We start from the raw sequence: 61527 nt of genomic DNA on the forward strand, positions 1-61527 counted from the left end.
CGGTGCGGGTGGTGTCTGCCAGCAACCAGCACTTTACTCGGGCTGTACGTTGGGGTTTGCAATATCCAAATACATCGGTAACCCCTATCTGGTATTAATCAGGGACGATCCCACTCCGGCCTGCGGTATCGGCATTTAAAGCAGAGATTTGGGCCCCTGTGTCTAGCAGAAAAGTGACCAGAGTCTTAAAAGAGCCAAGGAGAAAAGCACAGCTTTTAATTGACAAAACACAGGAGAAAAGGTCCCATCAAAGCTACTCTAACCCCCCTCCCCCCCCCCACCACCCCACCCCAAATACACCACCCCTCCTCCCCCATCCCCCACTCCCCCCACCTCCCCCTCATCCCTGCTCTGGCTCTACTTCCCCCCCTGCCACCCCCGGGCTGCCGGCCAGAGCCCTGCGCTTGCTGGCCGGCATTGGCAAGGCGCTCTGCCCCCGCTTCTTGCCCCGCTTCTGGCAGGCGGCAGCCTGGGACGGTGGCAGGGCCATCCACGCAGCCCCCCACGGCTCCTGGGGCTCCATCCCCATGGTGTAGAACTCTTCCAGGATCAGCATGGCGTCGGTGGTCTCGGGGACGCTGTAGTCGGGGGTGAGCAGCTCCTTGAGCAGGGAGAGCGAGGCAAAGTCACAGTGGGGGGTGGCTGTGCCGGTGCCACCAAGCTCCCCACGCCCTGGCTGACACCCCCACCCCCACCCCTGCATCCAGGGAGACACCAAAGAGCCTTAGGGCCTCTTTGAGAAGCTCCTCCTCGGAGACTGCAAAGTCTGCGTCTGGGTCCCCAGGGGCTTGGTGGTGGGGGACAGCAGAGGGGCTGGGGGGGGTCACGGCCCGGGGGGGATGTTGGTGCCCGGGTGTGCCCCCACAGGGGTGGCCGTGCCAGAGCTGTTGATCTGGGCAGGCTGCCCCTCGAAGTGCCGGTAGCCAGGGATGGACGTGGGCAGTGCTGGGGGGGCTGGGGCCTCCACTCTCCCCTGATAGTTTTGGGGTGTGAAGTGTGGCGGCTGTCCCTGCAGGGTCAGAGGGGCTGCCCAGGCTGGGAGGGTCCTGCGGCCCCTGGGGCCCCCCGCACAGGGCAGCACCCGGCAGAGAAGCGGTGCCACGGCTGGGCGTGGAGCTGGCCGGGGGAGGCAAGTTGGTGACCGTCCACTCGATGTGGAAGACGCGGGGCTCGAAGAAGCAGCCGCATGTGCTGGTGGGCCAGGCTTGCAAACCAGGGAGGAGACTGGCTTCTAGGAGGTGAAACGGGAGAGATGGCCCTCTCTGAAACTGGGGAAATTCTCCGGGAAGTGGATTTCCTGGGCACGCATCAGGCAGGCGAGAGCAGGGACGCTTGCCTGGGCTTGCTGAAGCCCTGTGCCAAAAGTGCCATGGGGCCAGGGCTGATGGGGATGCTGGACGTGCCCGGGGGCCGGGGATGGCGAAGGCGCCGGGGTGCCAGAGCAGCCAGGGGTGCCATACCTGCTGGTGGTGTCACCGAAATCCGGGAATAAACCTCGTAACACCAATGTAGTGTTAAAAGGCAGGCATTCTTTATTGCAGCGCTGGATGCACGGGGGATAGTTCCACCTAACGTGCATACCTAGCCTACGAACATGCACATATTTATATTCTCAATACACACATGGTCACAATTACATCACATAGTTACATAGTTACTTCATTATGATTGGTGTAAAACTTTCTCGCTTTGCTTTTAAAGCTATATACTTAAAGAAATTCAGAGAGCATGCCCAGTGAGGGGTGGTCGTACCTTGGAGGTGGGTAGTTTTTAGCATGGAGGTGTGTTTTGGTATTATAATGAGATTATAATGAACAAAGTTCACTCAAAGGACATGATTTTGACAGAAAATGAAATATTATTTGGCTCACGTACCAATAATGCAGTTTATCAGTTCCATGGTACATACCGACCACACAGTTTATCAGTTCCATGGTACCACCAAGCTCTCAGGTCCTCATTCCTAAAATATTTTCTCATTCCCTACTATTGCTAATAATCTCATCTTGATCCCATCACCATGGTTAAAAAAGTTAAACACATGGGTTACAATCCCCCCTTTGGAAGTTTTGAAATAATCACCTTTTCAATACTTCCACTATACTAACTATTTTCTATGTGTTGGAAGAAACTCTGGGTTGTTTGTTTTGCTGTTTCGCAACAGCTTGGATGATCATATGAGTGAGAGAAGTTTCACGAATAATTTGTTTTTTTCAGATGTGTTAACCGATTCATCATTTTCCAAGTTATGATATATAATATTATTGACAAGGTAATACTGATCAAAACCAATGTTAAAAGAATCACGATGGGGCGACACAACTTGTTTAGGATGCCTGTAGCAGTAGGCGACCATCCGAAAAGTGTGTCCCACCATTTAAGTTCTGCATCTCTCTGCACTCTTTCAAAAACTCGATGTATTTCTTTCACATTATGATGAACAGTTATTAGGGTTTTCGTTAGGATGAACCTCAAAATGGCAAATATTTTGTTTAGTGTCCAAACAAATATTTTGTGCCTTAATTGCATTATCTTCACAGACAAATCCTTGTTGTTCTCATACGATGCAAGATTCCAAATTAACAGTTTGCCATTTTTCATTTATCTTTCAGGCCCATACTCTATGCTCGGAAGGATAGAGTATAGTTCCGTTATGGTTTATCCCTAATGCAATGATGGGATAAATTGAGTATTTAGTAGCATTAGATATAGTGAGCACAAAAGTTGTAGCTGTGTTTGTAACAGGATCATAAGTAAAGTTTACCAGGCTCCACCAGGACTGGAGTTCTTTCTCAAAATCAGTAGCACTGTCCCAAATTATTTTCCTAATTTCAGTAGGGAGAGTGCCTTCTTCGCCTTCTCTTATAATTGAGGCAGCCACCGACTGCATCCATAATTGAGCCTGAATGCAACTGAGAGCCAAGGAGAGGTTATTTTGGATCACCCCAAGTGCGTCCGTAATTAACTCGTGGTCCCTTACATTTATTCTTTCCCATGTGGGTAATATACTTGACAACAGCCACTGGTTAGTTCCTAAAGCCAGTAAAGAGGATCGTAAAGGTTGTTGTAATCTAGCCAAATCACTAATTGAGGCTGCCAATTTGTTCATTATTACTTCTGAATCAATGCTATTTAAAACTCCCAATCCTGTTCCCAAAACACCGGTCAAGTCTCTTTGTGTTCTTTTCGTAGTAAGAGTTCGTTTTTGTAGCCAGGTTGTCCACCCCTCATATGAGGTTTTTAAGAAAGGTGAACAAGCTGGTTGAATATCTGAAACATTGTTTTGCATTGACAATTCAACTTGTTTGAGAGACCATGCCGGGTTAAACAACATTTGTTGCAAGCCTGTATTTCTGATCACGTATGGTCCAATTTCAAAGATTTTCGGGTTAAGCGCAACAATTGGTTGGGTAGTAGGTATTATAACGTCTATTTTAAGTTCTCCCCAGTATTTGGTGTTATTTTTACCACAGATCACTTTACGGGAGTATTGTACAGTAGTCAAATTTAACCAACAGTCTAAATTTTGATCTTTACACAAAATAGGGCCATGTGATCCATTTTCATAACTGTTTATAGGTTCAATGCGAGATTCAGTGATTAATCTGCATCTTATTGTGATGTCATTCCCTTGTGGTACCATAAAAGAGGGGGTGACTTCACTTTTACTAGTTAACGTAAAAAGGGTATCTGTGCCAGCGTGCGTGACTACTGCAACAAGCATCACTAGGGGTTTAGTTACAACATTTATCTTGAATTTGAATGTAAGGCTTCGTAATCCTCCTGTCAATGGATTAGGTCTCCAATTGCATATCACATAAACTGGCTTAGTCAAAGTAAAATTGTGCCAACAATCTCCTTGTTCCTTAGTACAGAATTTGGTGATTTCAACATTATTGGTACTAGGGTCTAAGGAGTAATTACCGACATTCTGCTGGCGGCAACACGTAATGAGAGAATCTTGTTTGTTACATTTCCATTCTGTGGTGGGACAGAGTCTCGTTGTAAGATTAGAACTAGGGTCTAATAGATTTCCGGTAATGGTAACTGAAGAAGCTTTCTCATGAAGAGATCCTTCCATCTTTCTGCATCCTACTTGGATTTTTTCTCCAATTGTTCCTGTTAAGACACGGACCCAGTCCTTTCTGTCCCATTCCCACTCTGGTGGGTGGTAAACTTCAGATTCATGCATTACCACAGTGGCTAAATTTGGAGAATGGTCTTTGGGATATGGTCCCATCATAGCTTGGGACCATAGCCATTCTGTATTTCTTTGGCTACAGATCAGCGACAAAACACAAAAAAGTGTTATTAACCCAATCAAACAATTCATAATATTCATAGTTCAACACATAACATGCAAACCCTTTATAAATTTTCCATTTTGAAAACCAGTTCTTTTAGCTTTCCAGTTCCCTGTCAAATTTTCTACACAGTCTGAGTTTCAAAGGTCCTTTTTGCATAGATGTCCACTGCTCTGACGGTGCCTTCTTTACTCGAGTATAATGAATCCACGGCTCCACTCCTTCTACCTTAACTGCGGTATAAGTTGTCAACAGTACCTGGAAGGGTCGTTTCCACTTTTCTTGGAGTGGTTCAGAACTCCATGTTCTTATATACACAAAGTCACCCGGCTGGTATGGATGTACAGGCGTATCAAGAGCAAGCGGTCTGGTCAGCACAATATATCTTCTGAGCGCTTCGAGGGTCTTTCCTAAAGAAATCAGATATGTTTTCAAATCTGTTTCCCCTGTTACCCTCATGTCCCCTGGGATTAAAGGAGTTTGGTAGGGTTTGCCATATAATATTTCATATGGACTTACACCGTCTTTAGATCTTGGTTGGATTCTTATTCTTAACAGAGCTAATGGCAAGGCCTGTGGCCATTTCAAAGATGTTTCTTGGCAAATTTTACTCATTTGTCTTTTCAAGGTCTGATTCATTCTTTCAATCTTCCTGCTTGATTGCGGTCTCCAGGGAGTGTGTAAGTCCCATTTTATCCCCAGAATTTTACTTACTTGCTGGACTATTTCTGCTACAAAATGTGGTCCTCTATCAGAAGACATGCCCAATGGTACCCCAAACCTTGGTATTATCTCTTTTAACAATATTTTAACCACTTGTCTCGCTTTGTTGGTGCGACAAGGAAAAGCTTCCGGCCATCCAGAAAACGTATCAATCAGTACCAGCAGATATCTATACCCATTTTGTCTGGGTAATTCAGAAAAATCGATTTGCCAATAATCTCCTGGGGAATTACCCTGCTTTGTTACTCCTAAAGGTGCTTTCCTCTGGTTTAAAGGATTATTTTTAAGACAGATCGGGCACTTAGCTATTATTGACTTAATTATTCCTGTCATTTCTACGCACACTACAAATGTTTTCAAATTTGTAACCATGGCATCTACACCCCAATGTGTCTGTTCATGTTGCTCTTTTGCAAGTTCCAACATAATTTGTGGGGTCACTATTACCTGATTTTCTGGTGTTACCCACCATCCTTCTGCATTTTGGGATGCCTTTAAATGCTCTGCCAATTGTTCGTCTAATTTACCATATCTTACTTTTACATTTGGAATTTTTACCTGTTTTACTGGTACCAGTGCAAGGATACCTCGTTCTGCAGCCTCTTTTGCAGCTTTATCCGCCAATCGATTACCTATATTGACAGCCGTCTGACCAAATTGATGAGCTTTGCAATGCATTACGGCCACTTCCTTTGGTTTTTGCACATCTTGTAGGAGCTGAAGAATTTCCTCCTTATGTCTTATAGGTGATCCTTGGGCTGATAACAGCCCTCTTTCTTTCCATATGGCTCCATGAGCATGGATCACACCAAATGCATATTTGGAGTCAGTCCATATGTTTACTCTTTTCCCTTCGGCCATTCGTAAGGCCTGCTTCAGCGCCACCAATTCTGCTTTCTGTGCTGATGTATTTGCAGGTAGTGTCCCTGACTCCAATATTTTGTCGATGGTGACAACAGCATACCCGGCCATTCGCCTTCCTTCCTGCACAAAACTGCTTCCATCCGTGAACAGTTCCAGATCAGGATTCTTCAAGGGTTCGTCCTTCAGGTCCGGTCTGCTGGAATAAACTTGTTCAATGGTTAACAGACAGTCATGTTCCAATTTCTCAGTAGGATTTTCTGTTGACAGGAACATTGCTGGATTTACAATTGCTGTGGTTTTTAATTCCACATCATCTTGTTCCAATAGGACAACCTGGTATTTCAACATTCTGCTAGGGGATAACCAATGACCCCCCCTTTTGTTCTAAGACAGTGATTACCATATGCGGTACATATACCACTATTCTTTGGCCCATAGTCAATTTTCGGGCTTCCTGAATCAGCAGCACCGTTGCTGCCACGGCACGCAAACATCCCGGCCATCCTTTACTCACAGTGTCAAGTTGTTTGGAGAAGTACCCCACCGGTCGCTTCCAAGATCCCAGCCGCTGCGCCAGCACTCCAAGGGCCAGATGTTGCCTTTCGTGTACAAACAGCTCAAAAGGTTTGGTTAGATCAGGTAGACCCAGTGCAGGGGCCGTCATCAATGCCTTTTTGAGTTCTTTAAATGATTTGTGGCATTCAGGTGTCCAAGTCAGGTGTTGATCTTTAGATTCTTTCAGGGCTTCATATAGGGGTTTCACATAGAGTCCATAATTTAAAATCCAGAGTCGGCACCATCCAATCATTCCCAAAAAGGCTCTCAGTTCCTTTGGGCTGTTAGGTTCGGGAATCTGACAAATGGCTTCTTTCCTTTCGTTTCCCAATTGTCTTTGTCCTTGCGATATCTCAAATCCCAAATAAATCACTGTTTTTTTCCCTATCTGAGCCTTGTTTCTGGAGACTCTATATCCTCCCTGGCCCAGGAAATTCAATAAACTGATAGTCATTTCAAAACATGTTTCTTTACTTTCTGCTGCTATCAGGATATCATCCACATATTGTAGTAATATGCCTTCTCCTTGATTCTGTTTCTTCCACATTTCTAATTCCTTTGCCAATTGGTTTCCAAATATTGTAGGGCTATTTTTAAATCCTTGTGGAAGTACAGTCCATGTTAATTGCGTTTTCCTTCCTGTAGTGGGACTCTCCCATTCAAAGGCAAATATGCCTTGACTTTTCGTATCCAGAGGTATGCAAAAGAAGGCATCCTTTAAATCCAGCACAGTAAACCATTTATGTTCCTCCCTCAGAGATGTCAGGAAGGTATATGGATTGGCCACTACTGGGTGTATATCTTGAACTATCTGATTTATGGCCCTTAAATCCTGAACTATTCGATATTCCCTGCCTCCTGATTTCCTTACTGGTAATATAGGGGTATTATATTCTGATTCACATTCTACTAACAGCCCATATTCTAAAAATTTTGTGATTAATTCCTCTAGCCCCTTTCGGGCTTCCCATTTGAGAGGGTACTGTTTTTGTCTTACCGGCTTGGCTCCAGGTTTTAAGGTCACCTTTACCGGTTCTGCCAGTTTGGATCGTCCCGGAACTCCACTTGCCCATACCAGGGGGATAACTGCATTGTCCACTGCTTCTGGAATCTGTTCCTCCTTGGGGGAATCCTGTAACATAAACACTCTCGCCTCTATAGCTTTTGATTCTGGTATTAGTAATCTAATTTCTCCATCTTTAAAAATAATTTGTGCCTCTAATTTGCTTAATAAATCCCGCCCCAATAAAGGCAATGGACATTCGGGCATATATAAAAATTGATGTGTTACCCACTGTTTTCCCAGCTTAAATTTTAACAGTTTCAAGAAAGGCCAGTTCTCTTTTCGCCCCGTCGCACCAACACCCTCTGCTCATTTATAGCTGAGTTTTGCTTTACATGTTTATTATTCTCGGTCAAGATTGCCAGAATTTTCCATCCCTTTGCATTTGTCTGACTTCTTTTTCTTTTTCTCTGTTGTTATACACAGCCCAGGCTACTTCAAGCATTTTACCTAAGTCTCTGGACTCAGCCCCTTCCAATTTCTGAAGCTTTTTCCTTATGTCTGGGGCTGATTGTCCCATAAATATAGAGGCCAATTGTAAAGCTTCCTCGGGTTTTTCTGGGTCCAGATTGGTATATTTTCTAGCAGTCACCTTCAGTCTTTCCATAAAGGCCGAAGGGGATTCATTTAATTCTTGTCTTACTTCATATAATTTAGACCAATTAATTGCTTTTGGCATTGCATGTCTAACGCCAAATAAAATCCACTTCTGGTACCTAGTCAACATTCCTCTGGGCCCCAGCTGATTAGGGTCCCATTCAGGGTTTGTGGATGGAAAATTCTGGTCCACCGATCCTTGTATATTTCCATTAGCATGGGCACTTTCTACTTGTTTTCGGGCTGTGTTTAATACCATTTTCTTTTCAGTGTCTTCCAATAATGTATCCAATATTACTTGCAAATCTTCCCAATCAGGGTTTTGGGTTCTAATTATTGTTTCCATTACTTTGGCAACTCTTTCTGGGTCATCCTGATAGGTGCCTGCAGTTTCTTTCCATGCTCTTAAATCGGTTATGGAGAAGGGGACTTTCACCATTACCGGACCCTCGTTGCCAACAGCCTGTCGAAGAGGGGGCCTGGAGGGGAGTTAATCCGTTTCCTCCCCCTCTTCCCCTTGTTCTCCCAGCAATTGGGCTGAATTCTTCCGCCTCTTCTTCCACAGGAGGGGCGGAAGCATTATTGGCCCCCAGATTTTGACCCCCTTGATCATTTCCTAACCTCCTGCGAGGCGCAACTAACAGTTCAACATCATCGTCTTCAAATTCACATTTAAAACACCGTTTACCACTATCACAAGATGAGCAACCTGTTTTTAAATCCTTATCAGGTTCCTGCCCCTTTAATGCCATTACCGTAGAACTAGATGAAACCAATTCACATTGTCTTTGCCATTCCGGATGATTTCGCAGCGTGAAAAACAAATCCACATATGCCATTTCATGCCATTTACCTTCCCTTTGACAAAATAACATTAGTTGCAAAATTGTGTTATACTGCAACGTCCCGTTTTCCGGCCACTTTTCCCCATTCTCTAAAATATACAGTGGCCACCAGTGCTTACAATATTCAATCAACTGTTTCTGAGTCAAAGGATCAATGTTTCCCAGATCTTTCCAATGTTCCAAAATACATCCCAGCGGTGTTTTTCGTGGGATTGATTTCTTACTCGGAAAAGTATCCATCTCTCAAGGACTCAGTGGTTGTGATTGTGCACTATCACAAGCACTAGTCAGAGGGACTCCAACCCGTGTTAGAGCTCCCTCAGGGATTTCCCCTGCCACTGGAAATCCCAGGGATTTCTGCTGCCACCAGAAATCCCAATCTTGGAGGCTTCCCCTCCCCAGTGGGCCCTGCTCCACAGGCTTTCGCCTAGCAGAGACTTTTACCTGAGACGTCTCCTCAGCCCAACTCTGCGCAGCTTTCACCACGCCTTACGAGCAGGCCTCCCGTGCTCCTAATGTGGGCCTGTCCCAATGCGGGCCTGTCCCGGTGCGGGCCTGCACCAATGTGGGCCTGTCCCGGAGAGCCACGGGGCTCCTTGAACAAATATTCAAATCAAATAAGAATGCCTTTACCTTTCCCAGGGGTCTTGCTCAGAGCTCTTCGGTCCGGGGATCGGAGGTTCTCCCCGAGAATTCCCCGGTGCCGGCTGGAGATCCTGCGATCCCACGGATCCGTCGAGGTTCAAAAGCAGGGTCCCATCTGGGTCGCCAGAAACTGTCACCGAAATCCGGGAATAAACCTCGTAACACCAATGTAGTGTTAAAAGGCAGGCATTCTTTATTGCAGCGCTGGATGCACGGGGGATAGTTCCACCTAACGTGCATACCTAGCCTACGAACATGCACATATTTATATTCTCAATACACACATGGTCACAATTACATCACATAGTTACATAGTTACTTCATTATGATTGGTGTAAAACTTTCTCGCTTTGCTTTTAAAGCTATATACTTAAAGAAATTCAGAGAGCATGCCCAGTGAGGGGTGGTCGTACCTTGGAGGTGGGTAGTTTTTAGCATGGAGGTGTGTTTTGGTATTATAATGAGATTATAATGAACAAAGTTCACTCAAAGGACATGATTTTGACAGAAAATGAAATATTATTTGGCTCACGTACCAATAATGCAGTTTATCAGTTCCATGGTACATACCGACCACACAGTTTATCAGTTCCATGGTACCACCAAGCTCTCAGGTCCTCATTCCTAAAATATTTTCTCATTCCCTACTATTGCTAATAATCTCATCTTGATCCCATCACCATGGTTAAAAAAGTTAAACACATCGGTTACAGTGGTAGTGCCTGGGGGCCCTGGGGTGCCACCCGCACTGAGGGTGCCCGGGCTGCGGGGAAGGGCTGCTGCTGGCGGGGCAGTGGGCACAGGTTGGCTGCGCCTGGAAGAGAGACAGGAGCGATGGCCGGCGGTCACTTCCGCTCTTGCCCCCAGGAGCGTCCCCAGGGTGCAGGGGTCGGGGTGGGTGCCTACCTTGGGGGTAGAAGGTTTGGGGAAGGACAAAAGTCTGCGGGAGCCGGGGTGCTGGGGGGTCCCGGGGGCTGCGCGGTGGGAGCTGCAGTGGTGGCAGCGCCGTGTTGCATTCTGGCTGTTGGCTGCTAAGGACTCTCTGGGGTCTCCCAGGAAGGAATGTGGGGTCTCCACGTGTTCCGCCCCGCCCCAACAGCCTCCCCAGCCCCTCCTGCCTGGGGAGGGAAAGGGTTCAGGGGGGGCCTTGCTGCGTTGCCAGAGCTGGCTCGTCCTTGGGATTTGTGGGACTTGGTGGGACGAGTGCCACACCTGGAGTGCTGGCATGGAGGCTGCAGGCTGTTCAGGAGGGGTAGGCCGGGCAGGCGAGGTGGAGGTGTCGCACTCTATGGAAGGGAGAGGTTGGATGGTACAGCCCTTACGGTCAGCAAGGATGTGCTGGAGAGCCTCTGGGTGAGGATGAGGGGCCTGGAAAACAAAGCAGCTGTTGCAGGGGGTGTCTGCTACCGATGGCCCAGCCGGGATGCCTGCACTGGGGAGTTATTCCATAGGCCATGAGGAGAAATCTCTGGAGGAGCAGTCTTTGTCCTGATGGCAGATTTTGGCTTCCCAGACATCAGCTTGTTGTCTGAGCAGCGGATTCGTTGCCTGGTGTGCGATAAGCCAATTCTCACACACAGAGGAGACCTACTGCTTTTTATTCAGGCCTGGGTGCTCGGTGGATTCCCCCAAATCAAGCACACCTAATGCCCGTTCTCTGTCATATTTATACACAAACCTTCCAAATTGGGACACTCCCAGTTACAACGATTGCTTCATATTTCTCCTCCTAGCATGCAAACTAGAAGGCATGCTCGGTTCTTTTCTCCGCCTTTATCTTTGGGTAGGTGGTAGAGTTTGGGTAGGGGGCTCGTGGGTCGGTGGTTGTGGAGACCCTGGCCCAAATTCCCTTTCCCCTAGTTTCTCAATACTTCTGGCACTCCCAAATGGTTCTTCAGGGTCTGTTGATCAGACTAACGATTTATGGGTTATGCTTCTACCTCTGGACAAGCACGTCTGCATTGACACATTCTCTGGGTAAATAGGAACTGACATAATGGGTGCACTGTACAATGGCCATCCTCAGGAGTCCCTAGCCACTATTTACAAAACTCTCTGTGACATCCTTAACTGTGAAAAACTCTCTGCAACATTCTTAACAAGAATAATAGGCTATAGGTCTTTCATGTGGCCCTAAAGTTTGGACTAAGTCTCCATTTGCTGTTCCTTTGTTTTCTGTGTGTGGTGGGTTGACCTTGGCTGGGGGCCGGGTGCCCCCCAGAGCCGCTCTATCACTGCCCTCGTTCACCAGCCAGGGGAGAAAAAGTAGAACAAAAAGCTTATGGGTCGAGATAAGGACAGGGAGAGATCATTCACTGATTATCGTCATGAGCAAAAAGACAGAACTTAGAGAGGAAATTCATCTAATTTGTTACTAAGAGAAACAGAGTAGAGGAATGAGAAATAAAGTCAAATCTTAAAACACCTGCCCCCACCCCTCCCATCTTCCCGGGCTCAAGTTCACTCCCGGCTTCAACCTCCGCCCACCCCTCAGCGGCACAGGGGGACGGGGAGTGGGGGTTGTGGTCAGTTCATCACACGTTGTTTCTGCCGCTTCTTCCTCCTCAGGGGGAGGACTCCTCTCATCATTCCCCTGCTCCAGCATGGAGTCCCTCTCACGGGAGACAGTCCTTCACCAACTTCTCCAACATGGGTCTCTCCCACGGGGTGCAGACCTTCAGGAGCAGACTGCTCCAGCGTGGGTCCCCCATGGGGTCACAAGTCCTGCCAGCAAACCTGCTCTGCTGTGGGCTCCTCTCTCCATGGGTCCTGCCAGCAGCTTGCTCCAGCGCAGGCTTCCCACAGGGCCACAGCCTCCTTCAGGTGCCTCTACCTGCTCCAGCGTGGGGTCCTCCACGGGCTGCAGGTGGAATCTCTACGCCCCCTCATCCTTCCGTGATGGGCTGCAGGGGGACAGCCTGCTTCACCATGGTCTTCACCACGGGCTGCAGGGGGATCTCTGCTCCGGCGCCTGGAGCACCTCCTGCCCCTCCTTCTGCACTGACCTTGGTGTCTGCAGATGTTCTTACATCTTCTCACTCCTGTCTCCAGCTGCAAAAGCTCTCTCTAACTGTTTTTTCCCTTCTTAAATATGTTATCCCAGAGGCGCTGATTGGCTTGGCCTTGGCCAGCGGTGGCTCCGTCTTGGAGCTTCTCACGGAAGCCACCCCTCTAGCCCCCCCACCCCAATGCATACCCAGTGCAAAGGTGCTGGAAGCACTGTGCATGGCACACTTTGCCCACCTTCCTCTTCACTCTCCCCCTTTATCTCAATACATAAGGACCTTGTGGGAACCAAAGAAATCCTGCTCTTCCCAGGGTACGTTCCCAAAGTGTCTTTCTGAAGCTAATCCATCCGCTAGCAGAGCCCCGGGCTGGATGTTGCTATTCTGGTCCCTGCAGTAAGAGGAACCGTTTTGCATTACTTGTCAGGACCTGCTTCATCCCAGACATGAGATCAGAGTCTCATTTTTAAAACATACATATTCATCGTTTTTCTCAGAAAAGGCAGTCCTATGATAATTGTTTCTTAGAATCCATTTCCATATTCTCCTCCCCATCACGCATGCTCAGTGATTGGAGTCGGTGGTCCTCAAGGGTCTCTGGTGGTCGTCAGTGGTCTTGCACCCATGTCCGCTGGGTGACCCTCTTCTTGTGGGCATGCGCAGAGTCCTTGTTGTAGGTGCACCTGTCCATAGCAACTTACTTCATAAGATTAATATCTCCGAACCTATTGTTCAGTTGGGTAGGGACTGTGCATGGAACAGAGCAGCGTTGTACCTTGCCATGGTCAGTTAGCTTCATTACCTATTACCTTGGTTACAAACTAATTAGCTCAACCTGGTTCTATAGTTTCTGTTTCACGGCCCCTATCCCACGGTTACATTTCCCCCCTTTGGAAGTTCTGAAATAATCACTTTTCAATACTTCCACTCATATTTTCCTGTCCTAGACACATTAGAGATGTTCTTAAACTTGTAACCGTAGCATCTACACCCCAGTGTGCCTGCTCCTGTTTCTGTTTTGCAAGTTCTAACATAACTTGTGGAATTACTATGACCTGATATTACCTGGTGTCACCCACCATCCTTCCATATTCTAAGGTGCTTTTAAGTGCTCTGCCAGTTGTTCATCTAGTTTGCTGTATCTTGCTTTGAAATTCGGAATTTTCATCTGTTTTACTGGTACTAGTGCAAGGATACCTTGTTCAGCAGCCTCCTTTGCAGTTTTATCCGCCAGTCGATTACCTATATTTACAGCCGTCTGACCAAATTGATGAGCCTTGCAATGCATTACGGCCACTTCCTACGGGTTTTGTACATCTCGCAGGAGTTGAAGAACTTCCTCCTTATGCCTTATTGGTTATCCCTGGGCTGATAACAGTCCTCTTTCTTTCCAGATAGCTCCATGAGCATGGATCACACCAAATGCAAGTGTTTACTCTTTTCCCTTCTGCCATCCGTAAAGCCTGCTTTAATGCCACCAGTTCTGCTTTCTGCGCTGATGTATTTGCAGGTAGTGTCCCTGACTCCAATATCTTGGCGGTGGTGACAACAGCATACCCGGCCATTCACCTCCCTTCTTGCACAAAACTGCTTCCATCCGTAAAGAGTTCCAGATCAGGATCCTTCACAGGTATCGTCCTTCAGGTCCGGTCTGCTGGAATAAACTTCTTCAATGGTCAGCAGGCAATCACGTTCCAATTTCTCAGTAGGATTTTCTGTTGACAGGCACATTGCCGGCTTTACAATTGCTGTGGTTTTTAATTCCACATCATCTTGTTCCAATAGGACAACCTGGTATTTCAACATTCTGCTAAGGGATAGCCAGTGACCCCCCCTTTTGTTCTAAGACAGTTATTACCATATGCGGTACATATACCACTATTCTTTGGCCCATAGTCAATTTTCGGGCTTCCTGAATCAGCAGCACCGTTGCTGCCACAGCACGCAAACATCCCGGCCATCCTTTACTCACGGTGTCCAGTTGTTTGGAGAAGTACCCCACCGGTCGCTTCCAGGATCCCAGCTGTTGTGCCAGCACTCCAAGGGCCAGATGTTGCCTTTGTGCACAAACAGCTCAAAAGGTTTGGTTAGATCAGGTAAACCCAATGCAGGGGCCGTCATTAATGCCTTTTTGAGTTCTTTAAATGATTTGTGGCATTCAGGTGTCCAAGCCAAGTACTGGTCTTTGGATTCCTTCAGGGCTTCATATAGGGGTTTCACATACAGTCCATAATTCAGAAGCCAGAGTCGACACCACCCCATTATTCCCAGAAAGGCTCCCAGTTCCTTTGGACTGTTAGGTTTGGGGATCTGACAAATGGCTTCTTGTCTTTTGTTTCCCAATTGTCTCTGTCCTTGAGATATCTCAAATCCCAAATAAATCACTGCTGCTTTGCCTGTCTGGGCCTTGTTTCTAGAAACTCTATATCCTCCTTGGCCCAGGAAATGCAATAAACTGATGGTCATTTCAAAAACATGTTTCTTTGCTTTCTGCTGCTATCAGGACGTCATCCACATACTGTAATAATATACCTTCTCCTTGATTCTGTGTCTTCCACGTTTCTAACTCTTTTGCCAATTGGTTTCCAAATATTGTGGCGCTATTCTGAAATCCTTGCGGAAGTACAGTCCACGTTAGTTGCGTTTTTTGTCCTGTAGCAGGACTTTCCCATTCAAAAGCAAATATGCTTTGACTTTTTGTATCCAGAAGGATGCAAAAGAAGGCATCCTTTAAATCCAGCAGAGTAAACCATTCATGGTCCTCCTTCAAAGATGTCAGTAAAGTGTACGGATTGGCCACTACTGGGTGTATATCTTGAACTATTTGATTTACGGCCGGCCCTCAGATCCTGAACCAATCGGTATTCCTTGCCTCCTGATTTCCTTACTGGTAATACAGGGGTATTGTATTCTGATTCACATTCTACCAACAGCCCATACTCTAAAAATTTTGTAACTAATTCCTCTAATCCCTTTTGAGCCTCCCACTTTATAGGATACTGGTTTTGTCTTACTGGCTTGGCTCCAGATTTTAAAGTCACCTTTACCAGTTCTGCCAGTTTGGATCATCCCGGAACTTCACTTGCCCATACTGAAGGAGTAACTGCATTGTCCACGACTTCTGGAATCTGTTCCTCCTTGGAGGAATCCTCTCACATAAATACTCTTGTCTCTATGGCTTTTGATTCTGGTATTAGTAATCTAATTACTCCATCTTTAAAAATTATTTGTGCATCTAATTTGCTTCAATAAATCTCGTCCCAGTAAAGGCAATGGACATTCGGGCACGTAGAAAAATTGATGTGTTACCCACTGTTTTCCCAACTTAAATTTTAATGGTTTCAGGAAAGGCCGGTTCTCCTTCTGCCCCGTCTCACCAGCAACCTCTGTTGATTTATGGCTGAGTTTTGCTTTACATGTATTCAATACCGAATATGTAGCCCCCCTATCTACTAAAAACTCCATTTCTTCATTCCCTAGCCTTAATGTAACCAGGGGCTCAGCTAGGGTTGATTCCCCCGGTCCCCTTCATGATTCATTATCCAAAGTCATCAATATAACGGCCTGGAGCGTTGGATCTAATCCCCCAGCTTTGGGGCAATCCTTTATCCAATGCCCACGCTCTTTACAAACCATACATTGATCACCTGCCCAGCTGGAGACTACCCGTCTGCTTCCAAGCCCCCGATCAGCAACATTCATTCCTCATCCCCTTCCCATGCCTCCTTTCTTATTCTCAGTCAAAATGGCCAGAATTTTCCCATCCCTTTGCATTTGTCTGACCTCTTTTTCTTTTTCTCTCTTGTTATACGCAGTCCAGGCTATTTCAAGCATTTTACCTAAGTCTCTGGACTCAGCCCCTTCCAGTTTCTGAAGCTTTTCTCTAATGTCTGGGGCTGATATTGTCCCATAAATATAGAGGCCAATTGTATAGCTTCCTCTGTTTTTTCTGGATCCAAATGAGTGTATTTTCTAGCAGTCACCTTTAGTCTTTCCATAAAGGCTGAAGGGGACGCATTTAATTCTTGTCTCACTTCATAGAGTTTAGACCAATTACTTGCTTTTGGCATTGCATGTCTAACACCAAATAAAATCCACTTCTGATATCTAGTCAGCATCCCTCTGGGCCCCGGTTGATTAGGGTCCCACTCAGGATTTGTGGATGGAAAATTCTGGTCCACTGTCGCTGGTATAATCCCATTAGCATGGGCTCCTTCTACTTGTTTTCTGGCTGTATTTAACACCATTTTCTTTTCAGTGTCTTCCAACAAAGTATCCAATATTACTTGCAGATCCTCCCAATCGGGGTTCTGGGTTCTGATTATTGTTTCAACTACTTTGGCAACCCTTTCGGGATCATCCGGATAAGTGCCTGCAGTGTCTTTCCATGCTCTCAAATCAGTTATTGAGAAGGGAACTTTTCCCATTACCGGACCCTCGTTACCAACTGCCTGTCGAAGAGGGGCCTGGAGGGGAGTTAATCTGTCTCCTCCCCCTCTTCCCCTTGTCCTCCCAGCAACCGGGCTGAATCCTTCTGCCTCCCCTTCCATAGGAGCGGCGGAAGCATTGTTAGCCTCCAGATTTTGATCCTCCTGATCACTTCCCAGCCTTCTGCAAGGTGCAACCAACAATTCAACATCATCATCTTCAAATTCACATGTAAAACACTGTTTACCAATATCACAAGCTGAGCAACCTTTTCCAAATTTTTTGTCAGGTTCCTGCCCCTTTAATGCCATTACCGCAGAACTAGATAAAACCAATTCACATTGCCTTTGCCATTCCGGATGATTTCGCAGTGTGAAAAACAAATCTACATATGCCGTTTCATTCCATTTACCTTCCCTTTGACAAAATAGCATCAATTGCAAAATTGTGTTATACTGCAACGTCCCATTTTCCGGCCACTTTTCCCCACGCTCTAAAGTACACAGTGGCCAGCAGTGATTACAATATTCAATCAATTGTTTCTGAGTCAAAGGATCAATTTTTCCCAGATCTTTCCAATGTTCCAAAATACATCCCAGTGGTGTTTTTCGTGGGATTGGTTTCTTACTCGGAAAAGTACCCATCTCCCAGGGACTTGGTGGTTGTGATTGTGCACTATCACAAGCACTTAGTCAGAGGGACTCCAACCCATGTTAGAGCTCCCGCAGGGATTTCCCCTGCCACCGGAAATCCCAGTCTTGGAGGCTTCCCCTCCCCGGTGGGCCCTGCTCCACAGGCTTTCGCCTAGCAGAGACTTTTACCTGAGACGTCTCCCTAGCCCAACTCTGCGCAGCTTTCACAGTGCCTTACGAGCAGGCCTCCCGTGCTCTTGGTGCGGGCCTGTCCCGGTGCAGGCCTGTCCCGTCGCGGTGGTGAGAGCCACGGGGCTCCTTGATTAAGGCCTTCACCTCGTGCAAATATTCAGATCAAATAAGATTGCCTTTACCTCTCCCAGGGGTCTTGCTCAGAGCTCTTTGGTCCGGGGATCGGAGGTTCTCCCCGAGAACTCCCCGGTGCCGGCTGGAGGTCCTGCAATCCCACGGATCCGTCAAGGTTCAAAAGCAGTGTCCCATCTTGGTCGCCAAAAACTGTCACCGAAATCCGGGAATAAACCTCATAACACCAATGTGGTGTTAAAAGGCAGGCATTCTTTATCGCAGCGCTGGATGCATGGGGGATAGCTCCACCCAACGTGCATGCCAGGTGATCACCAACACACAGGTTATGTAGGATCAAAACATGCGTATTCATCGTTTTTTCCGAAAAGGCAGTCCTATGATAATCATTTCTCAGAATCCATTTCCATATTCTCCTCCCCATCACGCATGCTCAGTGATTGGAGTCGGTGGTCTCGCACCCGTGTTCGCTGGGTGACCCTCTTCTTGTGGGTATGTGCAGTACCCTTGCTGTGGATGCACCTGTCCATAACGACTTCATAAGATTAATATCTCCAAACCTATTGTTCAGTTTGGTAGGGACTGTACATGGAACGTAGCAGCATTGTACCTTGCCATGGTCAATTAGCTTCATTACCTATTACCTTGCTTACAAACTAATTAGCTCAACCTGATTCTATAGTTTCTGTTTCACAGCCTATCCAGCGGTTACACTGTCTGTCACAACGATGTACGTTATTAATATGGTTATTCTTTTTCTGCGCTGCACATCAAACCGTTCAAGCAGTTGTGAAATTTAACAGGGTTACAAGAGTTTTCACTCTGTAGGCTGTGATGTTTATTAAATTATGTGTTACTTCCATAATACATTCTAAATTTTGATATAATAAATAGTATCTATTTATTCTAGTGACTATTTTGTTTTTGTTTTTCCTGTACAGATTTTATCAAAAGGGGAGCTGCAGGTCCAAAGAACGACACACAGAGCTGGAGCAGATGTTTAGAGACATTGCGACTATTGTGGCTGACAAAGGTGTGGATCCCGAAACAAAGAGGCCATACACAGCAATCCTTACCGAAAGAGCCGTGAAGGACATTCACTTCTCTGTCAAACCACACAAGAGCACGAAGCAGCAGGTCAGTTTTCTTGCCAAATCGGCTTCTGCTCAGAGGTGTTGCCTTCAAGTGTAATTTCTCCGTTAGCGGTCACAGAGGGAACAGCAAAGCCCTCTGGTCTCACAGGCGCAGAGTGACTCCTCAGGTGGCTGGCAGGTGACTGCTGGGTACGAGCAGCCTCTGACACGTGTGCAGTTTGGTTTCTGACCATTCAGGGAAGGGAGACGGAAAGCAACGAATTAAAGCAGCGACAGCGATATGCCTGGAAGAGAAGAAAAGAGTCTTAGGATTTATTTTCCTTGAGGTGGTAAATCCGGGTTTGCACTGGAGCCACATGGGTTTCTGTTGTTCTGCTGTGTAACTGCTACGTAACGTTGTTTCAGACAGGTTTGTTTAGTATTGGAAGTGATCTCCAACAGCAAGAACTCTGCCTTTTCGTGTTAATCTCTCAAAATAACGTAAGGGCAAGGTCCCTGTGGCAGAGTGGCGGTGATCGGTACTGAGACGTGTGTCTGAAGCTCGTGCAAAGGATCCGAGATTTTGAGCTGAGCCTGTTCTGTAAGCAGGTGTGTACCTGCTCTTTGTTCTGAATGTCTTTACAGGCCCTGGAAGCGATCAGGCAGTTAGAGGAGACCATGCAAATGGAACGTGCTCACATGAGGCTGCGATTTCTTCTTCCAGCACAGGAGGGGAAGAAACTGAGCTTGAGAAGCTCAAGCCCCTGATTAAAACTATTGAGAACGAAGACTTCCACGAACAGCTGGGAATTGTAAGCGGTCAAGCGATTCTTGTGTTTCCTACTTGATTTGACTACACCTGTACAGTTTACTGGGAGATGAATTAATCTATGGAAGTGGTTTCGATAAGCTGCAAGATTACCAGAGATTCTAAATCAGAGGGGTAGTTTGTAGTTTTTCATTTCACACAACCCTATTGATGAAAGCTTGGAAGTAGCCTTTATTACTCAGAGACTGCTGCTTGGAGCTGAGGAGAAGCCCCGTGTCATTTCTCTTTGCAGCGCCTCTCCTACACCACCGATGATTTCCTTTGCAAATATGGAGTGTTCCTCTTGTGTACTTGGTGGGTCAGGCCTGTATTTTGACAGTGGTTAATTAGTTTGTTCAACAATAGTCTGTGGTAAAGTAAAATTTGGTATTGGTAAAAGTCTTTCTGAGAACAGACCAGAATCCAGCAATGTCTCTAGTCAAGAGACATGTCCCCAGCATGGACATGGAACTGCAGAACTGTGGAAAGATAACTTGATAGAAATCGCTGATCAACTCTGCAGAGTCCTTCGTAGGAACTAAACAATGCGGAGTGAGACAAAAGGGAAAGGAACGCTGGGAGTGCTCAGTCTGAAAGACGTGGAGGAAGGAGATGAAAAGCTTGAATAAGGAAAACCTTCCTGGCACAGTTCTACTTGAACAACATCCTACGAAATGACTGGTGTTAGCCACTCTCTTTTTTTTCCAATCTCTTGCTGCCACATCTTTTCTGACACTAATCCTTTGGGATTTTTCCATGCAGTGCAGGGGTTTTTTAATCGTTTGACACTCGTTTGTTTACAGATGGGTTTGCCTGTAGGAACATTTGGTGTCAGAGTTGCACTACTGAGGATTGATTTAAGACTTGATATGGAAGTTACTCTGGCTTTGGTTTGCTTTAATGAAGGGTTGCAGTTGAAGAGCATCTGACCGATACGGTGCCAAGAGGTTTTTCTTGAAGTTGTCGGTGTTGAGCGGAAGCTGGCCTATGTGGCTGAGAGGTGGGTTTTGTATGTGAGGAAAGGAACCTGAAGGAAAGGGAGCTGTGTTTTCACTCCAAAACAGGTGCAAAGTGTGGATCGTGCCTGAACTGATCTCGTGGCAGCGTGAAAACTGACTTAGCCTTCCGTAATTGGCTGCTCGATAATTAGAGTACTTTAAAGGGCCATTCTTAGAGATTTCCTTCACTGGCTATAACAGTACTTGCTGACTTAGGAAAAAAAAATGTTCTCCAAATAAGGTATTCATAAAATATATTTATCTACATTAATAAAAATGAACTATCATCTCTTTATATATATTACAGGTAGAGAAAGAAAGAAAAGAATTCTTTTTCGTTAATAGTCTAGGAGGTCTCTGTGGCCGTGGCGATGCTTTTTGTAGGCTGAAGGCTCAGCCTGCGCTTGTGAGCTGTTCTCACGTAATAAAACGCGTGTGGGACAGGCAGCAGTGGCCCCTGGCCGTTGAGCTAGACGGGCTTTGTTGGGCCATAATTCCCTGGCGGTAACTGTTTGTACGTGCTCCTTTTCTTCTCAGTGGGGTAGAGAACAATTCTGGCAGCTGTCCTTTAGCCTCTCTCTTTTTATGCTGCTTTCTAATACACGCACAGAGTTTCCTGATTCTTGAACCATGTTATCCATTTTAAAATGCTTTCTCCTACCCCCAAGGTGATCTTCTGTGGTGTTTCAGTTCTGCCTAGGAAAGTTTAGTGGCACGATGACTATATTTGCCATGTGGGCACAGCCTCTGTGGAGATGTCTACACGCGTGGAGAGATTGACAAGATTCCTCGTGCGTACAAATCCTTGACCGCTTGTTTTTCAAGCGGCCATCTCTTCCTGCATACTTTATGAAGTGCTGAAGATGATAATGTTGCTATTTAGCTTGTCACTGGCAATTAGCACTAACATGCAACTGATAAATCTGCAAACGAGACACTGAGTGAGAGCCTCAGATGATACCGTGTCGGTGATGCTTGATTTCACAAACCTGTCGTTTCTTCTTTCCCGATGTTCAACAGCTAGAGCGCAGTCGGATGGCTGCAGGTGAAAGATCTGGAGTTACAGAAACTTAACCTGAGCTGATTTACGAGCTTGGTGCTAGGGAGGCAATTTCCGTATAAAGTCTTTCTGCAAATCAAACGTTGAGGATTTTTTTCTGGTAGAGGGGGCTTGATTTTCTTTATCAACAACTAAATGTGCATGCTTGCCTTTCTTGTCGTATTTGTAGTTCAGCAAGAACGTATGGTGAGCATGGAGAGAAATGTCAATATTGGTGGCTGGTTTGTTCTGGCCTGTTTCCACGGTTGTAAGTGCCCGCACAATCGCTTCCTTGCTAATGAACTGTAACTTCCAAAGGTACAGATCTGGGTAGTGGTGGACTCCCCTTGCCATTTGAAATACGCTGGCAGGTGCCGGGAGAGCGCTGGACGTGTCTGGGTTACCTGTAGAGGTCTTTTCCCCACAATGGTCCTCGCCCTGTTCCCGGTGGGGTGCGGAGGGTTCCGCAGCTGGGCGGGTTGCAACCGCTGTAGCCACGGTGATGAGAAACAGAGCGGGAGGTGATGGCCAAGCAGGAGGTGTGCGGCGTGCTGCAGCTGGAGGTGTCACAGCAACGGTTCCACGGGCAACGGGAGCTGGGCTGCGTCCGTGGTCACGGCCCAGCCACGGCCCGGCCAGGCATCGGAGCCGTGATGGCTGCCGCGGGGCTGGAGGGCTGAGGTGGGAGCACCAGCACAGCGCAGGGCCGGAAGGCAAAGCTCAGTCAGCGCGCCCAGGAGCTGCGCACCATGGTGGCCTTGCAAGGTGCTGCCCCTTGGGCTTGGCGGGGGCGGGTGGGGGGCTCTTGGTCCTGCACGGTGCCAACAGCAGCGCCTTAATGTCCTGCAGAGCAAGGGAGGAAGGTTATCGCCCAGTGCTGTGAGGAAGAGCTCCGTCAGAAGAGAGAGCTGCTCCCGCGCCTGCGCGAGGCGGTGCAGGAGGACGTCCGTGCCCTGGGCAGCGTCCAGGCGGTAGCGGTAGGTGCCATCTGCTGTACCCTGCCTGGTGCTGGCCCTGCGGAGCCAGCTCCTCCAGCAGCCCTCTCCAGGAGCAGGATGTGACCTTCCCCAGGCTGGCAGTGATGTTCTCTCTGCCCCTTTCCTGCCCACAGCACAGCAAGTTGCCCATCGCTGAGGCTTGCGGAGCACAGAGGCCCATGGGCATGGATTTGGCCGGGAAGACGGTGGAGGTAACGGCAGGGTCGGGCGGGTGCAGGCTGCTGGCAGGGGCTGGGGTTCCGGGGACCCTCGGAAGGATGAGGTGCACGGCGGAGGGACCTGGTGCCGGCACAAGGGCAGCACCCTGGGGCTGGTGTGATGAGAGCCGGGGTGTTCACCTGCGGTCCCATGGGTCCCTTTCTATGGTGGGAGCCATGCATGCAGGTCCTCCTGTGGCTCCCTGAGCTTCCTTTGCCCCCTGCCGTGTCCCCAGGGCTGCTGGGATTCCTGTGGGGTCCAGCTGCATCCCTGGGAGAGAGATGCTGTCTGTGCCCTTGACTGCCTGCCCCAAGGTCATGACCTGGTTCCAAGCCCATGGAGATCAAGGCACTGGCCCCACAGAGATGCCTTTGCCTGGGGGCCTCTTGCAGGGACAGAGCAGTGCCACCGCTCTCTGCCAGCAGCCGCACCTGGGGCACCGATGGATTTGGTTGACACCCAGCCCCGGGTCTGTGTTACGCAGAGTCCCGAAGCCCGGCCCACCACTGCCATCAGCAGATGCCCACCTCCGCCTCGCCCCAGCCAGCCCCACGGACCAAAGCTCTCCCCGAGCCCGTCCTGCCAAGGGAGTGACGATGCCCCAGAGCAGCGTCCCAGCGTCCCCGGCTCTACCTTGGGGGGTGTTTTCCAGGCTGTGCCCCCTTCTCCCACGGGTGCCCAGCTAGCCCTGCCTCCAGCCTGGCAAACTCTCCCGTGCCCATCCAGGTGGCCCTGGAGAAGCTCTGTGCCGAAATCTATGAGCGGAGGAGGACGTGCGACGTGCTGCTGTACCGGCTGAGGCAGCGGAGCCAGACCCGTGATGAGCTGCAGAGGTGGCTGCAGCAGCTGCAGGATGCCGAGAGGGATGAGAAGCGGCACCAGGCACAGGTGCAGGTATGCAGGACCCCTTCCTGGGGTGGCAGCACCCACGGGGGGGGTTTAATCCAACCCCTGCACCCCCCTGGGTGGGAGCCGGGCTCGGCACACGGGGTCACCCTGTGTCCCCCTCCTGTCTGCACCCCAGGCGATTCACCAGCTGGAGAACAACATCGAGAAGATGCTCGCAAAAGGCCACGCTGCACAGAAGGTGACCGCCCGGTACCTGGCGGTGCGGGATGCCCTGAGGAAGGTGAGCTCCTCCTCACCGCACCGTCGTCCCAACCGCCTCTCCTGCAAAGGCAGAGGTGCCCGAGGGGCTGTGCTGGTGGGATGCCCTCCTGGCTCGGCGAGGTCCTCCTGCTCCCCTCCATGCGCCGTCGCAGCGTGCAGGGGACCCCCGTGGCTCGCTGGGGTGACTGGGTGCTGTGGCTCCCTGTGTCCCAGGAGCTGGCCCACCTGCCTCCGCACCTGGGCCTCCTGTGCGGGATGGCCGAGCTGTACCCTGGGGAGCTGGAAGACATGGAGCTCATGGCCTCGGATGCCCTCCGAGCTGCTGATGTAGCCAAGGTGAGATGGTCCAGGGCACCTCGGGGCCCTCTCCCACTCTCCAGAGAGAGCCCCCAGGCGCAGCCAGGCTGGTGAGTCTTGCTGCTCGAAAGAGGAGGCAAAAGAGCCTGAGCTGGGCTTGCCCACAGCACCCAGATGCCTCCATAGCTCCTCCCGCATCTCACTGTTGGGCCAGGCTGCCCTGGGGCTGGGGACAGCCTGCCTGAAGCACCAGCCATGGTGAAGGCAGCATGCTCCATCCTCCAGCCCTCCTTTCCCAGTTTCCTTCCCAGCCTGCTGACATGGTGGGGAGGGGGGCATCTTTGACCCTGGCCATCCCAGAAGCTCCGCTGGCGCACTAAGGTCCGTCCCAGCTTTGGCAGCCGCTTCTCCCTCCTCCGATACACTCCAGGAGGACATGGCCAAGATGAAAACCCAGCTCCGGGCAGAGAGAGAGCGCAGGCACCGCTCCCTGGCTGCCCGGGAGGTGCACGTGGACAGGCTCTGGCTGAAGGAAGAGAGCGAAAGGCAGCCGAGAGCGGTGAGCTGGGGGGGCCCGGTGCAGGCAGGGCTGCGGGCAGAGAGCAGGCAGCAGTGTCGAGCCCCCCACAGCGGGGGGGCTGCAGGGCCAGCTCACCCAGGGTGCCAGCAGCCAGCAGCGGGGGGTGATGATGAACATTCATCCTTGCAGCAAGCCAAGTCCCAGCTCGCCGTGGGCTTCCCGAGCCTGCACTCGCAGGACCCGCTGGTGGGTGAGTGCCTGGCGGGGTGCCGGGGGGGTGGGACGCGGGTGCAGCCGCAGGCATCCTGCCCTGCCGCTTCCCTCCCAACTCAGACGCCAAACTGGAGGCCACCCAATCCCTGATGGAGCGCGAGGCCTGGCTGACTGAGAAGACGGAGAAGGCCAAGGCTGCGGCACAGCGCTCCTGCCTCTGGGTAACGTAAAATCCATCTCCGGTAAAACCTGGGGCTGCTCGAGCCACGGGGAGACGAGACCTCACGGCTCGCCTTGTTTCCTTGTGGCGTTGTCTGCTCTCCACTGCCTGCGGAGCCCCCCAAAGCCCCTCTTGTGCGGGCAGGGATGGACCTCCTTTTCTCCATGCCATGAGTTTGCAGCGGTCGGTCCGTGGTGCAGAAACCTCCACGAGGCCACAGCCCGGGTGCTGGACCCTGCAGGAGTGCCGTGGGCTGAGTCCTGGTGCTCTCCCCCGGCCAGGACATCCCCGGCAGGCTCCTGGCGCAGCAGAAGTCCTCAGTGGACCTGGAGCAGTGTGTCAAGGAGCACGAGAGGAAGAAGGCGGCGCTGAAGGAGACGCTGAAGGAGCTGGAGCTGAAGCAGGCTGAGCTGAAGTTTGGCCAGCCCCGCAACACACCCAGGTGCTGCTGAGCTCGGGACAGATGTGCTAACCAGGCCCCCAGCCTTGGCAGGGGACACATGCCTCACAAGTGTCCCAAGAGGGCACCCCTTCCTCCGTCCCGCTGCAGCCACCCAGCCCTCCTGCACCGCAGGTTTTCTCAGCAGGGTGCTCCCCCAGCTCTGGTCCTGGCACAGCACCCAAAGCTCCCGCTGTGGCAGCAGGAGCACCCTTGCTCCTTGTCTGGCATGGGAAGTGGTGGCAGCATGTCCGAGTTGGGCTGCAGGCAGCATCTCTTCTCTGCAGTTGGGAGAGGGGCAAGCAGAGCAGCTTTTGCAAGAGATGTGGGGTGTCTCTGCACCCCTGTGCACTTGTATGGATGGGAGTGTGGTTGGCTCCAGGATGCTGGAGGAGGACCTGAGGGTGAGGCTGCAGCGGGAAGAGGCTCAGCTGGAGCAGGCGCAAACCCAGGCGGTGAGGAACGAGGAGCTCCTGCTCCACTTTGAAAACGGCATGGACAACCTCTTAGTCCGTCTGCACGGCATCCCTGTGCCTGACCAGGTACCTGCACAGCTCTGGGGTGAGCATGGCCCCGGCGGTGCTTGGCGATGCAACGGCACGGCATGGTGACACTTGGTGCAGCCACCATCACCCCAAGTGGCTCATTTTCCCCACCGAGGTTGTTCTTCTTCTCTCTCTGACTCCAGGACAATTCTGTCAAGCCCCGGGGGGTGGTCGAGAAGCTCCAGGACTGTGAGCAGAAGATGTGGTACCTGGCGCAGCACGTGGCCGACTTGCCCTGCGACAGCTACAGCCCCGATGAGAACAACGAGGTGCGTAGGGGCTCCGTCTCTGCTGTGGTCTTTGCGACTCTCCTGGATGGCCCATCCCAAACCGTCCTCCCAGCTAGGAGGATGGAGGAGGCCCCAGGGAAGAGCCATGGAGCAGCTGAGCCCCAGGTGGCACTGGGCACTGCAGGGTGTCCCCCCCAGGGGACATCACGGTGGGGAACCAGCCCCTGGGCTTCTTAAAACCACCTCCCCTCCATCAGTTAACCCCAGGTGTCTTTCACAGACTTTTGTGCACGTCAGGGATTTCCTGGAGAAAGCGACCGCCAGTGATCCACAGAACCTGAAGATCTCCTCGGATGACATGGGCAGCAGGGTCCAAGGTAGGAGAGCACGGTGGGGGTGCATTCCACAGCGACTGTCCCAGCCCCTGTCCGCTGGGATTTTTGGGCATCCTTGCCTGCCTCACGCTGTCCCAGCAGACCCCAAGCCATGAGTTGTCTCCAGACCTTGGGGCTGGCCTCGGCTATCTGCGAGGCTTTGAGCGTGGCTGATGGTTTCAGGTGGGGATGCGGGAGAACGAATGCAGCCAGTGGGGCAGTGAGTGTCGAACCACAGCAGGAACAAGGAGGAATGCTGTGGGGCAAGGAGGGAGACCCTCGTCTTCCAAATCATCTGGTTGCGAAGAATAACCAGTGCTTGGCTCTGGCTGTGGCCTCCTCCTCCTCCTCCTGTTGCATGCTCTTGGAAGAACCGCTGAGTTTTTGGCAGCTTACCAGCTTTTTTTAAGGAAGCAGGAGCTGTACCCACCACCCCATGGCTCCAGAGCTTTATGGGAAGCCCCAGCAGTGTTGGAGATGGGCCATGGCAGGTCACCCGGGGATGCTGGGGTGGAAGAGCCAGTCAGCAGTGCCAGTGCTGGAGGGCTCAGCACGAGGGCGCCCTGTGAGGCCTCCGTAACGTGCTGGCTCTCCCCGGGGACATGGGCACAGCAGAGGGGGCCCCACAGCCTCTCCTCATCCCGCTCCTCTCTGCTCTCTCCTCCAGACACCTCCGATTTCTCTGACGAAGACCATGGCCTTGTCCCCACACGGCAAGAAATCAAGCATCAGGGGCTGCTCCTGCTGGAAAGCAGGAAGAAAAGCAGCAGGGAGAAGTAGCGGTCGCTCCACGAGAGCTTTGGCTGTCGCAGACCACCCGTTGTGCTTTGGATGCCCCAGACCACCCGTTGTACCTTTCCCAGCTGGTTCAATACAGCAGATCTTTTTCCTTTCTCCCAAGGCTGTAGTCAAGCCCCCAGACAGCTCTGGGCTGGCACGTGTGCGAGGTGGCTATGGGGAAACGTGGGGCAGGGGATGAGACCTGGCTATCGGACCTCAGGGTGGGTGCCTTTGTGTCCTTGTGTGGGAGTGGAAGGGCAGAGCCTGCCTCGGAAAGGGAGACCCAAGTCTGAGATGAAGCCCCCAGCCTGGGGCTGTCTGACCTGTCTGGGGACCCTTCGTGCCTCTTCCCTCCTCTGGCCCCCACAACACGCACTCATAAGCCTAAACTCAGAGCAAACATCAGGCGTTCCCTTTGGGTGCCTGGAGGTAAGGTCTAACTCAACGTGACCCAGGACAGCAGAGGATGCTGCACCGCGCCTGTGGCTTGGGGATGGATCCCCATCCTTGCGGGTGGGTCACGGACATCCGATCATGGAGGCCACGTTGGCTTCCCTACAAAGATGCTCGTAAAACACCGCTGCAAACAGATGGTGCTGTTTCCCCTCCTACAGCCAAGACTGAGGGCTTCTGCTGGGGACCTGCAGTCCTGTCTGGAGACCCAGGAGAGTTGCAGGGGGACATCAGCATCAGCCCAAGCTCTTGCTGTCATTTCTACTTGGTCCCTGTACTTTGTGCTGACATCGCTTCTGACACCATCATTGCAGGCAAGGAACGGCTGTTTCTGCCAAGCCTTCCAGCAGACTGGCAGGTCACGCCAACTGTTCTTGGTGGGTTTTGTGAAACTGCAGCTATGGGGAACATACTGCCAAAATACTCGTGTCTTTTAAAAACAGCGTAACGTGCCAGTGCACTCATCTGGTTGAGCTTCCCAGAATCAAAAGCCATAGAGGTAGGCTCCTCTGCCATTCAAGACCACACTATAATGACAGCCATCCATCTCCTGTCCCGTTCTCAGGTGCCCACCACAGCCAGGGCGTGTGCTGGGCTCTGGGTCAGGGAGTCCTCTGCTGTGAGGAGCTGCCAGCCGTGGCAGCAGCAATCGGAAGATACTCAGCCAACCAGGAGGCTGAGCAGACAGCATGGGTGCATGGTGCTGGGCCACCCTGAAACTGCCCACGCTCAACACACCCAGGCTCTGAAGAAGCTTAGCCGGGCCACTGTGCCCAGACACCACCACACCAGTGACTAAAGACGAACGCTTTGAGGCCAGTTGATGCAGTTCTCTGCCGTGCTGCTTCCCAGCAGGCCAACCCCTTGGAGGGAAGTGGTGCTTGAATATTGACCTGCTCTCTTGGACCCCCCTTACCTTCTAGAACCTTAACCCACGGGGTTCTCCCAAGCAGGTCTTTGAAGAGGCCAAAGTCAGCTCTCCTCACATCCAGGGTTGTAACCCTACTGATTGCCCTGCTCCTGCCACGCAGGATCCTGAACTCCACCATCTCATGGTCACTGCAGCCACGGCTGCCCCCAACCTTCACATCCCCAACGAGTCCTTCTATGTTTGTTAGTACAAGGTCCGGCAGCACCCCTCTCCTCATGGGCTCCTCTACCACCTGTGTCAAAAAGTTGCTCTACAGAAACCTCCTGGACTGTGCGTGCCTGGCCGTGATGCTTTTCTAGCAACTATCAGGGTGGTTGAAGTCCCCCGTGATGACCAGGGCCTGTGATCGTGAGGCTACTTCTAGTTGTCTGGAGAAGGCCTCATCAACTTTCTCCTCCTGAGCACGTGACCTGTAGTAAACACCCACAACAGTGTCCCCCCATATTAGCCTGCCCCTTCATCCTTACCCATAAGCTCTCGACTCTTTCTTCATCCACCCCTAGGCGGAGCTCGATACATTCCAGTTGCTCTCTCACATAACCAGCAACTCCACCACCTTGCCTAGGTGGTCTGTCTTTCCTAAAATGTACGTAACCATCCATGATAGCATTGCAGTTATGCGAGCACCTCCTCCTCGTTTTTTTCCCTTCTTAAATATGTTATCACAGGGGTGCTCACTGGCTGGGCCTTGGCCAGCAGCCAGTCCATCTTGGAGCCAGCTGGCATTGGCTCTATCAGACACAGGGGAAGCTTCTAGCAGCTTCTTGCAGAAGCCACCCCTGTAGCTCCCCCGTACCAAAAACTTGCCCCGCAAACCCAATACATCTTGGCACACAGGTCTTTATGGCACAGCTGCCAGATGGGCCACCTGTGGGGATGCTCATGTGACTCTGTTGCTGACAAAGAAGGAAGAGCTCGTCATGGATGTCACAGCCAGGGTCAGCCTTGGCTGTCGTGACCTGAAAGAGTCAATAGAGGGGTCTCCCCTCCCAAGGGGAGTAAGGAAGAAGAGAAGTGTGCCGATGGCAGCCCTCAGAGGAGCAGACTCTGGGGCCTGTTCTGTGACCATGAAGCGGGGTATGCCATGTGAGCAGCAGGGAAGGGCAGCAGAGCTCCGTAGAGCTGGTCTGCAAGGATGGTGCATTTCAAGTACAAGACAGTCCATACCAAGAGTCAGGAAAAGAGAGATGTCAGGAGAGCAGCTTGTGGAAAGAGGAAACTGATGGGGAAGCCTAGAGGAAGTGGCTGCAGGGACTTGAAACAAAGTGCGGTGATGTCCCATCAGTGCAGGGGAAGAGGGAAAGGTTGGTGAGACACATGGGAGGGCAGGGAGAGAGTGGGGTGTGTGTAGCTATGAGTGTGTTAAAGGCTGGAAGAAGACCTGGAATAGCAGAGTGGGAGGGGGTCTGATGCTGAAGTGAAAGAGGTTGAGTTTTGACTTGCAGGCAGCAGCAGCAGCAGGAGGACATGCAGCCCCAGAGCTTTTAAGCCTTCTCACCCCCTTCGAGCCTTGCATGTGTCCAACTGCTGTCCTGCACTCAGCATCGCACACCCTCACAGCTCCCTGCCCCCAGGAAGAGCCCTGAGCATCCCATGAGGGAAAGGGTCCCCATGCCCAGGGGCTGGGGGTCACGACTTGCCTGGCCTGCTCGATGAGACAAGTCAAGAGCTTTCACAATCACGTCCACATTTCACTTTCCGCTTCCATCCATCACCTCTAACTTCCTGCTTCCTCAGTCCCCAGGATGGTCACCTCTTCTCATCATTCCCTCCATGCTCTCTTCAGCGATCTCCCTCAATGGGGCCTGCGAACACCCTCAGAAACCCTGGGGTTCGCTTCTGACGTGTAGCTCTCTAGAAGCTTGTTCCAACTTCTTTCAGGACCTGCAGTTCAGGAGCTCTGCACCAGAGGGCTCATTAACATGCAAAACCTCCTAACAAGCCAAGTCTCAGGGCATCATTTTCGTTATTCCTCACTTCTTCGGTGGTTAATTAGAGAGATTTCAGGAGTGTAGCCACAGTGAAAAGATTACAATGCTAAATAACAATAGGAATGGATTTTTCCCACTTCTCTTGATTATTTTGCTTCCAGGTGATGTGATAGCCACAATTTCCAGTTGATATTGATCCTGCGTGTCTGCTGATGGAGACTGACTATGTCTGAGCCTTTCTGTCAGACACTCTGTGAAGAGCCTTCATCCCTACCCTCCAAGCCCACCGTTTTCCCTTCAGCCACCTTACAGTAGCCCTGTTCCCATCCGAGCATTCCCCACTGAAGTTTGCAGCTGCAAGTTTCAGCCCGTTGGCACCAACATCCACTGGGTTTACTTGGAGAACGAGCTGCACGCAGACACAGCAGGGTGTTTCTTAATTGCCAATAACAACAAAAAACCACGAACAAAGGAATGCACAGTTCAAAGAAAAGGAAAGCCCATTTCTCAGCTGTATATGAGGTCCACATGAGCTCCTCTGAATTCCAACAGTGGGAAATCTTAGCCCAACAGAAAACACATTTGTGTGTCAAAGAGAGATGCCAGGAGCCCTCCAAGCACTCCCTGCTTGGACCTCTTGGTCCATATTGACTCTTTGCACAGAACGAGTAACACCCTGAAGTCAAGAGCTCCCTCGATTCACAGAGGGAAGCAAAGAGTCAAAGTCAATGAATTTTAGCTCTTTTCAACAGCTAAAATTGGGCTAATCCAGATGTATCCGGTTTATAGGAACGTCTTCAAGTTCTCTCATGCCCTGCAAGGGAAATGAGATGTGACTCCATTGCAGGGGAAGGCAGGGATGAGAATGGTGTTGGACACCGGGGGTGCACTTGCCCAGGCTTCCTCGTCTAGTCAAGAGTGAGAAATGAGTTCCCTCAAGCGAGATGCCTTGGTGTTCTCTGCCTGGCCACCAGCTCCTGCTTCAGGAAGGCTCCCCTGGGTCCTGGGTCACATTTCCCTGTCCCACATAAGGGCTTTAGATATCCCCATGTATCCTGGAGGAAGTGTCCACTTCTGAGTGTTGACTGCATCACCCTCGGAATGAAGATGTGAAGCAACAGTACAATCATAGACAAAAAAGATCTCGCGAATACCTGTGCAAGGAGGCTTCATGTTCAGAACTTTGAGGCTGATCTCCAAGTTCACATGGCTTTTGTCATGGGCCCTGGACATGGACAAGCAAGATGACGACACATTCTCTCCCTCTATGTAAATAGAGATTTATACAGCCCAATTCCAAACCCCATTTCTCCCAACATTTGGAGAGGAGAAATTGTTCTGCAGAGCTGTAACCCAGCCGGGATGTCCCTAAGCTGGGTCACTTCAAGGGGTTCCTAAGCCTGTCTCTCCTGAAAAGCCTGTACCCACCCACTGCAGCACCTCAAGCTGTGTGACGTGTCCCACCACACCAGGGCAGGTACTCCATGGATGTCACAAAGCACAGGCTCCAGGTGGCCCTGTCTTTGACCTCACCTGAGGCCACAGGTGAACATTTTGGCTGTAGCACGGGAGGTGTGCCTCCAGGCCAAGCTCTGACTTGTCTCAGGGAAACCTGGTGCCAAGGGTCCAAGCCCCTGTGTGTGTGCAGAGGCTTTGCTTCCGAGCAGAGACATGCCCGAGTGGTTGGCAGATGGAAACATCAAGCTGAAACTGGATGCCAAGAGAGTGAGCAAGCCCTGCTGTCCCCCAGGCCAGAGAGAAACAGGGCTGGGAAGGGCAGCCCTGGCAGCAAACAGGGTTTTTGTCAGTGGTGCCTCTGCTGCCCCTGGGGGCCTTTGCCAGAGGTGAAGCTGATCTCCAGCAATGACAAGGTGCTGCTGACAGGCCCACTGGGAACAGTTTGGGTCTCTTCCTTGACTTGTTATCAAGGGGGTGAGTAAAAACCAGAGCTTGGCAAGTGTAGGCAGGAGACCCCGGTGTGATGTTTCTCCTCCCCATGGACTGCCCTACATGTCCTGGCTAGGGAAGGGACAGACCTTGCCACACTGCAGAGGTGGCCACCAGTTGCTAGAAGGAAGTGTCTCCCCCAGCTGAGAGAAGGAACATCAGTGATTGCTTCAGGCTGTTTCAGAGCAGGTTCCCCTGGAGCCCCAGGGACACCTGGAGGCAGCCCAGAGGGGACAGAGAAAGTGCCACCTTGGGCTGGTCCTCTGCTGCTGAGCTGGGCCGGGCTCCTGGGATGGAGGGAGCTCATGGCCCGTGGGCAGCGCTGCAGAGAGACAGCTCTGCCCAGGAGCAGGGCTGAGGGCACTGCCTGCAGGCAGCGAGAGGAGACCTGCGAGGCTGAGAGAGCTTCAAGGCAGCTGGGAGCGGGAGGATGCTGAGAGCTCCCTGGAGGAGAAATCTTCACAGCCCTCGACGTGGTAAGTCTGTGGGTGCAGGGCAAGGCAGCTTCAGTGCCTGGAGGGATCTCCTCCAGCTGGTAGAGCTGACAGGTTGTGGGCTGTGTCAGGAGGACTCTGAGAGTTTGTGCAGCACAGAGCAGGAGGACGTGCTGCAGAGCAGGGATGCCCTGCTGCCCCATCAGAGGGACAAGGCATGAGGGCTGCCTTCTGCTGTGGACGGCTGCAGGGGTATGAAGCTGGCTGTGCAGGCAGGGGTGCCCAGGGCTGTCCTTGCGAGCAGGGTCCCTGCGCCCCAGGGGCTGTGTGCCGGGGCAGGGACTCTGCCGCCTGCCAGGGTCAGCACTCAGCCTTCCCCGAGAGCTTCCCACAGCACTGGGGAGAAGCTGTGGGTGGAAGGAGCAACCCCCGGCAGGGCAAGGCAGGGTCCTGCTGCTCCTGCTGCTGCTGCTGCTGCTGAGAGGCTGCTGCGTGGGACAGCGCTGCTCACAGCTCCAGGTCATGCCCAGGTTATTTCCCAGGGGACTTTCCAGGAGTCCGTTCAGGGCAAGGCTTTCCTGCTTGAGCCTCTGCTTCCCTGACTCCCCAATATTGCAAAAGGGCTGAGACTCCAAAACCATCATCACCCTGAGGTGTCCTAGAGAGCTGAGCAAGTGCCTTCAGCCGCCAGCACCCTGGAGGTGCCCAGAGCATCCCCTGTGCAGTTTCATCAGGGTTTGTGTGAGCTGCTGCTCTTGAGCCCCTGCAGACAGGGAGAGGCTGCAGGGCAGAGCTGGGCACACAGGGGCTGGGCTGGGCTCTGTGAGCACTGGCAGGGAAGAGATGTGGGGCCAGAGCAAGAGCTGCCAGCTGGGAGAGGTCCAGGCAGCAGAGCTGGGCAGGGAGGGTGGGAAGTGCGCAGGCACAGCCCGGGGCAGGGGAGATGTGGGCACCTCCCGGCCATGCCCTGCCCTGCAGATGCCTTCCCTGAGCAACAGCCCTCTGCTCTCCTCTCCCAGCCAGCACAGCCCTCAGCCCAGGGCGTCCCCTTCTCCTCCACCTGCCAGCAGAAGAGATGAAGGGCATCTCTCCTGCCATGCGCCCCTTGCCCACTACCCAGGGACGAAGGGACGCTGCCCGACATTGTTGCCTCTGCCTCTCTGGCCCTGCCTTCCTCAGATGCCATCAGGAGCACAGCTGGCTATCTCCTTGGGGTGTCCTTCCAAGCCCGGAGCTGCCTTCCAGGGGGCACCATCAGCCCTGCGTGTCCTTGGCTGGAAACGGGGTGCGGAGATCTTAAGAAAGGGGGAGGCATTAGTGGTCTGAGGTGGATCCCTCTGCTCTCAGCAGTGTCTGGTGGCTTTTCCGGGTAGCATGGGAGTGTGATGGTCCTCCATCTCAGCAAGGGGCAAGCCCAGGGCAGCTGGGAACCAGACGCAGAGACAGAGCAGCTCCCCCTGCTCTGCACAAAGCCACAGGCAATCCTCTTGCCTCGCTCGGCTCTCCCTGAGTGCAGCAGAAATGCTGAGGGTTTCTGACAGCCAAGAATACGTACTACGGGAGATGGGGGGAGCTGTCAAAAATCCAGAAAATGTCTCACACTGCTTTCTGCCATCCTGGTTCCTTAGCTCTGGGAGTGCAGATGCTGACAAGCCCTTTGGCGTTAGCAGTGATTTCATATGACACAGTCGAACTCCAGGACTGGCCCCTGCCCGCACCATTCCCATGAACCCACTGCTGCAGAGCAGGGCTGACTCCTTGGTCCCCAGCTCGCAGAGGTCCTGCTCCTCACCACACACTCAGCCAGCACCAAGCAGAGCTCCCATCACATATCTGAAGGAAGATCTTCTAGAAAAGTCTCTGTGTGTAGCAGTGAGAGGTGGTATAGGGAATGGCTTTGGTTTTCTCACAGATGTCTCACCTAAATTATTCTCTTTTCCTCCTGAAGCAGTACCCCATCCCTAAAAGCAGCAGATGTCCAACAGCAGCTCCATCACCCAGTTCCTCCTCCTGGCCTTTGCAGACACACGGCAGCTGCAGCTCTTGCACTTCTGGCTCTTCCTGGGCATCTACCTGGCTGCCCTCCTGGGCAACGGCCTCATCATCACCACCATAGCCTGCGACCACCACCTCCACACCCCCATGTACTTCTTCCTCCTCAACCTCTCTGTTCTGGACCTGGGCTCCATCTCCACCACTCTTCCCAAATCCATGGCCAATTCCCTCTGGGACACCAGGGACATCTCCTATGCAGGATGTGCTGCACAGCTCTTTTTCTTTGCCTTCTTCATTGTGGCAGAGTTTTCTCTTCTCACCGTCATGGCCTACGACCGCTACGTTGCCATCTGCCACCCCCTGCACTACGGGACCCTCCTGGGCAGCAGAGCTTGTGTCCACATGGCAGCAGCTGCCTGGGGCAGTGGGTTTCTCACTGCTCTGCTGCACACGGCCAATACATTTTCCATACCCCTCTGCCAGGGCAATGCTGTGGGACAGTTCTTCTGTGAAATCCCCCAGATCCTCAAGCTCTCCTGCTCACACTCCTACCTCAGGGAAGTTGGCTTTGTTGTGGTTAGTGCCTCATTAAGTTTTGGGTGTTTTGTGTTCATTGTGGTGTCCTATGTGCAGATCTTCAGGGCCGTGCTGAGGATCCCCTCGGAGCAGGGACGGCACAAAGCCTTTTCCACGTGCCTCCCTCACCTGGCCGTGGTCTCCCTGGTCATCAGCACTGCCATGTTTGCCTACCTGAAGCCCCCCTCCATCTCCTCCCCGTTGCTGGACCTGGTGGTGACAGTTCTGTACTCGGTGGTGCCTCCAGCAGTGAACCCCCTCATCTACAGCATGAGGAACCAGGAACTCAAAGACGCCCTGAAGAAAGTTCTTCAATCAGTAGTCTTTCAGCATTAATAAGGAGGCCATGTATCTTCATGAAAGTAATTTGTAATGCAGGTTGGGAACTTCCTGTTCCTTGGGCATTTTATGTGCTATCATCCTCTTGTCCCAGGAGTGTCTACATTCACTCCACTTCTCCAGTTGCATGAACCCCTGCCTGTCTCACCCACAGGCCTTGGTGCCTGCATCTCACACCATGGTACACATGACCTCCTGTGTCACATCTCTCTAATTAAAGGGGATTTACTCATTTCACTGTGTGGTGGTTGGGCTCTTCTGCGAAACCTGAGGTCAGGAACTGGCTGAAGAAATTTCCCCCACAAGGCCGTGCTGCGGTGCTGGGGTTCTCCATGGGCTGAGGGCAGGAGGTCAGGGGAGATGTGTGAGGGATGGGGCTGGACTGAGCTTTCACTGGAGGCCTCCCTCATGGGCCACTTCCCGCACTGGCCGCTCAGCACAGGTTTATGGGTGAGTTGTGCTGCACGGCCATTTCCCTCCTCCTGCTGGGCTCAGTGCCTGCACGGGGGGAATGGCCAGCCCTGCTCCACCTCTCTCCTTCGCCAGACCCTGCCAGACCCCAGAGCAGGGATGTCTCTGAAATCCTGTGTGGGACAGAGTTAGGGCTGGGTAAGTTTCAGGCCCTGGGGGAGGCTGTCTCGAGCAGGAGGAACAGAAGGGCGACAGGGTGCTGCGGAGAAACAGGTTTATTGGTGTCTACTACAAAGTCTGCACAGGTGAACAAAGCGAGGGATGAGTAACTTGCTTATCTTGACACATATCGCGCCTGATGGTCTACCACTGAAACCAACTGAGTGACACTTGGGGTCGGGGACAGGCTTCACAGCCCGACGTTTCCTCCATGGAGCTGAACAGACCACCGTGCCTCTGTACCGAACGCCTTTTCTCTGCCCCTGCTCCCCCCACTTGGTCGACAACACAACAAGCTTTGTCAAGAGCCAGTCAGCACATGAGAATTGACTTAGTCCCACGTCACCAAGAGTATAAGTCTGGCATCCAGAGTCCTCCGTCTTGAGGATGAGAATTCCAAGTATCTGGATGGGTCAATGGTTCTGGACCTCTCTCTCTCTCCTCCCAAAACAATCTTTGGTAAGATTTGTGCCTCAGACTATGTTGGATGTTACCTGGGAAAGTATCGTTCACAGAAGCACTCAACTATTAACTCAAGCTCTATTTTTGCAGTAAGTGCACTTAGCAACAACAATTCTGAACTCTTCATATCTGTCACCTAAAGAAATTAATGATCTTTTCAAGTTTGCAAAACTGCCTCAGTGAAAGTCCTTGAGAGGGCTCTGACGTGCAAACATTGACGCTAATATGTGGCTACACACATAATCCTTTAGACATAAACCATTGACCAAGTCTGGGACTAAGACTGGATCTAGCTGCACCAAGACTCCTCTCTGAGAAGGAGTTTAGAAAGCAAGGGGGTCCTTTCTGACTGTCGTGACACAATTGGAGGGCCTCTCTCAGCCATGCGTCAGACCCATACTCTTAACAGTATGAGTCTTAACAGTAAGGCACAAAGGGATGTCTTGGGGATCACCGAATCGTAGAACCATAGAATGGTTTGAGTGGGGAGGGACCTCAAAGATCATCTAGTTCCAACCCCCCTGCCATTGGCAGGCACACCTTCCACTAGACCAGGTTGCCCAAAGCCCCATCCAACGTGGCCTTGAACACTGCCAGGGAGCCAGGGGCAGCCACAGCTTCTCTGGGCAACCTGTGCCAGGGCCTCACCACTCTTAACAGTAAAGAATTTCTTCCTAAGAGCTAATCTCTATCTACCCTCTTTTAGTGTAACCCCATTACCCCTTGTCCTATCACTACAGTCCCTCCCCATCTTTCCTGTAGGTTCCCTTTAGGTACTGGAAGGCCACAATTAGGTCTCCCCGGAGCCTTCTCTTCTCCAGGCTGAACAACCCCAACTCTCTCAGCCTGTCCTCACAGGAGAGGTGCTCCAGCTCTTTGATCATCTTCGTGGCCTTCTCTGAACTTGCTCCAAAAGCTCCATGGCCTTCTTGTACTGGAGAACCCAGAGCTGGACGCAATACTCCAGGTGGAGTCACACGAGAGTGGAGTAGAGGGGCAGAATCGCCTCCCTAGAACATGCTGGTCATGCTGCTGGTGATGCAGCCCAGGACATGGTTGACTTTCTGGCCTGTAAGCGCGCAATGCCGGCTCATGTTGAGCTTCTCATCAATCAATCAATCCCCCCAAGTCCTTCTCCTCAGGGCTGTTCTCCATCCATTCTCTGCCCAGCCTGTAGCTGTCTTGGGATTGCCCTGACCCATGTGCAGGACCTTGCACTTGGCCTTCTTGAACTTCATGCCGTTGGCATTCTTTATCCACTGAGTGGTCCATCCATCGAATCCATGTCTCTCCAATGTAGAGACACGGGTGTCGTGTGGGACAGTGTCAAATGCCTTGCACAAGTCCAGGCAGATGATGTCAGTTGCCCTTCCCTTGTCCACCAGTGCTGTAACCCCATCATAGCAGGCCATCAAATTTGTCAGGCACGATTTGCCCTTAGTGAAGCCATGTTGGCAGAAGGGAAGGCTGATGGGGAACTCATGCCAGCCTGTCAGTACTGACAAGGAGGACATGGAGAATCCAGAGCCAGTCTCTTCACCATGGTGCATGGTGGGAGGACAAAGGACAAGGGGAGGAAGGTGAAAGAGGAGAGGTTCAGCCAGCACATAAGGAATAACTTTTCCCCATGAGCTCAGCCAAGTGCTGGAACAGGTCACCCAGAGAGGTTGTGCAGTCTCTGTCCTTGGGGGTTTTCCAACTCGCACTGAATCAGCCTTGAACCACTTGGTCTGACCCTGTTTCTGACAGGTTGGACGGCAGGCTGCCTGAGGTCCCTTCCACCTCAGGTCTCTGAGGATCCTATGGGGATGCTGGGCCCTATTTCCAACTGGAGTTCTGCAGATGTTTATGGGGCATGAATCCTCCTGTGCTGTAGGTGACCATCTAAACCAACCCCTCAACCAGGGAAGTTTTGGGGGCATTGGGCTCTGTGCAAGACCCCAGATGATCTTGTTTTAATGCCTGTAGGCCTGTCAGATGTCAGTGAATGGCATGGAAATGAAAGGCAGAAGATCTGAAGACAAAGAGCCAAAGCAAAGACAGGTGTCAACACACTCTTCAGCTTTTTTTGTTTTTCTGTCTTTGGAGGGGGATTGCCTTTTCCCAGAACTGGGAATGGATGTAGGATGTAAATGCCTTCAGCTCGAGGGACACAGAGACCTGGTGCCAGTGTAGATGCCCTGGGAAGCCCTGCCCAGCCTCCACCTGCAGCTTGCAAGGGGCTCTGGTCTCCCACAGGTCCTCTGTGACAGATGCCAATCCCAGGCCAGCACCTCAGGTACACGGGGGCCCCTCAAAGTGGCACTGCCTCTTCATGCTCAGACAACTGGGCTCTGCATGGGAAGGGGCACATGGGGGTTTTGGGTTTTTTTGTGTTTGTTTTTTTTTTTTTACGTTGAAATCATCTAGAAGGAAATGTTCATCAGGTGAATCCTTGGAGTGTTTGTAAGAACTGGCAATGTTTTCCCACCATGACAGAATGGGAATTTCCTGGAAGTAGACTAACGGCAGCAGCAGAAGTATTTACCTTCCCCTGTCCTTGCATTACCACTACGCTGTCTATTCTTTCATCTCCCTCATCGCTCAGGTGTTTCCACCTCTCCTGGTTCAATGGCCATGCCTAAGGACATCATTGCAGCAGACTATCTGGACGTACGCCCTTCCCATTGCTCCCAGGTTTCCTCCTCCGCTTGCTCTTTGGCCATTCAGATGCCTCTCAACTCTCTGGTTTCTGCTTGGAGCTTCAGGGAGTTAGAAACTTGCCCCATCTTTCAGAACTCTCATGAACTCTTTAGCCAACACCTTCACTGTGTCTGTACCTGTCCTTTGTTATCTCCATGTTTAAAACTGTTCTTGTACGGAAATCCCTTGTGAAAGGTGGACCACGTTAGATGCTGCTTGGACTCAGCATCCAGCTGAGGAGAGAGATTTCATGTTCATTAACTTGCATCGTGTGTAACTGTTGTTTGTTGTCAGTGAAGAGAAACCTTTGTGTGCCTGTGTGCAGCCCAGGTCTCCAAGGAAAGCAGGTGGGAGCTGGTGTGAAGGAGCTGTACCATCCAGCTGCAGAGCTCAGTGGAGAAGCCTGATGTGAGGAAAGGTGATGCAAGGCCCAGGTGGCCGATGAGGGAACTGGTGGCCTTGGGGAGGAGCGAGGTTGTCCAGACAGTGCTGGATCTCAAGGGACTGCTTCTCCTGCCTCTCCAGATGTCTTTAGGAGACAGCTTGGACCAACATCCATTGTAGAACGCTGCTATCACTTCTTCTATAAACTGACAAGTGATAGAAAATAGCCTTGAAAGAAAAAAAAATCCTCCTGCATGAAATCTTCTTTGAAATCTTCATCATTAAGTACTCAGCTACAACCTCTCCAATTAGTTGGACAAGGCTTGAGGACTTGAAGAAAATTACGGGAAGAGACATGGCTCGTTAGAGTTTTCTGTACTTTAATGAGCCCCATGGCGTATTTGCTGCTGAGTCCATGCACCTCAGATACCAAGAAGAGGAGAGTGAAGAAACCTCTGGAGAAGGCCAAGTCAGCAGTAAAGCCCAAAGTACCTTGAAGCATGAATGGGCCCCACTGGGGGCCATTACTGAGAAAGCCTCCCCAGGGACTCGTTAGAGCAGATCATTGGAGGCCATGATGACAAAGCAAGGCAAAGTGCAGGCAGCTCTGATGCTGAGGACACCCTGGCTTTGTCTGATGAAGCAGAAATGCCAAGCGCTGACCCCCAGCCCCTGGCAAGGCACATCCTGACCCTCACCTGTGTCTCAGGGCTCTGCCTTGGCATGTGGGGAGTGGGATGCCAAGGGAAGGACAACGGGATGACACCTCATGGCCTCCCCCGCGGTGGGTGCAAGGAGGCAACGATGCCCCATGGCCATGAGGACAACGTGTCTCCTCTGAGGCCTCTGTGGCAGGGACGTCAGCCATAGCCAAGGGGGCAAAGCCCTCGGTTCTATCGGGGCCTTTCAGCCTTGCCAGCACCCTTGGCCATCGGCACCACAGGCCATCCTACACTGCCCCACGCCTCTGCCTGTTTCCCTGCAGGCACCCAACGCACTTCCCCACCTTCTTCTCACCCCATGCTATGGCCCTACCTGGACTGCTGTCTCTCCCTCCTCGCCACATGTTCCCTCAAACACAAAGCCATGGGCTCATCCAGACTCCCTCCGAGTCACTTTTTGCACCACAGCACTGCCCTCAGAAGGACAGTTCTTCAGCCTCACCTCCACTCGGCACCTCCAAAGCTGCAGTTTCTCGTGCTTTTCCTTTCTCATGCTCTTGCCCATGACCAAAAGAATAGTGCCATCATCTCAGAAAGGAATTTTCCAGCTGTCCCGAGGTACCCCTATGCTTCCCTCAGCCTCCACTTCACCAGGATGAAGCAGCCCAGGTCTCTCAGCCTCTCCACACACGACCCCTAACCCTATCTTGGCAGACTTTCTCTGCCCACGTGACAGTTCCTCCCCATCCCTCCAGAACGGGGAGCCCCCCACCCTGGGACACACCACTGCAGAGGTGGCCACACACCAGTGCTGAGTCAAGCTGGAGAAGAAGTGCCCTTGCCTGGGTGGCCACGCTCCTCCCAGGGCAGCCCAATGTGCTCCTGGCCATCTTCCTGTTTAGCACCACTGGCTGCTCTGGCATCCCTCCTAATGCCCAAAGCCTCCTCCTTGAGGCCGCTCCTCCACCAGTCATGGCCGAGCCTGCCTTGATGGACGCGTGTTGTGGTGTAACCCTGGCAGACAGCTCAGTGCCACACAGTCGCTGCCTCACTCATGATGTCCTATGGTATGGAAGATCCCTTTGGTCAGTTGTGGCCAGCTGTCCCTGCCATGTCCCCTCCCAGCTTCTCGTGCACTCCCAGCCTCCCTGCTGGTGGAGCAGCCTGAGAAGCAGGAAAGGCCTTGATGCTGTGCAAGCCCTGTTCAGCAATAACTAAACCATCGCTGTGTTATCAGCACTGTTTTCATCATAAACCCAAAGCACAGAGCCATACTGGCCACTTTGATGGAAATTAATTGCACCCTAACCAAACCCAGTACAAGGGGGTGGTTCTGGCCCCTGATGCAGAACATCACAAGATCAGAAGGAGAAGATCCCTTCTCTTTGGGAAACTTCTTGAGGTTTCTCTTGATGAAATCCCAGAGCTTCTCAAGGTCTGTTTGGAGTGAAGCTCCATTGTGTCAGCGGTTAATGTGTGCGTGCAGATGGCTCACCTGACTTGTGGTGCATCTGAAAAGATGACAGCAGTAGGAATGAAAGGACACGACAGATAATAAATAAGAAGCAAAGATACTAATTCAAAGAAATGCTAAAGCCTGGAGCTCTGCCTTGGGATTGGTGATGGGCCTGTGGAGAGTTTGTGGGTCAGGATTAGCCAAGCAGACCAACACAGGGGACATTTCAGTGCATGTCTTACTCTCTGCTTGATTAGGAAGAAGTAGATGAGCCCTTCTGCAGGCCACTAGAAGAAACCTCATGTTCTCACACCCTGGTCATCAATGAGAACTCCCCAAGCATGTGCAGATGGCGTTAGGAAAGCCAAAGCCCAACTCGAGCTGAATCTGCTGAGCGACCTGAAGGACAACAAAACCCGTTTCTATGACTACATAAAGAGCAAAAGGAAGACTAATCAAAATGTACATGGTATCTGGTCCAGGATATGGAAAAGCCCGAGGTCAAGGTATTCCTCACCACAGGCTGTACTGCTACGACCAAATTTCAGGTATCTCAGGGAAATTGGGAGCGAGGAAGACTTCACCTTGGTGCAGGAGTCTCAGGTTAGGGAACATTTCAACAAAGCGGCCATACCTGAGCCTACGGGAACTGAGGGCATGCACCCACGAGTGCTGAGGGAGCTGGCCAATGTCACTGCGAGGCCACTCTGGACTTTCTTTCAAAGGTGGTGGTTACTGGGAGAGGTTCCTGCTGACTGGACAGAAGCAAATACCAAGACTATCTCAAAGAAGGGCAAGAAGGAGGATGTGGGGAGCTTTCAGCCTGTCTCCTCTAGCATCCCCCGAGACACACTGATGAAGTAGAGGTTAGAGAAGTGGAGAGTGATGTGGATGGAGAAGTGACTGAACTACCTGGCTCAGAGGATCGTGACCGTGGCACAAAGCCCAGCAGGAGGTACCATGAGCTGCGCTGCAGGCACCAAAGCTCGGCCCTCAGTCTGGGAGTAGCCAGCAGGCAGTGCCAGTGGCTGCAGCACCCAAGAGACCCACGGCCCTGTGCGCAGCAGCGAGTCCTGTTCTGAGCATGGGGAGCTGCTCTGGCTGGAGAGGAGCTGCTGGGAGCACTGGATTGGTGCTGCCCACCTGTGGTGTACGAGGGTGTGAGTCTGATGCGTGGCTGAGGGAGGCCCTCCCGCTGAGTCACGAAAGGACCCCCTTGCTTTCTGAACTCCTTCTCAGAGAGGAGCCTAGGTGCGGCTAGGTCCGGTCTGAGTCCTAGACTTGGTCAACGGTTTATGTCTAAAGGTGTGTAGCCATATGTCACAGTCACCGTTTGCCTGTCAGAGCCCCCTCCAGGACTGTCACTGAGACAGTTTTGCAAAGGTGAATCAGACAGAAATTTTATTAAAGCGACAGCAAGGCTTTTGACACCGTCTCTCATACCATCCTCGTTAGCAAGCTTCGGCAGTGTGGGTTGGAGGAGTGGACAGTGAGGTGGTAGAGAAGTGGCTGAATGGCAGAGCCCAGAGGGTTGTGATAAGCGGCGCAGAGCCTGGTTGGAGGCCTGTAGCTAGTGGTGTGCCCCAAGGGTCAGTGCTGGGTCCTGCCTTATTCAACATAATCATCAATGACCTGGACGAGGGGACAGAGTGTACCCTCAGCAAATTCGCTGACGAGACTAAGCTGGGAGGAGCGGCCAACACACCTGAAGGCTGCGCTGCCATTCAGCGACATCTGGACAGACAAGAGTATTGGGTGGAGAGGAACCCAATGAAATTCAACAAGGGCAAGTGTAGGGTCCTGCACCTGGGGAACAACAACCCCAGACACCAGTACAGGGTAGGGGAAGTAGCATGGCCTGATGGGAAGTAGCATGGCAGAGAAGGACCTGGGGGTCCTGGTGGACAAGCAGCTGTCCATGAGGCAGCAATGTGCCCTCATGGACAGGAAGGCCAATGGTATCCTGGAGTGCATTAAGAAGAGCATGGCCAGGAGGTCAAGGGAGGTTCTCCTCCGGCTCTACTCTGCCCTGGTGAGGCCACGTCTGGAGTTCGGTGTCCAGTTCTGGGCTCCCCAGTTCAAGACAGACAGGGGACTACTGGAGAGAGTCCAGCAGACTGGAGGGCTGCGAGGATGATGAGGGCACTGGAGCATCTCTCGTATCAGGAAAGGCGGAGAAAGCTGAGTCTTTTAATGTGGAGAAGAAAAGACTGAGTTGGGATTTCATCAATGCTTATAAATATCTGAAGGGCGAGTGTCAAGACTAAGGAGCCAGACTCTTTTCAGAGGTGCCCAGTGACAGGACAAGGGGCAGTGGGCACAAACTGGAACACAGGAAGTTCCATCTCAACATGAGGAAAAACATCTTCACTCTGAGGGTGACAGAGCACTGGGACAGGCTGCCCAGAGAGGTTGTGGAGTCTCCTTCTCTGCAGAGATTCAAAACCTGCCTGGACATAATCCTGTGCAACCTGCTCTAGGTGTAACTGCTTTGATTGTAGGTTGGACAAGACGATATCCAGAGGTCCCTGCCAACACCTACCAGTCTGAGATTCTGTGATTCTGTGACCTGTGATCCTTCTCCTGGCTCTGGGCTTCTATTGATGCCACTGGCATTAAACTAGGAAGAGTGAGATGGATTGAGGAGGGAGCCCGGGGGGGACAGAGAAAGTGCCACCTTGGGCTGGTCCTCTGCTGCTGAGCTGGGCCGGGCTCCTGGGATGGAGGGAGCTCATGGCCTGTGGGCAGCGCTGCAGAGAGACAGCTCTGCCCAGGAGCAGGGCTGAGGGCACTGCCTGCAGGCCCCGAGGGGAGGGAATCGAGGCAGACAGAGCTTCAAGGCAGTCTGGGGTGGGAGGATGCTGCGAGCTCCCTGGAGGAGAAATCTTCACAGAGAGTAAGTCTGTGACTGCAGGGCATTGCATCTGCGGATCCAGGTGGGATCTCCTGAAGCTGGCACATCGCACAGCCTGCAGGATCGGTAAGTAGAACTCTCGGAGATTCTCTGGTGTGGAGGATGACGGATGCGCTCCAGAGCAGGGATGCCCTGCTGCCCCATCAGAGGGACAAGGCATGAGGGCTGCCTTCTGCTGTGCACGGCTGCAGGGATATGAAGCTGGGTGTGCAGGCAGGGGTGCCCAGGGCTGTCCTTCCGAGCAGGGTCCCTGCACCCCAGGGTGCTGTGTGCTGGGTCAGGGACTCTTCCACCTGCCAGGGTCAAGAGTACCCAGGGAGATCCCCACAGCGCTCTGGGGAGCAGCTGTGGGTGGAAGGAGATGCCCACGGCAGGGCACAGCATGGCAAGGCTGTGCTGCGAGGGTCAGGGCTGCTCACAGCTCCAGATCACCCCAGGATATCTGCAGAGGGTCCCACATGGTGGGGTGCGATCTGTGAGCACCGGCCAGGAGGAGACAGAGAAGCAGCTCCTGGGAGGGACAGCTCCAGGCAGCAGAGATATGGGCGAGCAGTGAGAGGGAGCTGCTGCCGGAAGCACTATGAGAGGTGGGATTCAGGCACCTCCCTGCCATCCTCTGCAGCACGGATGCCTTCTCTGGGCAATCCTCTGTCTCCTCTCCCACCCAGCACAGCCTCTGTGGGATGCTTGCTTTGCCTCTCAGAGCACACAGGGTTTCATTTTAAGGACAGCAGAAATGCCAAGTATTTCTGCCATCAGAACTCGGAGGTAAAGGTTTTCCTGAAAGGCAACGGGCAGTTTGGAGGGGTGTCTATGGGAAATGGCTTTGATTTTGGTCTGAGAAGTCTCCCCTAACTGCTCACTGTCCTTTCCTCCACTCATAGCCCCCATGCCCAGAGGGAGCAGATGTCCAACGGCAGCTCCATCACCCAGTTCCTCCTCCTGGCCTTTGCAGACACACGGCAGCTGCAGCTCTTGCACTTCTGGCTCTTCCTGGGCATCTACCTGGCTGCCCTCCTGGGCAACGGCCTCATCATCACCACCATAGCCTGCGACCACCGCCTCCACACCCCCATGTACTTCTTCCTCATCAACCTCTCTGTTCTGGACCTGGGCTCCATCTCCACCACTCTTCCCAAATGCATGGCCAATTCCTTGTGGGACACCAGGGCCATCTCCTATGGGGGATGTGCTGCACAGCTCTTTTTCTTTGCCTTCTTGGTTGTGGCAGAGTTTTCTCTTCTCACCGTCATGGCCTACGACCGCTACGTTGCCATCTGCCACCCCCTGCACTACGGGACCCTCCTGGGCAGCAGAACTTGTGTCCACATGGCAGCAGCTGCCTGGGGCAGTGGGTTTCTCAATGCTCTGCTGCACACGGCCAATACATTTTCCATACCCCTCTGCCAGGGCAATGCTGTGGGACAGTTCTTCTGTGAAATCCCCCAGATCCTAAAGCTCTCCTGCTCACAATCCTACCTCAGGAAAGTTGGGCTTATTGTGGTCAGTTGCTTTTTAGCATTTGCATGTTTTGTTTTCATTCTTTTCTCCTACGTGCAGATCTTCTGGGCCGTGCTGAGGATCCCCTTTGAGCAGGGACGGCACAAAGCCTTTTCCACGTGCCTCCCTCACCTGGCCGTGGTCTCCCTCTTTGTCAGCACTGCCATGTTTTCCGATCTGAAGCCCCCCTCCATCTCCTCCCCACCTCTGGATCTGGTGGTGGCAGTTCTGTACTCGGTGGTGCCTCCAGCAGTGAACCCCCTCCTCTACAGCATGAGGAACCAGGAAGTCAAAGATGCCCTGAAGAAAGTCCTTCATTCAGTAGTCTTTCAGCATTAATAAGGAGGCCATGTATCTTCATGAAAGTAATTTGTAATGCAGGTTGGGAACTTCCTGTTCCTTGGGCATTTTAGGTGCTATCATCCTCTTGTCCCAGGAGTGTCTACATTCACTCCACTTCTCCACTTGCATGAACCCCTGCCTGTCTCACCCACAGGCCTTGGTGCCTGCATCTGACACCACGGTACACATGACCTCCTGTGTCACATCTCTCTAATTAAAGGGGATTTACTCATTTCACTGTGTGGTGGTTGGGCTCTTCTGCGAAACCTGAGGTCAGAAACTGGCTGAAGAAATTTCCCCCACAAGGCCGTGCTGCGGTGCTGGGGTTCTCCATGGGCTGAGGGGAGGAGGTCAGGGGAGATGTGTGAGGGCTGGGGCTGGACTGAGCTTTCACTGGAGGCCTCCCTCATGGGCCACTTCCCGCACTGGCCGCTCAGCACAGGTTTATGGGTGAGTTGTGCTGCACGGCCATTTCCCTCCTCCTGCTGGGCTCAGTGCCTGCACGGGGGGAATGGCCAGCCCTGCTCCACCTCTCTCCTTCGCCACACCCTGCCAGACCCCAGAGCGGGGATGTCTCTGAAATCCTGTGTGGGACAGAGTTAGGGCTGGGTAAGTTTCCGGCCCTGGGGGAGGCTGTCTTGAGCAGGAGGAACAGAAGGGTGACAGGGTGCTGCGGAGAAACAGGTTTATTGGTGTCTACTACAACGTCTGCACAGATGAACAAAGCGAGGGATGAATAACTTGCTTATCTTGACACATATGTAGACCCTGATGGTCTACCACTGAAACCACCTGAGTGACACTTGGGGTCGGGGACAGGCCTCACAGCCCAACGTTTCCTCCATGGAGCTGAACAGACCGCTGTGCCTCTGTACCGAACGCCTTTTCTCTGCCCCTGCTCCCCCCACTTGGTCGACAACACAACAAGCTTTGTCAAGAGCCAGTCAGCACATGATAATTGACTTAGTCCCACGTCACCAAGAGTATAAGTCTGGCATCCAGAGTCCTCTGTCTTGAGGATGAGAATTCCAAGTATCCGGATGGGTCAATGGTTCTAGACCTCTCTCTCCTCCCCAAACAATCTTTGGTAAGATTTGTGCCTCAGACTATGTTGGATGTTACCTGGGAAAGTATCGTTCACAGAAGCACTCAACTATTAACTCAAGCTCTATTTTTGCAGTAAGTGCAACAACAATTATCAACAGCAATTCTGACCTCTTTATATCTGTCACCTAAATAAATTAATGATCTTTTCAAGTTTGCAAAACTGCCTCAGTGAAACTCCTTGAGAGGGCTCTGACGTGCAAACATTGACACTAACATGCGGCTACACACATAATCGTTTAGACATAAACCATTGACCAAGTCTGGGACTAAGACTGGATCTAGCAGCACCAAGACTCCTCTCTGAGAAGGAGTTTAGAAAGCAAGGGGGTCCTTTCTGACTGTCGTGACACAATTGGAGGGCCTCTCTCAGCCATGCGTCAGACCCATACTCTTAACAGTATGAGTCTTAACAGTAAGGCACAAAGGGATGTCTTGGGGATCACCGAATCGTAGAACCATAGAATGGTTTGAGTGGGGAGGGACCTCAAAGATCATCTAGTTCCAACCCCCCTGCCATTGGCAGGCACACCTTCCACTAGACCAGGTTGCCCAAAGCCCCATCCAACGTGGCCTTGAACACTGCCAGGGAGCCAGGGGCAGCCACAGCTTCTCTGGGCAACCTGTGCCAGGGCCTCACCACTCTTAACAGTAAAGAATTTCTTCCTAATATCTAATCTCTATCTACCCTCTTTTAGTGTAACCCCATTACCCCTTGTCCTATCACTACAGTCCCTCCCCATCTTTCCTGTAGGTTCCCTTTAGGTACTGGAAGGCCACAATTAGGTCTCCCCGGAGCCTTCTCTTCTCCAGGCTGAGCGACCCCAACTCTCTCAGCCTGTCCTCACAGGAGAGGTGCTCCAGCTCTTTGATCATCTTCGTGGCCTTCTCTGAACTTGCTCCAAAAGCTCCATGGACTTCTTGTACTGGAGAACCCAGAGCTGGACGCAATACTCCAGGTGGAGTCACACGAGAGTGGAGTAGAGGGGCAGAATCACCTCCCTAGAACATGCTGGTCATGCTGCTGGTGATGCAGCCCAGGACATGGTTGGCTTTCTGGCCTGTAAGCGCGCAATGCCGGCTCATGTTGAGCTTCTCATCAATCAATCTATCCCCCCAAGTTCTTCTCCTCAGGGCTGTTCTCCATCCATTCTCTGCCCAGCCTGTAGCTGTCTTGGGATTGCCCTGACCCATGTGCAGGACCTTGCACTTGGCCTTCTTGAACTTCATGCCGTTGGCATTCTTTATCCACTGAGTGGTCCATCCATCGAATCCATGTCTCTCCAATGTAGAGACAAGGGTGTCGTGTGGGACAGTGTCAAATGCCTTGCACAAGTCCAGGCAGATGATGTCAGTTGCCCTTCCCTTGTCCACCAGTGCTGTAACCCCATCATAGCAGGCCACCAAATTTGTCAGGCACGATTTGCCCTTAGTGAAGCCGTGTTGGCAGAAGGGAAGGCTGATGGGGAACTCCTGCCAGCCTGTCAGTACTGACAAGGAGGACATGGAGAATCCAGAGCCAGTCTCTTCACCATGGTGCATGGTGGGAAGACAAAGGACCATGGGAGGCACATGAAAGAGGAGAACTTCAGCCAGCACATAAGGAATAACTATTCAACATGAGCTCAGCCAAGGGCTGGAACAGGTCACCCAGAGAGGTTGTGCAGTCTCTGTCCTTGGGGGTTTTCCAACTCACACTGAATCAGCCTTGAACCACTTGGTCTGACCCTGTTTCTGACAGGTTGGAGGGCAGGCTGCCTGAGGTCCCTTCCACCTCAGGTCTCTGAGGATCCGATGGGGATGCTGGGCCCTATTTCCAACTGGAGTTCTGCAGATGTTTATGGGGCACGAATCCTCCTGTGCTGTAGGTGACCATCTAAACCAACCCCTCAACCAGTGAAGAGAGGTTGACACCACCGTGGGACTCGCTCTGTTGAAAGCCTGAGGAGTCCTGGGCAGGGAAGTTTTTGCGGGCATGGGGCTCTGTGCAAGACCCCAGATGATTTTGTTTTAATGCCTGTAGGCCTGTCGGATGTCAGTGAATGGCATGGAAATGAAAGGAAGGAGATCTGAAGACAAAGAGCCAAAGCAAAGAGAGATGTCAACACACTCTTCAGGGTGTTGGTTTTTTTTTCTGTCTTTGGAGGGGGATTGCCTTTTCCCAGAACTGGGAATGGATGTAGGACACGAATGCGTTCAGCTCAACAGACACAGAGACCTGGTGCCAGTGTAGATGCCCTGGGAAGCCCTGCCCAGCCTCCACCTGCAGCTTGCAAGGGGCTCTGGTCTCCCACAGGTCCTCTGTGACAGATGCCAATCCCAGGCCAGCACCTCAGGTACACGGGGGCCCCTCAAAGTGGCACTGCCTCTTCATGCTCAGACAAATGGGGTCTGCATTGGAAGGGGCACATGGGGGTTTTTGGGTTGGTGGTTTGGGTTTTTTTACATTGAAATCATCTAGAAGGAAATGTTCATCATGTGACTCCTTGGAGTGTTTGTAAGAACTGTCAATGTTTTCCCACCATGACAGAATGGGAATTTCCTGGAAGTATAATAATAATAGCAGAAGAAATATTGATCTTCCCCCTCCTTGCATTACAACTACTCTGTCTGTTCTTTCATCTCCCTCATCGCTCAGGTGTTTCCACCTCTCCTGGTTCAATGGCCATGCCTAAGGACATCATTGCAGCAGACTATCTGGACGTACGCCCTTCCCATTGCTCCCAGGTTTCCTCCTCTGCTTGCTCTTTGGCCATTCAGATGCCTCTCAACTCTCTGGTTTCTGCTTGGAGCTTCAGGGAGTTAGAAACTTGCCCCATCTTTCAGAAGTCTAATGAACTCTTTAGGCATGGATCTGAACAGACCACCGTGCCTCTGTACCGAACGCCTTTTCTCTGCCCCTGCTCCCCCCACTTGGTCGACAACACAACAAGCTTTGTCAAGAGCCAGTCAGCACATGATAATTGACTTAGTCCCACGTCACCAAGAGTATTAATCTGGCATCCAGAGTCCTCCGTCTTGAGGATGAGAATTCCAAGTATCCGGACGGGTCAATGGTTCTGGACCTCTCTCTCCTCCCCAAACAATCTTTGGTAAGATTTGTGCCTCAGACTATGTTGGATGTTACCTGGGAAAGTATCGTTCACAGAAGCACTCAACTATTATCTCACACATTCTTTTTGCAGTAAGTGCACTTAGCAACAACAATTCTGAACTCTTCATATCTGTCACCTAAAGAAATTAATGATTTTTTCAAGTTTGCAAAACTGCCTCAGTGAAACTCCTTGAGAGGGCTCTGACGTGCAAACATTGACACTAACATGCGGCTACACACATAATCGTTTAGACATAAACCATTGACCAAGTCTGGGACTAAGACTGGATCTAGCCGCACCAAGACTCCTCTCTGAGAAGGAGTTTAGAAAGCAAGGGGGTCCTTTCTGACTGTCGTGACACAATTGGAGGGCCTCTCTCAGCCATGCGTCAGACCCATACTCTTAACAGTATGAGTCTTAACAGTAAGGCACAAAGGGATGTCTTGGGGATCACCGAATCGTAGAACCATAGAATGGTTTGAGTGGGGAGGGACCTCAAAGATCATCTAGTTCCAACCCCCACTGCCATTGGCAGGGGCACCTTCCACTAGACCAGGTTGCCCAAAGCCCCATCCAACGTGGCCTTGAACACTGCCAGGGAGCCAGGGGCAGCCACAGCTTCTCTGGGCAACCTGTGCCAGGGCCTCACCACTCTTAACAGTAAAGAATTTCTTCCTAAGAGCTAATCTCTATCTACCCTCTTTTAGTGTAACCCCATTACCCCTTGTCCTATCACTACAGTCCCTCCCCATCTTTCCTGTAGGTTCCCTTTAGGTACTGGAAGGCCACAATTAGGTCTCCCCGGAGCCTTCTCTTCTCCAGGCTGAGCGACCCCAACTCTCTCAGCCTGTCCTCACAGGAGAGGTGCTCCAGCTCTTTGATCATCTTCGTGGCCTTCTCTGAACTTGCTCCAAAAGCTCCATGGCCTTCTTGTACTGGAGAACCCAGAGCTGGACGCAATACTCCAGGTGGAGTCACACGAGAGTGGAGTAGAGGGGCAGAATCGCCTCCCTAGAACATGCTGGTCATGCTGCTGGTGATGCAGCCCAGGACATGGTTGGCTTTCTGGCCTGTAAGCGCGCAATGCCGGCTCATGTTGAGCTTCTCATCAATCAGTCAATCCCCCAAGTCCTTCTCCTCAGGGCTGTTCTCCATCCATTCTCTGCCCAGCCTGTAGCTGTCTTGGGATTGCCCTGACCCATGTGCAGGACCTTGCACTTGGCCTTCTTGAACTTCATGCCGTTGGCATTCTTTATCCACTGAGTGGTCCATCCATCGAATCCATGTCTCTCCAATGTAGAGACAAGGGTGTCGTGTGGGACAGTGTCAAATGCCTTGCACAAGTCCAGGCAGATGATGTCAGTTGCCCTTCCCTTGTCCACCAGTGCTGTAACCCCATCATAGCAGGCCACCAAATTTGTCAGGCACGATTTGCCCTTAGTGAAGCCATGTTGGCAGAAGGGAAGGCTGATGGGGAACTCCTGCCAGCCTGTCAGTACTGACAAGGAGGACATGGAGAATCCAGAGCCAGTCTCTTCACCATGGTGCATGGTGGGAAGACAAAGGACCATGGGAGGCACGTGAAAGAGGAGAACTTCAGCCAGCACATAAGGAATAACTATTCAACATGAGCTCAGCCAAGGGCTGGAACAGGTCACCCAGAGAGGTTGTGCAGTCTCTGTCCTTGGGGGTTTTCCAACTCACACTGAATCAGCCTTGAACCACTTGGTCTGACCCTGTTTCTGACAGGTTGGAGGGCAGGCTGCCTGAGGTCCCTTCCACCTCAGGTCTCTGAGGATCCGATGGGGATGCTGGGCCCTATTTCCAACTGGAGTTCTGCAGATGTTTATGGGGCACGAATCCTCCTGTGCTGTAGGTGACCATCTAAACCAACCCCTCAACCAGTGAAGAGAGGTTGACACCACCGTGGGACTCGCTCTGTTGAAAGCCTGAGGAGTCCTGGGCAGGGAAGTTTTTGCGGGCATGGGGCTCTGTGCAAGACCCCAGATGATTTTGTTTTAATGCCTGTAGGCCTGTCGGATGTCAGTGAATGGCATGGAAATGAAAGGAAGGAGATCTGAAGACAAAGAGCCAAAGCAAAGAGAGATGTCAACACACTCTTCAGGGTGTTGTTTTTTTTTTCTGTCTTTGGAGGGGGATTGCCTTTTCCCAGAACTGGGAATGGATGTAGGACACGAATGCGTTCAGCTCAACAGACACAGAGACCTGGTGCCAGTGTAGATGCCCTGGGAAGCCCTGCCCAGCCTCCACCTGCAGCTTGCAAGGGGCTCTGGTCTCCCACAGGTCCTCTGTGACAGATGCCAATCCCAGGCCAGCACCTCAGGTACACGGGGGCCCCTCAAAGTGGCACTGCCTCTTCATGCTCAGACAACTGGGGTCTGCATGGGAAGGGGCACATGGGGGTTTTTGGGTTGGTGGTTTGGGTTTTTTTACATTGAAATCATCTAGAAGGAAATGTTCATCATGTGACTCCTTGGAGTGTTTGTAAGAGCTGGCAATGTTTTCCCACCATGACAGAATGGGAATTTCCTGGAAGTATAATAATAATAGCAGAAGAAATATTGATCTTCCCCCTCCTTGCATTACAACTACTCTGTCTGTTCTTTCATCTCCCTCATCGCTCAGGTGTTTCCACCTCTCCTGGTTCAATGGCCATGCCTAAGGACATCATTGCAGCAGACTATCTGGACGTACGCCCTTCCCATTGCTCCCAGGTTTCCTCCTCTGCTTGCTCTTTGGCCATTCCGATGCCTCTCAACTCTCTGGTTTCTGCTTGGAGCTTCAGGGAGTTAGAAACTTGCCCCATCTTTCAGAAGTCTAATGAACTCTTTAGGCATGGATCTGAACAGACCACCGTGCCTCTGTACCGAACGCCTTTTCTCTGCCCCTGCTCCCCCCACTTGGTCGACAACACAACAAGCTTTGTCAAGAGCCAGTCAGCACATGATAATTGACTTAGTCCCACGGCACCAAGAGTATAAATCTGGCATCCAGAGTCCTCCGTCTTGAGGATGAGAATTCCAAGTATCCGGACGGGTCAATGGTTCTGGACCTCTCTCTCCTCCCCAAACAATCTTTGGTAAGATTTGTGCCTCAGACTATGTTGGATGTTACCTGGGAAAGTATCGTTCACAGAAGCACTCAACTATTATCTCACACATTCTTTTTGCAGTAAGTGCACTTAGCAACAACAATTCTGAACTCTTCATATCTGTCACCTAAAGAAATTAATGATTTTTTCAAGTTTGCAAAACTGCCTCAGTGAAACTCCTTGAGAGGGCTCTGACGTGCAAACATTGACACTAACATGCGGCTACACACATAATCCTTTAGACATAAACCATTGACCAAGCCTGGGACTAAGACTGGACCTAGCCGCACCAAGACTCCTCTCTGAGAAGGAGTTTAGAAAGCAAGGGGGTCCTTTCTGACTGTCGTGACACAATTGGAGGGCCTCTCTCAGCCATGCGTCAGACCCATACTCTTAACAGTATGAGTCTTAACAGTAAGGCACAAAGGGATGTCTTGGGGATCACCGAATCGTAGAACCATAGAATGGTTTGAGTGGGGAGGGACCTCAAAGATCATCTAGTTCCAACCCCCACTGCCATTGGCAGGGACATCTTCCACTAGACCAGGTTGCCCAAAGCCCCATCCAACGTGGCCTTGAACACTGCCAGGGAGCCAGGGGCAGCCACAGCTTCTCTGGGCAACCTGTGCCAGGGCCTCACCACTCTTAACAGTAAAGAATTTCTTCCTAAGAGCTAATCTCTATCTACCCTCTTTTAGTGTAACCCCATTACCCCTCGTCCTATCACTACAGTCCCTCCCCATCTTTCCTGTAGGTTCCCTTTAGGTACTGGAAGGCCACAATTAGGTCTCCCCGGAGCCTTCTCTTCTCCAGGCTGAACGACCCCAACTCTCTCAGCCTGTCCTCACAGGAGAGGTGCTCCAGCTCTTTGATCATCTTCGTGGCCTTCTCTGAACTTGCTCCAAAAGCTCCATGGACTTCTTGTACTGGAGAACCCAGAGCTGGACGCAATACTCCAGGTGGAGTCACACGAGAGTGGAGTAGAGGGGCAGAATCGCCTCCCTAGAACATGCTGGTCATGCTGCTGGTGATGCAGCCCAGGACATGGTTGACTTTCTGGCCTGTAAGCGCGCAATGCCGGCTCATGTTGAGCTTCTCATCAATCAGTCAATCCCCCAAGTCCTTCTCCTCGGGGCTGTTCTCCATCCATTCTCTGCCCAGCCTGTAGCTGTCTTGGGATTGCCCTGACCCATGTGCAGGACCTTGCACTTGGCCTTCTTGAACTTCATGCCGTTGGCATTCTTTATCCACTGAGTGGTCCATCCATCGAATCCATGTCTCTCCAATGTAGAGACAAGGGTGTCGTGTGGGACAGTGTCAAATGCCTTGCACAAGTCCAGGCAGATGATGTCAGTTGCCCTTCCCTTGTCCACCAGTGCTGTAACCCCATCATAGCAGGCCACCAAATTTGTCAGGCACGATTTGCCCTTAGTGAAGCCATGTTGGCAGAAGGGAAGGCTGATGGGGAACTCCTGCCAGCCTGTCAGTACTGACAAGGAGGACATGGAGAATCCAGAGCCAGTCTCTTCACCATGGTGCATGGTGGGAGGACAAAGGACAAGGGGAGGAAGGTGAGAGAGGACAGGTCCAGCCAGCACATAAAGAATAACTTTTCCCCATGAGCTCAGCCAAGTGCTGGAATAGGTCACCCAGAGAGGTGGTGCAGTCTCTGTCCTTGGGGGTTTTCCATCTCGCACTGAATCAGCCTCGAACCACTTGGTCTGACCCTGTTTCTGACAGGTTGGAGGGCAGGCTGCCTGAGGTCCCTTCCACCTCAGGTCTCTGAGGATCCGATGGGGATGCTGGGCCCTATTTCCAACTGGAGTTCTGCAGATGTTTATGGGGCATGAAGCCTCCTGTGCTGTAGGTGACCATCTAAACCAACCCCTCAACCGGTGAAGAGAGGTCGACACCTCCGTGGGACTCGTTCTGTGCAATAGACTGGGGAGTCCTGGGCAGGGAAGGTTTTGGGGGCACGGGGCTCTGTGCAAGACCCCAGATGATCTTGGTTTAATGCCTGTAGGCCTGTCAGATGTCAGTGAATGGCATGGAAATCAAAGGAAGGAGATCTGAAGACAAAGAGCCAAAGCAAAGACAGGTGTCAACGGAGTCATCAGCTTTATGTTTTTTTCTGTCTTTGGAGGGGGATTAATTTTCCCAGAACTGGGAATGGATGTAGGATGTAAATGCGTTCAGCTCGAGGGACACAGAGACCTGGTGCCAGTGTAGATGCCCCGGGAAGCCCTGCCCAGCCTCCACCTGCAGCTTGCAAGGGGCTCTGGTCTCCCACAGGTCCTCTGTGACAGATGCCAATCCCAGGCCAGCACCTCAGGTACACGGGGGCCCCTCAAAGTGGCACTGCCTCTTCATGCTCAGACAACTGGGGTCTGCATGGGAAGGGGCACATGGGGTTTTGGGTCGGGGTTTTTTTTTTTTTTTCCATTGAAATCATCTAGAAGGAAATGTTCATCAGGTGAATCCTTGGAGTGTTTGTAAGAACTGGCAATGTTTTCCCACCATGACAGAATGGGAATTTCCTGGAAGTAGACTAACGGCAGCAGCAGAAGTATTTACCTTCCCCTGTCCTTGCGTTACCACTACGCTGTCTGTTCATTCATCTCCCTCATCGCTCAGGTGTTTCCACCTCTCCTGGTTCAATGGCCATGCCTAAGGACATCATTGCAGCAGACTATCTGGACGTACGCCCTTCCCATTGCTCCCAGGTTTCCTCCTCCGCTTGCTCTTTGGCCATTCAGATGCCTCTCAACTCTCTGGTTTCTGCTTGGAGCTTCAGGGAGTTAGAAACTTGCCCCATCTTTCGGAAGTCTAATCAACTCTTCAGCCAACTCCTTCACTGTGTCTGTACCTGTCCTTTGTTATCTCCATGTCTAAAACTGCTCTTGTACGGAAATCCCTTGTGAAAGGTGGACCACGTTAGATGCTGCTTGGACTCAGCATCCAGCTGAGGAGAGAGATTTCATGTTCATTAACTTGCATCGTGTGTAACTGTTGTTTGTTGTCAGTGAAGAGAAACCTTTGTGTGCCTGTGTGCAGCCCAGGTCTCCAAGGAAAGCAGGTGGGAGCTGGTGTGAAGGAGCTGTACCATCCAGCTGCAGAGCTCAGTGGAGAAGCCTGATGTGAGGAAAGGTGATGCAAGGCCCAGGTGGCCGATGAGGGAACTGGTGGCCTTGGGGAGGAGCGAGGTTGTCCAGACAGTGCTGGATCTCAAGGGACTGCTTCTCCTGCCTCTCCAGATGTCTTTAGGAGACAGCTTGGACCAACATCCATTGTAGAACGCTGCTATCACTTCTTCTATAATCTGACAAGTGATAGAAAATAGCCTTGAAAGAAAAAAAAATCCTCCTCCATGAAATCTTCTTTGAAATCTTCATCATTAAGTACTCAGCTACAACCTCTCCAATTAGTTGGACAAGGCTTGAGGACTTGAAGAAAATTACGGGAAGAGACATGGCTCGTTAGAGTTTTCTGTACTTTAATGAGCCCCATGGCGTATTTGCTGCTGAGTCCATGCACCTCAGATACCAAGAAGAGGAGACTGAAGAAACCTCTGGAGAAGGCCAAGTCAGCAGTAAAGCCCAAAGTACCTTGAAGCATGAATGGGCCCCACTGGGGGCCATTACTGAGAAAGCCTCCCCAGGGACTCGTTAGAGCAGATCATTGGAGGCCATGATGACAAAGCAAGGCAAAGTGCAGGCAGCTCTGATGCTGAGGACACCCTGGCTTTGTCTGATGAAGCAGAAATGCCAAGCGCTGACCCCCAGCCCCTGGCAAGGGACATCCTGACCCTCACCTGTGTCTCAGGGCTCTGCCTTGGCATGTGGGGAGTGGGATGCCAAGGGAAGGACAACGGGATGACACCTCATGGCCTCCCCCACGGTGGGTGCAAGGAGGCAACGATGCCCCATGGCCATGAGGACAACGTGTCTCCTCTGAGGCCTCTGTGGCAGGGACGTCAGCCATAGGCAAGGGGGCAAAGCCCTCGGTTCTATCAGGGCCTTTCAGCCTTGCCAGCACCCTTGGCCATCGGCACCACAGGCCATCCTACACTGCCCCACGCCTCTGCCTGTTTCCCTGCAGGCTGCAGGCACCCAACGCACTTCCCCACCTTCTTCTCACCCCATGCTATGTCCCTACCTGGACTGCTGTCTCTCCCTCCTCGCCACATGTTCCCTCAAACACAAAGCCATGGGCTCATCCAGACTCCCTCCGAGTCACTTTTTGCACCACAGCACTGCCCTCAGAAGGACAGTTCTTCAGCCTCACCTCCACTCGGCACCTCCAAAGCTGCAGTTTCTCGTGCTTTTCCTTTCTCATGCTCTTGCCCAAGACCAAAAGAATAGTGCCATCATCTCAGAAAGGAATTTTCCAGCTGTCCCGAGGTACCCCTATGCTTCCCTCAGCCTCCACTTCACCAGGATGAAGCAGCCCAGGTCTCTCAGCCTCTCCACAGGCGACCCCTAACCCTATCTTGGCAGACTTTCTCTGCCCACGTGACAGTTCCTCCCCATCCCTCCAGAACGGGGAGCCCCCCACCCTGGGACACACCACTGCAGAGGTGGCCACACACCAGTGCTGAGTCCAGCTGGAGAAGAAGTGCCCTTGCCTGGGTGGCCACGCTCCTCCCAGGGCAGCCCAATGTGCTCCTGGCCATCTTCCTGTTTAGCACCACTGGCTGCTCTGGCATCCCTCCTAATGCCCAAAGCCTCCTCCTTGAGGCCGCTCCTCCACCAGTCATGGCCGAGCCTGCCTTGATGGACGCGTGTTGTGGTGTAACCCTGGCAGACAGCTCAGTGCCATACAGCACTTCCTTACTCATGGTGTCATATACTTTGGAAGATCCCTTTGGTCAGTTGTGGCCAGCTGTCCCTGCCACGTCAGTGATGATATTCACGGAATAATAGAATCATACACCAGCGGGTTGGAAGGTACCTCAAGGATCATCTGGTCCAAACGTTCTTGGCAAATGCTCTGTCTTGACCAGATGGCCCAGCAACCTGTCCATCTGAATCTTAAAAATGTCACGTTTTGGGGAATCTACCATTTTCTGGGGAGATTATTCCAATGGCTGATTGTTCTCATGAGAAAAATATTCCTCTTGTGTTCAATGGGAATGTCCCCAGGAGTAACTTGCCCCCATTCCCCCTCATCATTTCCATCCTTGAGCTGCTGGTTCCTCATGCTGTAGATGAGGGGCTTCACTGCTGGAGGCACCACCGAGTACAGAACTGCCACCACCAGGTCCAGGTGCTGCCATGTGGACACAAGCTCTGCTGCCCAGGAGGGTCCCGTAGTGCAGGGATTGGCAGATGGCAACGTAGTGGTCGTAGGCCATGGTCATGAGAAGAGAAAACTCTGCCACAACCAAGAAGGCAAAGAGAAAGGGTTGTGCAGCACATCCCAAGCAGGAGATGTCCCTGGTGTTCCAGAGGGAATTGGCCACGGCTTTGGGGAGAGTGGTGGAGGTGGAGCCCAGGTCAAGGAGGGAGAGGTTGATGAGGAAGAAGTACATGGGGGTGTGGAGGCGGTGGTCGCAGGCTATGGTGGTGATGATGAGGCCGTTGCCCAGGAGGGCAGCCAGGTAGATGCCCAGGAAGAGCCAGAAGTGCAAGAGGTGCAGCTGCCGTGTGTCTGCAAAGGCCAGGAGGTGATGGCCTCCAGCTGGGTGATGGAGCTGCTGTTGGACATCTGCAGCTTCTGGGCATGGGGGTTATGCGTGGAGGAAAGGACAGTGAGCAGTTAGGGGAGACTTCCCTGACCAAAATCAAAGCTATTTCCCATAGACTCTCCCCCTGCTACACCCCACACGTCTTCCTTTTCCTGGCAACCTTCCTTCAGCTCCCTGGCTGGATCTCAGGTTGGCGCTGGACGAGTGTGCTGTGAGGAGCAAGGCCTCTGCCTGGTGGCTGACGAGGAGTCAGCCCTGTTCATACACCATGGACAGTGACAGCAAGCTGATGACACTCTCTCCCTCAATGGAAACAGAGATTTATACAGCCATTTGGAAAACCCCCTTTCTTCCCAAAACTTGGAGTTTAGAAACTGTGTTCTCCAGGACATGGCTATATTAATACCTTTCACATCCACTTTGCATATCTAAGCAGATCTGGGAGCAGCGACGGTGTGAGAGGTGGGATAGATTCTGCTTTTATTTCTTTTGCTCTCACGAAATGGCCATCCTGCTAGCACTTCCCTCACATCATGCCTGGTTTTTGAGCCAGCCAAATCTTCATGGGGTGTACAATGGCATAACACCATGGCCCTCCAACGGCAAGGCAAGACAAGACAATACTGATACAAGGGCCCAGAGCACATCTGCCAAGAGCAAATGGTACTCCTATCTTTAAGAAGGGCAAGAAGGAGGTCCCAGGGAACTACAGGCCAATAAGCCTCACCTTGATCCCTGGGTAGGTGATGGAGCTGCTACTCCTAGAAACCATGTCCAGGCACGTGAAGGACAAGCAAGTCATCAGAAGCAGGCAGCATGCTAGCTTCACCAAGGGGAAGTCCTGCTTGACCAACCTGGTGACCTTCTCCGATGAAATGACTGCCCTGGTAGACAAGGGGAGAGCAGTGGCTATTGTCTGCCTGGACTTCAGGGAGGCCTTTGACACTGTCTCACATAAGATCCTCACACAGAACCTGGACTCGAACCACCCAGATTTCTGCTCAGGTGACCACACAGCAGGGCAGTAGCCATCTAAGAGGTTTCTGGAGGGCATCGATGATGACT

The 61527-nt window shown here is 51.8% G+C and overlaps 3 protein-coding genes across 3 annotated transcripts; all 3 read left to right on the forward strand.

Moving 5' to 3' along the window:
• The first annotated feature begins 22427 nt into the window (after positions 1–22427).
• On the forward strand, positions 22428–27827 carry LOC142599806 (coiled-coil domain-containing protein 183-like). Its single transcript, XM_075741560.1, has 15 exons — positions 22428–22515; positions 22603–22668; positions 22753–22880; positions 23015–23092; positions 23826–23993; positions 24124–24228; positions 24423–24545; positions 24937–25065; positions 25216–25276; positions 25360–25460; positions 25741–25901; positions 26266–26440; positions 26587–26712; positions 26954–27050; positions 27715–27827. The coding sequence occupies exons 1-15, from the start codon at positions 22428–22430 to the stop codon at positions 27825–27827; spliced, it is 1719 nt and encodes a 572-aa protein (XP_075597675.1).
• Positions 27828–35482: 7655 nt separating this feature from the next.
• Positions 35483–36430, forward strand: LOC142599805 (olfactory receptor 14J1-like). Its single transcript, XM_075741559.1, has one exon. The coding sequence runs from the start codon at positions 35498–35500 to the stop codon at positions 36428–36430; it is 933 nt and encodes a 310-aa protein (XP_075597674.1). The 5' UTR covers positions 35483–35497.
• Positions 36431–46529: 10099 nt separating this feature from the next.
• Positions 46530–47462, forward strand: LOC142599807 (olfactory receptor 14J1-like). Its single transcript, XM_075741561.1, has one exon. The coding sequence runs from the start codon at positions 46530–46532 to the stop codon at positions 47460–47462; it is 933 nt and encodes a 310-aa protein (XP_075597676.1).
• The last annotated feature ends 14065 nt before the right edge of the window (positions 47463–61527 follow it).

This window comes from Balearica regulorum, unplaced genomic scaffold (genome assembly GCF_011004875.1).
Source record: "Balearica regulorum gibbericeps isolate bBalReg1 unplaced genomic scaffold, bBalReg1.pri scaffold_51_arrow_ctg1, whole genome shotgun sequence".
Taxonomy (NCBI): Eukaryota; Metazoa; Chordata; class Aves; order Gruiformes; family Gruidae; genus Balearica; species Balearica regulorum.

What these genes read in the sequence shown, in the direction of transcription:
- LOC142599806 (XM_075741560.1), top strand. Translation starts at nt 22,428, where the DNA reads ATGGCCAAGCAGGAGGTGTGCGGCGTGCTGCAGCTGGAGGTGTCACAG. An exon ending in GGAGCTGGGCTGCGTCCGTG is followed by an intron (nt 22,516 to 22,602) that starts GTCACGGCCCAG and finishes GCACCAGCACAG; the next exon opens with CGCAGGGCCGGAAGGCAAAG. An exon ending in CACCATGGTGGCCTTGCAAG is followed by an intron (nt 22,669 to 22,752) that starts GTGCTGCCCCTT and finishes AATGTCCTGCAG; the next exon opens with AGCAAGGGAGGAAGGTTATC.
- LOC142599805 (XM_075741559.1), top strand. Translation starts at nt 35,498, where the DNA reads ATGTCCAACAGCAGCTCCATCACCCAGTTCCTCCTCCTGGCCTTTGCA.
- LOC142599807 (XM_075741561.1), top strand. Translation starts at nt 46,530, where the DNA reads ATGTCCAACGGCAGCTCCATCACCCAGTTCCTCCTCCTGGCCTTTGCA.